At 40.3% G+C, this 72,089-nt stretch overlaps 2 non-coding genes across 2 annotated transcripts; one reads left to right on the forward strand and one right to left on the reverse strand.

The window, feature by feature from the left end:
• Nucleotides 1-29,740: 29,740 nt before the first annotated feature.
• On the reverse strand, nt 29,741-29,848 carry LOC141635066 (small nucleolar RNA R71). Its single transcript, XR_012539773.1, has one exon. It is a non-coding gene; the product is annotated as a small nucleolar RNA R71 (small nucleolar RNA).
• A 20,432-nt stretch (nt 29,849-50,280) lies between these two features.
• On the forward strand, nt 50,281-50,387 carry LOC141636714 (small nucleolar RNA R71). The gene has a single exon (XR_012541306.1). It is a non-coding gene; the product is annotated as a small nucleolar RNA R71 (small nucleolar RNA).
• The last annotated feature ends 21,702 nt before the right edge of the window (nt 50,388-72,089 follow it).

Below are 72,089 nucleotides of genomic sequence, written 5' to 3' on the forward strand. Positions count from 1 at the left end.
TTTTACGTGCTTCTGATCTTCACCTACTCGATCGAGTAAGTCACTTACTCGATCGAGTGGCCTAGCTATTTCGATCTAGTGACCCCTGTTTTGGGTCATATGCTTATCTTTTGAATTTGTTGCATATTATGTTTAATTCAAAGATGTTATTTTACTTCTTTATGCATTGTTTTACATGTATGTTGGTCTTGATACGTAAGTTACCCAATCTTATGGTGAAGTGAGTGGCACCTGTGGTGAGTAGGAGTTCGGTGGGAGGACATGAGTTATATGTGTTGTGATAGATAGTGGAAAAAGAAAAGACAGATTGGTATGGTTTATTGAGACATAGAGCATGTTTTGTGAGATGAGATGAGCGATATGTTTGTATGTTGAGTAATGCAAGAATAATTGAATGTGGGCAAGGGATGATGTGAGTTTATGGAACGTGAGAATGAAAAGATTGAAATGAGGGACGCAAATGGTGGCAGCTTGAGATGTGTAAAGAATCATGGAGGGGGATGGTTAGGAGTCGTGTGGGTTAAGAAAATACATAGTGAAAGTTCGTTTTAAAGGGGTTGAGAAGAGTAGTATATAGTGAACTTTGTGGAGACATGTCGCGAGGTGGATTTGTAGACAGTGAGTGAGTTTGGGAGATTTGGTTTATTAAGAGATGAAACTACTGTATGATTTTCTTGGGCAATTAGCGATATGATAGGAGGGAAATGCAATTGTTGAACAGTAAACGTTGATTCTATGGATGGATTAGTGGCAAGGGTGATTGATGACATAATAAGAGAATATTTGTGGTAAGAAAGAGTGAGATGATATCGATATGAAATAATTAGATGTGAGTTTTGGAGCAGTGAGAAAGTAACCGAAACACTAAAGAGTTAGGTAGAAGTGATAAGGAGTTGAATGGTTAATTGATTTTGTAGAGTGTAAAAGGAAAGAATGAGGGGAATAAAACTAAGAAAATGTTGACCGAAGTTATGTGATATAGAGGTAAGGAGTCGTCGAGATGGGTGCTACCAACCATGAGGATGTTAGTTAATGGTTATAGAGGAGTTTCGGGACAACATGATTAGTCTTGAGTTTTGAGGAATTCAGGAAAGTAAGAAGTTGGTAGAATATCTGCATGATATGAGATTTTGGTGGAGATTTAGATGATGATACAGTTAAGAATGGTATTGGGAAGAATGTTGAAGTAACTTTGTTGATGGATTTGATGTTCATTATTTGGGATGTTGACCAAAGATAGGGAAGAAATCGTGATATTTAGAGATGAGTGTAAGAGGTTTGATGCCCAGACAGCGGTAGTGTTATGGTTTGTGACTAGTGGTTAAGGGTAATGGTATATTAGAAAGGTAACAATTCAGAAGCGGTTGATTTTGTAGAGACCAGGTTGATATGTATGGTTGTGAGAGAGTGTAAGATGTGGTTATATGAGGCGGTTGTTAGTAGTTGAGTATTAATAGTATGGTTACATTTGGCAGGGGGTGATGGATATTCGAATGGGAGAATATGTTATGAGGGGCATATGAGTTAAGCTCGGGCGACAGGTAACCTTTGTTGAGTGGTAACTTACGTGATCAGGATTGACTAGGTGGATGTGATTACGGGTATATGATGTGTATAAATGTTTGTGTGAGGTTCTGACCTCACGAGAAGTGATACGGTGTGATAGTTATAAAGCTGTGATCTGAATGTTCTGTAATATAAGTTGGACACGGTAATTTAATTGAATGATATTCAAGAAGGTAATAATTTGATGGATCTGGCATGACTGGTTATACTTGTATGTATTCATGATATACGTTATTCCGTGATATGGTAAGGGGATGATATTCATGAGGTCATTATCTGTTTAATTCATAAAATATGTTGAGTTATGATTTAGTAAAGTGGATTTGAGTAAGTTTTTCTTGTCTGAGAAGTTATTCTGAGTCAGTGTGTATGGGGATTGTATGTAGTTGTGATGTCTATCGATGTGGTTGTTGTGCCTCGGGTGGTGATCCGGGCACGGTACATAGTGTTGTGATGCTGGTATTTTCGTACTGCGGTGTGGCTGTTGGTGGCGGCATTGCAATGCCGTCACCGGTTGTGGTGGAGTAGGCGGGATGATTATGATACGAGTTTTCTAAAGTATATACCAGTCATACATAGATTGTTGTTTTGTTTGCTGTTGCCTCCTGTGAGTTTCAGTTTGTACAGATAGACAGTTGTTTTGTTTATTGATGTTTCTTACCAGTTAACTTTTGGTATGAGGGTAGAGTATGATATGAAAGAGAGTTGTATATGTTTTCGTTGTTGTCATGGTATAGTGAGATTCTGTTGATGGGACACAGCTGTGAGAAGTTGTTACGGTAATTTTGATCTTGTTTTAAGTTGAGGCATCAGTAGTCATAGTCATGATCTGATATATGCAGGTGGTTCATAATCCTTTGTTGAGACAATGAGTGTAGGGTATTGATTAATTAGTGTCGTGTTAAGTTATGTATGAGTCTTGCGGTAATGAAAGAAAGGAACTTGAGGATCTAGTGTGAGTGTACGTAACAAGTGTGGATCGTGAGTTATGCTTTTGGCGATAAAAGTTTTATGTAGTTTATATAGAGAGGTGTGTCATGTGGCGGTAATAGGGAACAAGTGAAGTTTTGGGTTAAGTTAAGGATTTTGTGGTATAGGTTAGGTGGTGTGACGAGTGAAGTGAAGTATGAGAGTTGATTAAATAAGAGAGCCTTGGATATGTGCATGGCGAGTGTTTAGGTTCTAGGTGGTTATCTTTGACATGCGGTGGTGATGAGGATAATGAAAAGATATATCTAGGATTTAGTATTAGTGAGTTACGAGGACGTAACATTTATCTTAAGAGGAGTAGGATGCGATAAAAGAGATTTTGATGGTTGTACATATAGTAGTATATTTAGAAGTAGAGGGTTGGTGTAGCATAAGGTATGGATTTGTATATGTTGTGGTTGATAGTGTTAAAAGGTCATGGACGTGCTTGTAGTAGTTCGATGTTAGGAATGCGAGAATACTTCGATAGTGTTGACAGTTGGATGATGAGGTTATGAGTGTGAGTAAACTTCGAGGACGAAGTTCATTTTAAGGGTGGTAGAATGTAACATTCCGTTTGATGTTTATGTAGTTGGTTATGTATGAAGTTAGTGTCGGGAGAGTTTATGATGTAATTGATACGACATCGTGAGCGAGGTGTGGAGGAAGGAATAGTTGGTAGAGTTGGTGTTAAGAGTTCATGGTTTCATGTTTTGTACGTTGGGGTTTTGTTTTGAGTTCTTAGTAGATTTGTTGCGTCTTGACCGAGTTAGTATGTTTGTTTTTATGTTTGGGTTGAACTTCGGGGACGAAGTTCTTTTTAAGGAAGGAAGACTGTAATACTACGGTTTTATGAGTCTCTGGGTACTCTATCGAGTAGGCCTTACTCTGTCGAGTAAGGGTGTGTTGCGTTTTAAAATAGTTTCTGACCTGTTGGGTACTCGATCGAGTAGCGTAGATACTCGATCGAGTAAGGGGGCACTCGATCGGGTACCTTAGCTACTCGATCGAGTAGCCGGTTTACGGGGAATGATTTGACGGGTTTTGCTAATAACGCGAGTTTGATATAAAAGGTTTCCGTCAGTTTATTTAATCACTTTTAACCTTTCTAAACTCTTCAAAAGAAAAAGGAGTTACGTAGTTCTCTCTCGTCGCGTTGTTGGCGAATCCCCAAGGCTAGGAGTGTCGGATCATCTTGTTCTTTGCATCATAGTGTTCCTTGCGTCAAGGGTAAGATCTACATACCAATTTTATACTGTTTCTTAGAGTTTGTTTTAAACCCTAATTGGGTAGATTTGGGGGTTTTGGGAGGGTTATGTTGATTAGGTGATAATTGTATGATTATGTGTATAGGAGAAGGGTTCGTAGAGGAAAGGTTTTGAGACAGCTGCTAGATCGTCTAATGTTTGTGTTGCATTCCAGGTAGGGTTCCCCTACGCAGTATTAATTACATAATGTGTGGTGATTGTGCTGTAATTAGTGATTGTTGATTGATTCAGACGGTTGTGATTGTATATTGTTGATTGATTCAGACGGTTGTTGATGTTGTATTGTGATTGCTGATTGTTTGTGTCTGGTTCTCGAGATGCGTTCTCGGCTAAGTGGAGTCACTTGCTGGAGTGGCTTCACGGCCCTAGTTTCGCCCTTCGTGGAACCCGCCACGGAAGGGGATGTGCACATTAATGGGACAAGGTTATCGCTCGGTATGATGAGCGGGGCTTAGGTGAGAACAGCTGCGGTCCCCCACTGGCAGGGCTGGTCCAGTGGACAGTCGGTGACGGAGATTGGTTGGAGTGGGTGTGATTGTGTGTGTGACTGTTTGAGCTATGTTGTTTCTTGTGTTGTTGGATCATATAAATTGTGTGATTAGTACTGACCCCGTTTAAATGTTTTAAACACTGTGGTGATCCATTTGGGGGTGGTGAGTAGTTATTGAGCAGGTATGAGACGATGCGTATGGGATAGCTGGGATGAGTCACCACGTTGCAGTTTAGAAGTCTTTCGCTGTGTCTGACGCTTGATAGTATTTTGAAAGTAGATAGTTTTGAGAACTTGTATTTCCTTTTATCAGTTTTGGTTTTGAACATGTAATCACTTAAACTATAATTACTTTTAAATACATTTCTTTATTATCTTATGATATTCATTGCCTCGGGCAACCGAGATGGTGACATCCTTATACCGAGTGGTCCTGGTAAGGCACTTGGAGTATGGGGGTGTTACAGGGACGGTGATGGTGCATGAGAAGGAGTAGAAGGTGCCTCCTCACGTCTCCTAGGTGGTGGAGTCACAATCCTCTCAATGGGGAGGAGGTAGCTCAGCATAGGTGCAAGGTAACTCGACCTAGGTGCGGTAGGAGGAACGTCCCAACAAGGAAGGGTGAATGTAGTTCTTCCTTTGGTGTACCAATCAATGCCTACCAAATCATTATATTTGCACCATTTGTGATGCCTAAAAATAACCTTCTAATCAAGTAAAGTATCTCCGGGTAGAGCCACATAGCTCCCATCATCATTAAACCACGGACATAAAACATCGGCCATCCTAGTCACAAGACCACCGATCACAATTCCCTTTGATTTTGTCGCACCCCTTGATAGATTTCGAAATCAGACAAGTAATTCAAGAGCGGGATTAAAGTTGTACTTTGGCAAACCTTGGACATTCAAATATGACTCAAGAAAAATCATGTCAAGTTGACCCACACATCCCGTGTCACTCCTACCATGAATAGTCCCCGCTATAAATTGATGCCACACTCTAATAACCGGTTGATGAATGTAAAAGGCATGACACCTTTTAAAACCTTCTAATTCCAACCCGGTGATCGCTCTCCACAAGTGTGACTCTGTGAACCCCACGGGTTTCTCAAGGTCGGTCTCGGGTATCGCAAGTCCTAAAATTTCACAAAAGGTACCCAAATGTATTTGATGGGTCTCATTACACAACCTAAATTCCAATGACACCCCATATCTTTCTCCTTCAAATACTTTGAGACTACATAAGAATTCTAATGTGAGGCTAAGATATGTTTCCTCATGCATATTAAATAAAGTCTCAAGACCCACTCCTCAAAACAAAGACTCGGTTTGTTCTTTCAATACCAAGTTTATCCAAAGTATGATGACAAATGAAACGAGTAGGTTCGAATTCCTTACCAAGTAGTTTCAAAAATCGCCTCCTATGCTCATTTTTTATGAATACTACCTCCGGGAAATCATCAAGTTGCTCAATCTCCGGTACTAGCTCCTCTTCTTGCATTTGGAACTCCGGTGGAGCATTAGAATTGCTTCCTTTCGTTCTTTTTTATCCCTTAGAAGTAGTAGCCTTACTCTTGCCCCAAAAACTCATTGTTGTAGTCTTGAAATCCACTAAGTATCACTACTCAAGAATGCTTCAAATCTCCACAAATAAGAGCCAAACAACCTTGAAAATGCCTTACTAGAACACTAGAATTAATGTAGTGAAGCTAGAAGGCAAAAATCAAACCCGAAAGATAAAATGGAGCTCACGGATTTTGGGACCTCCAAATTTTACAGTGATGCAAATGGGTGATTTTGAGCAAGTAGAAGGTTGGAAAGTTTGTTTTTATTTTGTAGAAATGGATTAGAATGATTTTTAGAGTAATTTGATGGTGATTTGGTTGGATTTGATGGTTATTTGAGTGAGTTTTGTGAGTTGGGGTTGAGCTTGAAGGTAGAAGATGAAGATGGTAGGTGAGATTTGAGTGTAGAGTAAAATTGTGCCTGAAAACAAAGGCATACACGGGCTATAAGGCTGGACACGGGTGGGTTGGAGGTATCATGCCCGTGATTCTGGGCAAATTTTGCAATCAGAGGCTGGACCCGCTCGGGATAAAGTTGACCCGCTCGAGTAGACAGTGAACCCGATCCAGATCAAATGAACCCGCTCGGGTTGGCAGTGAAGACGAGCATTTTTCGCAAAATCTGCGCGGATTCATGGTCACAGAACTTTTGCTTCTTTTCTTGTTCTTCAACCCGCTCGTATTTATCTCGGGATGCGCATATTTTGAGAAATTTCGACCCAACACCTTTCTTATGATAACAAATTTATTCATACGCCCAAATTCTCTATTTTCTTCATTTCTTTACATTTTTCATCTTCTCATTTTCATTAATTTTCTTCAAAAACTCAATTAAAATATGAGATCCCTCCCTTTAATCTCTCATGCAATTAAATGAATGCAAAACTACACTAAATGCATATATACAAATGAATGGTTATTAAGGTACTCCATCAAACCAAAGATTAAAAAATAACAATTTTATAGAAGATTATCACTAGCACTCAAAGCACGTAGAAGTCGATCAAATTCTTGGGAGTGAGAAATAAATAGGCATGGATAATAGCACAAGATTATACAATGAAATAATACCCAAGTAAGAGACCGAACAAGCATGTAAAGAACATTATGACAAAAATCATAAGAGAAATGATGGATGGTAGGAACATGAAATGGGCAGTTGGTTTGCAATTCACTCAACTCATCCTCCAAATAGTTAAAATCACCACATTCAATGCAAGTACTCTCATTATCAACCAAGGTGATTTTAAGGGTGTCTATTTGGGGTTTCCAAATGTCCTCATCATATTCCTCATCCCAACAAGGTTAATTATCAAAGGGGTTATCGTAAAAAGGCTCACCAAGTTCAACACAATTGTCTCCCTCAAATATGTAATCCTCAAAGGGTGAGTTTTCACTCAAGCTCACATCCATAACACTCTCACTTTGCACATTATCATCAAATTCCATTGAAGTTGGTTTCATTGGTACACAAGGAGAGTAGGATGATGGCATCAAAGCATTGGTTTCACAATCAAGAAGGTACTCCTCCTCATCATCACTCTCTTCATTAATCATTCCATCTTCCCAAGGAGGGGTAAATTTGTGGACACAATGGGTTGACTTATGGTTATAGGAAGGTGTCTCATTCTTACAAATCTCATTTTCATAACTTTCCTTAATGAATTTTTGAAATGTGGCTTTTATCGCTTCCACACCTTCCTTGGCATTCTCAAAGATGTCATGTACAATTTGCTTAAGACAATGGATGGTCATGAAGTCAACCAATTCCCAAAATTCCTCACAACTCATCTCACATATCCTACCACCACTCAAGTGAAATGCCAACTTGCGGGTTTCAAGGTTCATGCCATTATAAACAACACAACATGCTTCATAATTTGAAAGAGTAAAACCATGATTCCAAGTATGAGTCATATAATCATCAAATCTTGCAACATATTTATCAAATGACTCATTTTCATATTGCCAAAAACTGAATGTAGACATGTTAAACATATAAAATAATGCAAGTACAATAAAACTCAAGAAAAAGAAGCACAACTAAAACTAGACAAAAGAACAATTCAAATACACAACACAAATCCCAAAACGACGCCATTTTGATGAGAGTGTCATTTGGGCTCTCAATCAAACACATTTATATTCTCAACAAAACAACTAGTTAGTGGTTAAGTCGAGGTTGATCCATGGAACGGTGGGTACACAAATTGTTCAATCTAATTATGGTTGTGCTAGGGGTTGTCACAATTGTAATGTGTTGAAGATTCTAGTCTAATGAGAGCAATGGAGTAAAACAAGCAATTAAAGGAAAGATGTAAACAAATGACTAAAAGTGCTTGTATTATACGAATTATTAACCTCATTAATTTACATATTCATATATGTGAGTGTTAGAAATCATTATCTCATGTTAAAACATATTCATATATGTGGCAATTAATTTAGTCATAAAATTAAATTTAGATCTTATGCATGCAAACATAATGTGTGGTGATTGTGCTGTAATTAGTGATTGTTGATTGATTCAGACGGTTGTGATTGTATATTGTTGATTGATTCAGACGGTTGTTGATGTTGTATTGTGATTGCTGATTGTTTGTGTCTGGTTCTCGAGATGCGTTCTCGGCTAAGTGGAGTCACTTGCTGGAGTGGCTTCACGGCCCTAGTTTCGCCCTTCGTGGAACCCGCCACGGAAGGGGATGTGCACATTAATGGGACAAGGTTATCGCTCGGTATGATGAGCGGGGCTTAGGTGAGAACAGCTGCGGTCCCCCACTGGCAGGGCTGGTCCAGTGGACAGTCGGTGACGGAGATTGGTTGGAGTGGGTGTGATTGTGTGTGTGACTGTTTGAGCTATGTTGTTTCTTGTGTTGTTGGATCATATAAATTGTGTGATTAGTACTGACCCCGTTTAAATGTTTTAAACACTGTGGTGATCCATTTGGGGGTGGTGAGTAGTTATTGAGCAGGTATGAGACGATGCGTATGGGATAGCTGGGATGAGTCACCACGTTGCAGTTTAGAAGTCTTTCGCTGTGTCTGACGCTTGATAGTATTTTGAAAGTAGATAGTTTTGAGAACTTGTATTTCCTTTTATCAGTTTTGGTTTTGAACATGTAATCACTTAAACTATAATTACTTTTAAATACGTTTCTTTATTATCTTATGATATTCATTGCCTCGGGCAACCGAGATGGTAGCATCCTTATAACTGAGTGGTCCTGGTAAGGCACTTGGAGTATGGGGGTGTTACAGGGACGGTGATGGTGCATGAGAAGGAGTAGAAGGTGCCTCCTCACGTCTCCTAGGTGGTGGAGTCACAATCCTCTCAATGGGGAGGAGGTAGCTCAGCATAGGTGCAAGGTAACTCGACCTAGGTGCGGTAGGAGGAATGTCCCAACAAGGAAGGGTGAATGTAGTTCTTCCTTTGGTGTACCAATCAATGCCTACCAAATCATTATATTTGCACCATTTGTGATGCCTAAAAATAACCTTCTAATCAAGTAAAGTATCTCCGGGTAGAGCCACATAGCTCCCATCATCATTAAACCACGGACATAAAACATCGGCCATCCTAGTCACAAGACCACCGATCACAATTCCCTTTGATTTTGTCGCACCCCTTGATAGATTTCGAAATCAGACAAGTAATTCAAGAGCGGGATTAAAGTTGTACTTTGGCAAACCTTGGACATTCAAATATGACTCAAGAAAAATCATGTCAATTTGACCCACACATCCCGTGTCACTCCTACCATGAATAGTCCCCGCTATAAATTGATGCCACACTCTAATAACCGGTTGATGAATGTAAAAGGCATGACACCTTTTAAAACCTTCTAATTCCAACCCGGTGATCGCTCTCCACAAGTGTGACTCTGTGAACCCCACGGGTTTCTCAAGGTCGGTCTCGGGTATCGCAAGTCCTAAAATTTCACAAAAGGTACCCAAATGTATTTGATGGGTCTCATTACACAACCTAAATTCCAATGACACCCCATATCTTTCTCCTTCAAATACTTTGAGACTACATAAGAATTCTAATGTGAGGCTAAGATATGTTTCCTCATGCATATTAAATAAAGTCTCAAGACCCACTCCTCAAAACAAAGACTCGGTTTGTTCTTTCAATACCAAGTTTATCCAAAGTTTGATGACAAATGAAACGAGTAGGTTCGAATTCCTTACCAAGTAGTTTCAAAAATCGCCTCCTATGCTCATTTTTTATGAATACTACCTCCGGGAAATCATCAAGTTGCTCAATCTCCGGTAGTAGCTCCTCTTCTTGCATTTGGAACTCCGGTGGAGCATTAGAATTGCTTCCTTTCGTTCTTTTTTATCCCTTAGAAGTAGTAGCCTTACTCTTGCCCCAAAAACTCATTGTTGTAGTCTTGAAATCCACTAAGTATCACTACTCAAGAATGCTTCAAATCTCCACAAATAAGAGCCAAACAACCTTGAAAATGCCTTACTAGAACACTAGAAGTAATGTAGTGAAGCTAGAAGGCAAAAATCAAACCCGAAAGATAAAATGGAGCTCACGGATTTTGGGACCTCCAAATTTTACAGTGATGCAAATGGGTGATTTTGAGCAAGTAGAAGGTTGGAAAGTTTGTTTTTATTTTGTAGAAATGGATTAGAATGATTTTTAGAGTAATTTGATGGTGATTTGGTTGGATTTGATGGTTATTTGAGTGAGTTTTGTGAGTTGGGGTTGAGCTTGAAGGTAGAAGATGAAGATGGTAGGTGAGATTTGAGTGTAGAGTAAAATTGTGCCTGAAAACAAAGGCATACACGGGCTATAAGGCTGGACACGGGTGGGTTGGAGGTATCATGCCCGTGATTAAGGGCAAATTTTGCAATCAGAGGCTGGACTCGCTCGGGATAAAGTTGACCCGCTCGAGTAGACAGTGAACCCGATCCAGATCAAATGAACCCGCTCGGGTTGGCAGTGAAGACGAGCATTTTTCGCAAAATCTGCGCGGATTCATGGTCACAGAACTTTTGCTTCTTTTCTTGTTCTTCAACCCGCTCGTATTTATCTCGGGATGCGCATATTTTGAGAAATTTCGACCCAACACCTTTCTTATGATAACAAATTTATTCATACGCCCAAATTCTCTATTTTCTTCATTTCTTTACATTTTTCATCTTCTCATTTTCATTAATTTTCTTCAAAAACTCAATTAAAATATGAGATCCCTCCCTTTAATCTCTCATGCAATTAAATGAATGCAAAACTACACTAAATGCATATATACAAATGAATGGTTATTAAGGTACTCCATCAAACCAAAGATTAAAAAATAACAATTTTATAGAAGATTATCACTAGCACTCAAAGCACGTAGAAGTCGATCAAATTCTTGGGAGTGAGAAATAAATAGGCATGGATAATAGCACAAGATTATACAATGAAATAATACCCAAGTAAGAGACCGAACAAGCATGTAAAGAACATTATGACAAAAATCATAAGAGAAATGATGGATGGTAGGAACATGAAATGGGCAGTTGGTTTGCAATTCACTCAACTCATCCTCCAAATAGTTAAAATCACCACATTCAATGCAAGTACTCTCATTATCAACCAAGGTGATTTTAAGGGTGTCTATTTGGGGTTTCCAAATGTCCTCATCATATTCCTCATCCCAACAAGGTTAATTATCAAAGGGGTTATCGTAAAAAGGCTCACCAAGTTCAACACAATTGTCTCCCTCAAATATGTAATCCTCAAAGGGTGAGTTTTCACTCAAGCTCACATCCATAACACTCTCACTTTGCACATTATCATCAAATTCCATTGAAGTTGGTTTCATTGGTACACAAGGAGAGTAGGATGATGGCATCAAAGCATTGGTTTCACAATCAAGAAGGTACTCCTCCTCATCATCACTCTCTTCATCAATCATTCCATCTTCCCAAGGAGGGGTAAATTTGTGGACACAATGGGTTGACTTATGGTTATAGGAAGGTGTCTCATTCTTACAAATCTCATTTTCATAACTTTCCTTAATGAATTTTTGAAATGTGGCTTTTATCGCTTCCACACCTTCCTTGGCATTCTCAAAGATGTCATGTACAATTTGCTTAAGACAATGGATGGTCATGAAGTCAACCAATTCCCAAAATTCCTCACAACTCATCTCACATATCCTACCACCACTCAAGTGAAATGCCAACTTGCGGGTTTCAAAGTTCATGCCATTATAAACAACACAACATGCTTCATAATTTGAAAGAGTAAAACCATGATTCCAAGTATGAGTCATATAATCATCAAATCTTGCAACATATTTATCAAATGACTCATTTTCATATTGCCAAAAACTGAATGTAGACATGTTAAACATATAAAATAATGCAAGTACAATAAAACTCAAGAAAAAGAAGCACAACTAAAACTAGACAAAAGAACAATTCAAATACACAACACAGTCCCCGGCAACGACGCCATTTTGATGAGAGTGTCATTTGGGCTCTCAATCAAACACATTTATATTCTCAACAAAACAACTAGTTAGTGGTTAAGTCGAGGTTGATCCATGGAACGGTGGGTACACAAATTGTTCAATCTAATTATGGTTGTGCTAGGGGTTGTCACAATTGTAATGTGTTGAAGATTCTAGTCTAATGAGAGCAATGGAGTAAAACAAGCAATTAAAGGAAAGATGTAAACAAATGACTAAAAGTGCTTGTATTATACGAATTATTAACCTCATTAATTTACATATTCATATATGTGAGTGTTAGAAATCATTATCTCATGTTAAAACATATTCATATATGTGGCAATTAATTTAGTCATAAAATTAAATTTAGATCTTATGCATGCAAACATGAAAAGGAATAAAGAAGAAATCGTTTTCCTTACTTTGAGTTTTCGGATATATGGGCACAAATGAGTTCACCTACTCACTTGTTCTCGAGCTTTCCTTTCAAATGGAAGAACAAGGATTCAAAGATAGAATCCCTCCCAAAGATATATACCCAAGATAACTTCTTAAAGACTAATATTATTTGAACTAGAAGAATACTAATCTTACTAAAATTGACCCCAAAATTATTTTGGTCTCTTGCTTTTTCGGTCAAGAGAGGAGGAAAGAAGGAGTAATTTTTCTCTCTAAAATTCTATATGTTTTAGATGTGTAAAAGAATGAATGAATACACCATACTATTGTAGTGTATATTAGGGAAATTATAGAGAAAAACCCTTGGCCTTTTGCTCTAGGAAAATCGGGTAGAGGGTGGGAAAAGGGGCCAATGCATGACCAAGATGCTCTTCACAAAAGCAACTAGGTGTGCATGGCTATCATTTAGGTTAATGATTATGCTCCTTTTATAAATTATAAAACATAATATAAACCCCAACCCACCCCATAATTTCGGTACATATTATGTAAAATGGAAAATCCATTTTACACATTATTTTGTCAAATTTGTCACATGTAACATGTTCCATGACATTATGTATATAAAATGTATTTTTAACAATTAAAAATCAACATATTAATAAAATATGTCAATTATAAAGTTAACCTAGTAATTCATAATTACTTGTACCGTAGTGGGTTTCCGAGTCATAATTTACAACATTCTGTATTTATAATAATCTATTCATTCCGTTTCAATTGTTTCCGTAAACAGCAATTTCATCTAAGTAATAAAACAATTCGATCACTTAGACCGACTCTTATTTAATCAAATTACAATGAGACACGTAAATATTACTTTCAAAATCGTCCGTCAATTTTTAAGTAATTTAATTAACTCGTATCGTCATACGATTAACTAAATATTCAATTAAGAGTGTTACCCTTTAGGTATGACCGAAGGGGAAAAACTGATCACCACCGTCGCACGACAGTAATGTCAAACTCTAGTCAGCCAATCATTACCGATATGTGTAGACCAGTTGACTGTAAAATATTACTTCCCACATGTATTCTTAAAATTGAGACTTAAACATGTGATCATCATGATCGACAGTTGTGATCGCATTATTGTCGGAGGGCACATATTCCAACAGTGAGAAATTATTTAGTCATAAAATAATTACAAATCTTATGCATGCAAACATAAATATAAGTAGAGAAGAAATCATCAATCCTTACTATAATAGTTTCGGAATTTGGGCACAAGTAAGATCTCCTTCTTACTTGTTCTTGAGCTTCCTAATATTAGATGAACAAGGATTTAAGCTTAGAATCTCTCCCAAAGACTTATACCCAAGATGACCTCTTAATAGATTAATATTATTTGATCTAGAATAATAATAATCTTCACTAAAAATTGACCTAAAACTTATTATTGTTCTCTTGTTTTTCGGCCAAGAGAAGGGGAGAATTGAAGTATTTTTCTCTCTTATATTTTAGAATGAATGTTACACTAGCAAATATTGTAGTGTAAGAGTAAAAAATTAAGCAAAACTTTTTGCTCTTTCTTATGGGAAAAACCAGACATGGGGGAGGGGAAATGTCCAATGCATGCTCTCCTTTTCTTCCCAAGATAAAGCTATGCATGCAAGGCTAGGTCTAGGTTATTATTATTGTCTTTTCCACTTATTATATAACACAATAAAAACACTAAAAGACCCCCTCCACTTCGGTACATACATAAAATGGATGAGACCATTTTATTTGTGATTTTGTCAATATGTCATGTGACATATTGCATGACATTTTATAAATATAGAATGTATTTTTAACAATTAAAAATGAAATATGTCACTTATAAAAATAACCTAGTAATTCATAATTAATTGTACCGAAAAAGTGTTTCCGAATTATAAACTACAACATTTTTGTATTTATAACAATTTATTCATTCTGTTTCGATTGTTTCCGTAAACAATAATTTCATCTAAGTAATTAAACAATTCGATTACTTAGACCGTATCTTATTATAATTAAATTACAATAAGACACGTAAATATTACATCCAAAATCATCCGTCAATTTTAAGCAATTTAATTAACTCGTATCGACATACGATCAATTAAATAAACAATTAAGAGTGTCATCCTTTAGGTATGACCTAAGGGGATCAACTGGACACCACCGTCGCACGACAATAATGTCAAACTCTAGTCAGCCAATCATTACCGATATGTGTGGGCCAGTTGACAGTAAAATATTATATCCCACGTGTATTCTTAAAATGAGATTTAAACATGTGATCATCATGATCGACAATTGTGATCGCATTATTGTCGGAGGACACATATTCCAACAATCTCCCACTTTTCCTCGACAAGTGTGTGTCACCAATTATCTTGTCCTATTACTATCTCCCACTCAATGCAAGGTGTCTTTCAGGTCGTACTTGCAAGTGATCATATCGATAGTGGTTTCCTCGATCTGGAGAATAACTGATTGACCGGAATTATCTACCATAGATACCTTCCGAGCGTGGCCACGCATTTCCATTTATTTCTCCTCGAGTGTCCCTGAGATATCGTTATAACCCTAACAAGGGGTGGAAAATTCCTATCGCACTTATTCCCTTCGACTAGCCACAACCATCATAACCCAAAATATGCCCATTTGACCCCATTTACGAAGGTCGTAGTAACATAAATCAATGTTAATCTGAAACTGTGTCACCTTAGGCGAACAGTCTTTAGTCAAAAGAATCGACTCATTATAACACTATAGTAGCTCTCGCCACGACCAGGCTATATAAATTTTTAGAACCCTATAAGCGTTCATAAGGCCCGACAAAGTGTTCCTAACAGTCTGCCTATGTGATCGACTAGTCATCTCACATGATTCCATGGCACTTGAACTTGCCATCAATCGCATCACACTCTAGTCACTTCGAGACGTCACCTCATACAAGTGACTATGGGCGAATACTATGTTAATCCGTGTTCACTTTAACAGGGTTCAATTGTTACTACAAACCGTTTGGATGTAACAATGTATAAAGAAAAGATAAAAGACAAATGTGATTATGAACATGAACAAAAACAACACTTTTAATTTCATTTCAAAATCTAACACAAACTAGGTACACGTTTAAGACCCATGGACACCATATGTCCATTGTCTTTAGCCTGCGATAAAGGCTTGGTGAGCGGATCGGCTATGTTGTCATCCGTCCAAACCTTACATATCGCAATTTTCTTTCTTTCAATGAAATCTCTAATTACATGATATTTTATAAGTACATGTCTAGATCTATTACTAGACTTTGGCTCTTTAGATTGGAAGATCGTCCCACTATTATCACAATAGAGAGTGATGGGATCATTGGTGGTAGCTACTACTCTTAGACCTTCCGTGAATTGCTTGATCCATACAGCTTCATTGGCAGCTTCTGATGCCGCAATGTACTCAGCCTCCGTTGTTGAATCCGCAGTCACAGCTTCCTTGAAGCTTTTCTAGCTAACAACACCACCATTGAGCATAAAAACGAAACCAACTTGTGATTTCATGTCATCTCTATCCGTTTGGAAACTTGAGTCCGTGTAACCATTAACACGGAGCTCGGTGTCTCCTCCAAACACTAAGATAGAATCTTTAGTTCTTCTCAAGTACTTAAGGATGTTCTTGACGGCTATCCAGTGACTCTCATCTGGATTTCCTTGATATCTACTCGTCATGCTCAAGGCATACGAGACATCAGGACGTGTGCATATCATGGCGTACATGATTGATCCAACAACGGAAGCATAAGGGATCAACTTCATGCGTTCAACATCATGGGGTTTGGTGGGCGATTGAGACTTGCTCAATATTGTTCCAGTTACCATTGGTACCAATCCCCTTTTTTATTTGTCCATGCTGAAACGTCAAAGAATCTTATCAACATAAGATTCTTGACTTAGTGCCAATATCCTCTTGGATCTATCTCTATAGATCCGGATACCTAATATGCGTTGTGCCTCGCCTAAATCCTTCATTTGGAAATGGTTACCTAACCACTTCTTAACAGAAGACAACATTGGAATGTCATTTCCAATGACTAGTATGTCATCGACGTACAATATTAGGAGCACAACATTGCTCCCACTGAATTTCATGTATAAACAAGGTTCCTCAACACTTCGAGTAAAACCATTCTCTTTTATCGCATGATCGAATCGATGATTCCAACTTCTAGATGCTTGCTTAAGACCATAAATGGATCTCTTAAGTTTGCACACTTTGTTAGGATTTTTAGGATCGACAGAACCTTTGGGCTGTATCATGTACACCTTCTCTTCTAAATGCCCATTTAGAAAAGCGGTTTTGACATCCATTTGCCATATTTCATAATCATGAAATGCGGCAATCGCTAACAAAATCCGTATGGATCTTAGCATGGCTACGGGGGCGAAGGTTTCATCATAATAAAAACCTTGGACTTGGGTAAATCCTTTTGCCACTAACCTAGCTTTGTAAACATCATCATGTCCTTCTATGCCATTCTTGACCTTGAAAATTGACACGTCTGTCGCGTACCTGTCAAAAATAACCAACTGGCTCTAACTAATATAGCTAGGGAAGTCGGGTCGAATCCACAGAGAGGTAGGAAATTGTCCGCTAAAACTAGGTTCGTCAAGGTAACCAATTTGGGGGTTTATAAAATGTGATTTCTAAACTAAAGGACAAGGAAAAGAGAAATAAAAAGAAAAGGTTTAACAGATAAAGGAGAATAGCTAAGACAAATGGTTCACCATAATTATCTGGTCGAGTAATCTAGGTCCCAGGTCAATGCAGTATGGTCTAAGGGGTAGCGAATGTCACCTTTCGGTCCTTAATTCACCCTAAAGTGTAAACAGTTTAACTTTCGCCCTCGCTGCAATACTCTATCGTTCGCTACTAGTCTGCCTCTTCCAACCTTTCGGTCCAGGTCAAGGTCCACTAAGAATAAGGGTCTAACCGCGTTGACTCGATTAGGCAATTACAATTAATTGTAGCATTTAAACAACAAAGACGATACTGGCATTAACCTAGTAGATCGATTACCCTCCCATCATATTATGGATCCCCTATAGTCTTAGCATAGGGGATTTAGCTACTCATGACCGTCGGGTTAACAATCACAATAACCAAGCAATTAAACCTAAACATGGTGATAATACTGTGGGGGAACTGATTGAACAATTCTAAGGCAAGGAGAAAAGGATTTAAAAGCAGTGAATATGATTGAGAAATAAAAATAGATTGATAATACCGAATCCGAGTAGCAAATGTAGAAGATAAAAATCCAAAGAACAGTGATCAAAGTAGCAGTCCAAAATGTACGTAATGAAGAGAGATGAGTAACGTCGTTACTCTCCTCAATCTTATACTAGAAAATCGTCTTAAACCTAATCTATGGACTAATTTCAAAAGCCCATAAAAGATTAGGCGGAAAAAGACTAAAAGCACACGAGGACCTCTCGATCGACTAGAGAGCTTACTCGATCGAACTCAAATCACTCGATCGAGCTAGAACAGCCTCTCGATCGAGCAGAGAGCTTACTCGATCGAACTCAAATCACTCGATCGAGCACTGCTTGTAGAACGTCCTCGATCGACTCCTTAAACTGGTCGATCGACCAGTCTTGAGTGTGTAGAGCATTCGATCGAGCAGTAAACTACTCGATCGAGCTATATAGGCATGTTAGGACTTGAATTGCTTTCCAAACTCAGCTCATACGTCTTCCAATTGTTAGATTTCCAAGCTCCAGCTCCTTCTTTCCATAAATGCGTGCAATTGGGACAGTTAAGGCTCGATTTAGCTCCTCTTCGGTCAATTCCTGCAATTTACAATAAACGGACCAAAGTAGAATATTCGGGGGCATTTGTAGCCAGATGCTACATAAAAAGCATAGAAATACGTGCTAAAATAGGCTAAAAAGACTATACATTAGGCACGTATCAAATCTCCCCAAACCAAACCTTTGCGTGTCCCCAAGCAATTATGAATGCAACTAAGGGTGAACAATGGAAAGGGACCAACGCATCAGCTACAAATCATCCACTAGAACCAGTTTAATGCAACAGAATGACAAAATGGCAACTGAAAAGCGCAAATGAGTTAAATTAATGTTCAAGCTTACTGAACCGTCGACCTTGCAAGATTCAAAGATGTCGGACTCTCACGGGTCGCTCGTCACTCAAAATCAGGCACAAGGTGAGTATGAATGTGAAAGATAGGAAGAAGCAAGACACTCGCCTAACTCGACCTATAAGAACATGCATGCAGTTAACATGAATAAAGTCTCTATAACCGTACATATGCATTCCAACCACACTAATGACCAAGACACGTGCCGAGGACTTACATTTGGGTTAGTGAGGTAATGGGTAAGAAAGGGCTAAAATGAATTTGGATATGTGGAGTTAATAGCCAAGCTAGCAACAACGGATCCAAATATAGACTGCATCCCAACTTCGTACTCATAACAGCAAGAAGAAACGGTGCAAAACCATGCACTAAACTCACAAAACACCAAAAATCGTCAACTCCCCATAAAATATAAATAAGACATGGGAGTGTGAAACATTGTGCAATTTCCATTCCGTTTCAAAAATAATCTTTCTGTGTTTCTTTTTTTTTCTTTCTTTTCTTGTTTTCGCATTTCTTGTTCTCTTTTTCTCTTCTCTTTTTTTTCTTTTTTCATTCAACATTTTTCTTCTTTTTCTTTCTTTCCCTTCAATCTTTCCACCATCTTCTGAAATCAGATAAAATAACCATATTGCAATAGCACATTCCAACAACTACTCGTCACTAGCTCGGCTAGGGTAGGAAGTATTATAGAAAGTAGTTGATAGGACAAGAAGGCAATTTGGCTATGTGAGGCTCATGGGTAGAATGAAATAGGGGACTGCCTCTCCTAACACGTGTCACCATCCACAGACCGAATGCATACAGGTATTAAGAAGACTAGACTCATGCTTATGCAAATTGATGTTACATGTCTTAGAGAGAGTACTACTCACATCCTAGATGAAACCGGTTATGAATGTCACCAGTTTATAATGCTCTAACCTCAGAATGTAATGTAGCTTGCCGACATAATGAATCGAGTCTATTCGTTCAGATAAGAGAGAAAAAAAAACTCGTAAATTATGCACATAATCATGCCAACTAAATGTCAAGACTATGCAGGGCTCAAGTAAGGGTTCAAGGTAGTGTCAGTGTTCAAACGTTCCGACTCAAAGAAAACATGAAATTTTTGAAAATTTTGAAAATTTTGGAATTTATGGAATAAACAACAATGCATGCGGAAATAATAAATATGGAAGCAGAAATGCAAGAAAACATGCAGACACAGATATGGATGCATACCTCCCCAAACCAAACCGTACAATGTCCTCATTGTACTAAAGATAGCGAAAGAAATGCAAACTTGAAAGGGAAAGGAAAAGTGGAGTCGGAAAACTTACAAAACGTCGTAAGGAGGGACCTCCCCAAACCGACCATGAACATGGGAGGTCAAAGGAAGTCAAGCAGTGGCTCCAATAACGTAAGACAGCAGCTGGAGATCATAACTACTCGATCGAGCGCCTGGAACAGCTCGATCGAATGAACCAGTGTATAGGAATGGCTCGATCGAGGGACAACCCACTCGATCGAGTAAGCACGGGTTTGGATCTGGTCGATCGAGGAGCACATCACTCGATCGAGTAACAATCAGAAAGTGCTCGATCGAGCACAAAAGCAGTCGATCGAGTACTTCAACCTGCAAAAGACGCATTAAAAGCAAGGAAAATATAGAGGAGGTTCATAAACAGCGTCTAAAGTTCAACGTAAAGCTAAAGAAAAACAAATAATTCAACAAAAGTACAAATAAAACTGTCCTGGCTGCCTCTCGGAGAGCGCTGGTTTAGGAGGTCCCGCACGACCTTTCTGGAATCAATTTACTGGCGCGTCGAGTTCGTCGAAGCGCAAGACTTCAACGCGGTTGTCCGCTTCACTCGCCTCATGGTAATGCTTCACATATTGGCCATTCACCTTGAATCTATGACCCTCGGAATCTTCAAGCTCCACGGATCCAAATTTGGTAACAGATGTCACCGTGTATGGACCGCTCCACCTGGACTTCACTTGCCGGAAATAGTCTCAACCGGGCATTAAACAAAGAACACCTTCGCCCCCACATGAAACTCCCGAGGTAGGATTCTCTTGTCATGCCATCTCTTCGTATTTTCCTTGTAAATGCGCGAGTCATCATAGGCATTAAGCCCGAACTCTTCCAATTCATCTAGCTGCAAAAGAAGATTCGACCACACAATTTAGGATCATAATTAAGCTCGCGGATTGCCCACCGAGGCCTTACATTCCACTCAGCGGGTAAGTGACACGATTTCCCATAAACTAACCGATAAGGTGATGCACCAATTGGTGTCTTAAAGGCAGTTCTATAAGCCCATAATGTGTCATCTAGCTTAAGACTCCAGTCGTTCCGTGATTTAGAAACTACCTTAGACAAGATCTCTTTCAACTCGCGATTAGAGACCTCTACCTGACCACTAGTTTGGGGATGATACCCCAAACCACGCCGGTGTTGGACACCAACTCTAGACAGTATGGAAGTGAGTTTCTTTTCCTTAAAATGCATCCCCCCATCACTAATGGCGACCCTAGGGACACCAAAACGGGGGAATATGATCTTTTTGAACATTTTTATCACGGTCTTACCATCACAATGAGGTGAAGCAATTGCCTCAACCCATTTTGACACATAGTCTACACTACTAAGATGTACCTGTTACCTTTCTTCGGACGGAACGGTCCTTGGAAATCAATGCCCCAGACATCGAAAACCTCAACCTATAGGATGCCGTTTTGTGGCATCTCATGTCTCTTCGAAATATTCCCCGATCGTTGGCATGCATCGCAGTGAAACAAAAGACTTAGCGTCGAAACAAAGAAGGCCAAGAAAAACCGGATCGAAGTACCTTAGCCACGGTGCGCGATGGACCGTGGTGGCCACCATATGAAGAGGAGTGACAGCCTTCCGGGACTATTTTGGTCTCCCACTGCGGAATACACCGTCCTCGTAGAGACCGTCTGCGCACATTCCTTAAACAAGTAAGGATCATCCCGGAGAAGTACTTGCTTAGCGTTATCTGAAAACGCTTCTTTTGATGAGAAAGGTCAGGCGGCAGGCGGCCACCGACAACGAAGTTAGCTATATCTGCATACCAAGGTTCTTGGTTAACAATAGACGATATAACAAAGAATTAAAGTATCGTCTGGGAAAGAATCATCAATGGGTAGAGAATCTTCCCCTTCTTGTCGCATCGGCCCGCGACAAGTGATCCGCTACAACGTTCTCAGCTCCTTTCTTATCCTTAATCTGCAAATCAAACTCCCGAAGGAGGGGTATCCATCTCGATGGCCGTGGTTTAGCCTCCTTCTTAGCAAGGAGGTGCCTCAAAGCTGCATGGTCGGTAAAAACATTGACTTCGACCCAACTAAATAAGTACGAAACTTCTCTAAGGCATAAACTACGCTAACGACTCCTTCTCGGTGGTAGTGTACTTCACTTGAGCCTCATCCAGAGTTCGGCTCGCATAGTAAATAGCATTCAAGGCTTTGTCTTTCCTCTGGCCAAGCGCCGCACCTAGTGCATAGTCACTCGCGTCACACATGATCTCAAACGGCAAGTCCCGGTTGGGAGGTCGTATGATCGGCGCGGAGACTAAGGCCTGCTTTAACTGTTAAAAGCGAGAAAGACAAGCATCGATAAACACAAAAGGGGCATCCTTAAGCAACAGCTGTGTAAGTGGTTTAGCAATTTTGGAGAAATCCTTGATAAACCGGCGATAGAAACCGGCGTGACCAAGGAAGCTCCTCACCCCTTAACATTAACGGGAGGTGGTAATTCTTTGAATCACTTCCACCTTTGCTTTATCAACTTCTATTCCCCTATCCGAAACTAAGTGCCCTAAGACAACTCCCTCGTTGACCATAAAGTGGCACTTCTCCCGATTCACACAAGGTTAACCTCAATACAAATACTGCAACACTTTCTCAAGGTTAGACAGGATAGTCGGAAAAATCACTTCCATATACACTGAAATCGTCCATAAAAACTACCATGATAGACTCAATATACTCGAAAATATCCCCATCATACACCTTTGGAAGGCGGCGGGCATTGCACAAACCAAAAGGCATTCGTCGATACGCAAAACGCCCTTAGGACAGGTAAATGTGGTCTTAGCACGATCGTGCTGGTGGATGGGAATCGAAAGAACATGAATACCCATCTAAATAGCAGAAAAATTTATGAGAAGCTAACCTTTCTACCATTTGATCAATAAAAGGAAGGGGAAAGTGATCTTTCTTGGTGGCGGCATTCACCGTAAATCGTAATCTATGCACATCCACCAACCAAATCACTACTCGGGTAGGTATTAATTCATTCTTCTCATTCTTAACTACAGTTATCCCTCCTTTCTTCGGGACTACCTGTACTGGCTTACCCATCTAGAATTACCTACAGAATAATTAATACCTGCATCCAGCAGCTTCTTTACCTCAGCCATCACAACATCCTGCATCTTCTCAGTTCAAATGACCGACCCTGCCTGCAAGGTTTGTGATCCTCCTCCAGCTCTATCCTGTGCATACAAATATCGGGACTAATACCCGTGATATCATCCAGTGAATAGCCCATTGCCTTCCTGTTTTTCTTAAGCACAGCTAACAAGGAGGTCAGCTGGTCATCACTAAGCTTGGCACTGACAATGACTGGATACTGCTCTGTATCGTCTAGGAAAGCATATTTAAGATGAGAAGGGAGAGGCTTACGTTCCGGTACCTTTACCTCAATGGAGCAAAGAGTGCTGATCATTTGTTCCACCTGCTCTCCCTCATGCTCATCTAAATCATCAACAAGCAAATCCAACTCACCGTCGTCGTCGTCTGGGCTATCTGCACACTCATCAAAAAGCATAAGAGCTTCCAGCGGGTCCTTCGTAAAAGAACCCGACCAGAAGTCATAAATAGACTCGTCAATGATATCGACCGAATAGCATGTGTCCTCTATCATTGGGTGAGCTAAAGTACTGGGCAAACTGAATGTGATAGCATCATCCCCCACTGCAAGAGTCAGACGCCCTTGTCTGACATCAATAACAGCCCCAGCCGTACAAAGGAATGGCCTTCCTAAGATAATTTGGGTCCTAGTGTCCTCAGCTATATCCAAAACAATGAAATCCACTGGGATGTAGAGCTTGCCTATTTTCACGGGCACGTCCTCTAAGACACCTAAGGGCCTCCTAACAGATCTATCACCATCGTAGGGGTAATGTTAGTCACTTTGAAGTGACTCATCTTCAGTTTCTTGCAGACAAGAAGGGGCATGACACTGACACTGGCACCTAAATCGCAAAGGGCCTTATCAATAACCATATTACCTATGACACAAGTAATAGAAAAGCTGCCCCGGTCTTTCATTTTTGGAGGGGCCTTATTTAACAGCAAGTTACTCGACTCTTCCATAAATGAGATCGTCTCAAATTCACTCAAATTTCTCTTACGCGTCACAATATATTTCATAAACTTGGCGTAAGTGGGTACCTGAGTAACAAGTTCGGAAAAAGGTACAGTTACCTGGAGGTTCTTCACGATGTCCACGAACTTACCGTACTGTTGCTCGATCTTTGCGTCTTTCAGACGACTTGGGAAGGGTACCCTGGTAGCGATGAGCGGTCCTGCAGCCTTTTCTTTACCCTTATCAATGTGTGACGTCTCCACAGCAGGGGAAGATGACACGGTGGTGGTGTTAGATAGAAGATTAGAATTTCCGCCACTTGAAGTACTCGTTCGAGTACCTTTGTTGCTCGATCGACCTTGTTCTTCACTCGATCGAGTGATATCTTCAGCATGGTTGTTCGATCGAGTAATAGTGTCACTCGATCGACCGTCTTGGAGTTCTGCACCTCTCGATCGAGCACCATTGTCACTCGATCGAGTTACTGGACGATTAGAACCCCTCGATCGAGTAGAAAAGTCACTCGATCGAGTGGTTACTGCACATGCAACAATTATTTCCTGCAAGAACTCGTCTAGACCGTCATCTGAGTCTTCATCAGCTGTCAAAACCTGGCCTTCTTCATGAATAAGGTCATTTTGAAAATTCATCGCACTGGCTGGATCGCATATTGGAAGAAACTTGGCTTGATCCGTCACGTGTGTCAACCGCGCGACTTGCTCTTTCAATTCGATATAACCGTATCGGACTTACGTGACATACTCATCATAATGGATTTCAACTAGGCAATTTCTTCTCTTGCAGAGGGAGACCGGTTGTGTGGTGCGGCGTAGAAGGGGTAGAGACGCTCTTTATCTCTTCATATAGTTGAGAAAAAGGAACCCCTTGCTTGTACTTCTTGTAAGCAAGGGCACGCTCTATACTTGCTACACATTCATAAAGGTCATGCCTTTCCTCGCCACATCTACCGCATGGCTCTGTATGCTCTGTAATCGTAGGCATCTTGGAAAATAGGCTACTAACCTGCAAAACTAATCAAAGCTTCGCAAAAAATGAGATCAGCCTCAAGGAATGAATTCCTTGAGACGAGAGACAAACTTAATTTAAGCAACAAAAATGCGCCACCTCCCCGACAACGGCGCCAAAATTTGACACGTCTGTCGCGTACCTGTCAAAAATAACCAACTGGCTCTAACTAATATAGCTAGGGAAGTCGGGTCGAATCCAAAGAGAGGTAGGAAATTGTCCGCTAAAACTAGGTTCGTCAAGGTAACCAATTTGGGGGTTTAAAAAATGTGATTTCTAAACTAAAGGACAAGGAAAAGAGAAATAAAAAGAAAGGGTTTAACAGATAAAGGAGAATAGCTAAGACAAATGGTTCACCATAATTATCTGGTCGAGTAATCTAGGTCCCAGGTCAATGCAGTACGGTCTAAGGGGTAGCGAATGTCACCTTTCGGTCTTTAATTCACCCTAAAGTGTAAACAGTTTAACTTTCGCCCTCGTTGCAATACTCTATCATTCGCTACTAGTCTGCCTCTTCCAACCTTTCGGTCCAGGTCAAGGTCCTCTAAGAATAAGGGTCTAACCGCGTCGACTCGATTAGGCAATTACAATTAATTGTAGCATTTAAACAACAAAGACGATACTGGCATTAACCTAGTAGATCGATTACCCTCCCATCATATTATGGATCCCCTATAGTCTTAGCATAGGGGATTTAGCTACTCATGACCGTCGGGTTAACAATCACAATAACCAAGCAATTAAACCTAAACATGGTGATAATACTGTGGGGGAACTGATTGAACAATTCTAAGGCAAGGAGAAAAGGATTTAAAAGCAGTGAATATGATTGAGAAATAAAAATAGATTGATAATACCGAATCCGAGTAGCAAATGTAGAAGATAAAAATCCAAAGAACAGTGACCAAAGTAGCAGTCCAAAATGTACGTAATGAAGAGAGATGAGTAACGTCGTTACTCTCCTCAGTCTTATACTAGAAAATCGTCTTAAACCTAATCTATGGACTAATTTCAAAAGCCCATAAAAGATTAGGCGGAAAAAGACTAAAAGCACACGAGGACCTCTCGATCGAGTAGAGAGCTTACTCGATCGAACTCAAATCACTCGATCGAGCTAGAACAGCCTCTCGATCGAGCAGAGAGCTTACTCGATCGAGCACTGCTTGTAGAACGTCCTCGATCGACTCCTTAAACTGGTCCATCGACCAGTCTTGAGTGTGTAGAGCATTTGATCGAGCAGTAAACTACTCGATCGAGCTATATAGGCATGTTAGGACTTGAATTGCTTTCCAAACTCAGCTCATACGTCTTCCAATTGTTAGATTTCCAAGCTCCAGCTCCTTCTTTCCATAAATGCGTGCAATTGGGACAGTTAAGGCTCGATTTAGCTCCTCTTCGGTCAATTCCTGCAATTTACAATAAACGGACCAAAGTAGAATATTCGGGGGCATTTGTAGCCAGATGCTACATAAAAAGCATAAAAATACGTGCTAAAATGGGCTAAAAAGACTATACATTAGGCACGTATCAAAAATCCATTTGCATTGAAGAGGTCTTGCCCCTTTAGGCAAATCTACCAAGTCCCAAACTTGGTTTTCATGCATAGAATCCATTTCGGACTTCATTGCTTCAAGCCATAAGGAGGAATTTGGACTAGAGATTGCGACCTTGTAGGTGGCGGGCTCGTCACTTTCTAAAAGCAACACATCGAGTGTTCCATCTTCTTCGATAAGTCCCACATATCGATCGGGATGGCGAACTACTCGGCCCGTTCTTCTATGTGGAGGAGGGACAACTGCGTTAGAAGACGAAGGAACATCTTCTTGTGTCTCTACTTCGGTTTGTGGCTCTTGAACTTCATCAAGTTCAAAATTTCTCCCACTATGTCTCTTAGAAATAAATTCTCTTTCTAAGAAGACAGCTGATGTAACCATAATTAGAGCATATTTAGTCCCCGAATTAGCCTTGTTCCCATGCTTTTTAGTGCATATTTGGGTCATTTCTTGTCTTTAGTTCTTTGTTTTGCATATTGTTTGAGGTTTTGTGTCCTTGGTAGGAAAGGAGTGCAAACCTTGCATTTTCATGGCAAAATCAGGGTAAATTGATTGAATTCAATGACCAAGCATCAAGGAGAGACAAGATTAGAAGGCCTTTGTACATACTATAGTAGATGGGTAATGATGAGAAAAGATCCTTGCATCCCCGAGGAAATCCTCAAGGATTTTATGAAGAAAAAGGAAGAAAAGAAGAAGGAAAGAAACTGCCTAACAATCCGTGCGTCTTCCCCTGAAGACGCCCGTCCACCACCCACAACCCATGCGTCTTCCTCAGCTGGACGCCCAGGCAAAATCTCCAGAAGACGCCCGTCTTCACCTTCTAGACGCCCGTCCAGAAGCTGCCAAATCCGCCCGTCCCGTGCTAAAGACGCCCGGATTCTCAGACAGTCCCATTTCGTCTTCTTTAAGCTTCAAGGAAGGATGCACATCTTTTTCTAGACATCGGAGTCTCCCTACAGACCGGAGTCTCCCTAAAGAGACCGGCGATTCCGCAATAAGGGACTTAATCGTCATTTAAGCCCTTAGTTAACCCTAATTCATGCACCTAATCCCCACTATAAATACCCCATTAGTCTAATTAGAAGAGCATGTTCTTCATAGAAATCTTTAGTGTAGTTAATATCAATCAAATCTCTTTAATCTTGTAATCTACATTTAATCAAGTTTTAATACAAGTTTTATTTCCTAAATCTCTCTCTTGTTCATCCTTTATTTTGGGTAATTGAAGATTATTTTTGTTATTATTGAGAGATTGACAACCTCTCAATCAAGCATCAAGTACTTCTTTTATTCTTTGCTTTGTTATTGGAATCATTAGTAGGTATAATTCTCTTAATCCCTTTTTAATTATTGTTAATCACTTTCATTTATTCATCATGTTTCACTTTTTTGGTATGATTGACAACCTTGCTAGCATTCTCAACATGATAATGAGTGAGTAGTTTCCTTAGCTAGGGTTAATGGGTAATTAGGGGAAACCAACATGGGGAATGATTCATGCTTAAATTAATATTCTTTCATAGTTTATTTGCTTGCTTGTTGTGATCTCAACTTATGCACATGTTATGTTTGATGAAATGTGAGCCTATGAATCCTTGCATTTTTTACCCATCATCAATCTTTTCAATGTGAATTGTAAGACATAAACCAACTCGAGTCTCATTAGACCATGCATATTGTTGAGTAGGGAAGATTAAGTCGACTTGTAGGTGTTGTACAATCAAATCGATTCGGCTCCGGGACCCAAACTTTCCTAGGAATGTAAGACATAAACCAACTCGATCCATCACAATAATAATTGCTTGCTTATAACTTAAGAATACGTTTGTATGATCAATTACCCTGAATCCTCTTTGATCCCATGACACCCTAGTGCCTTTTATCAATTGTTTACATCCCTTTTAATTCATCTTGCTTGTTTACTTTCATTGCTATTTAGTTTAGTGATCTTCTACTTCAAACCCCAATTGTGACACCCCTTTACTAGTTGCAATAGAAATCTCATCTCAATTCCCGTCCCTTGGGATCCGACCTTTACTTGCCTCTTTACTAATTGTAGAGTTGTTTGTGATGTTATAAATTGTGTTTTGGTCTAGGTGCTCCTAACGACAAGTACTGAAAAACTAAACCCCACGAGGGAATCACACCGACCAAAAATGGCGCCGTTGCCGGGGACGGTGTTAACTTGATTTAGATTTTATTATATTGTTATTAGTTGTGTCTTTCTTTGCCTTGGGGAAGTAAAAATCCTCAAGGTTTGTTCTAATTGTTTTCGAGTTGTTTCATATTTTGCATGTCTAGAAGATCACAAGGTAACTTGTTACCCTTTGATCACGAAATTGAAAGGACTTTGACAACCAATAAAAGACTTGCTAGGAGAACTTTGAGAGGTATTGGTGAGGTTGTAGATATTCAACCAAATACTATTGAGTTGATCAACCCTTTTGCAAGAGAAGGTGAGGAGAACCCAACACAAAATCCAACACAAAATAAACCCACCATGCCTAAGTTTTCATCACATTCCGTACCACCGAGGAGAACCTACCCAATGGTACTCCCACACCACAACATCTAACCGAAAATTTTATTGCCAAATCCGCATTTATCCAATTAGTCGAAAGAAGCCAATTTGGGGGGATGCCTAGTGAAGACCCTCATTCTCATATGGAGACTGTTTGTGACTATTGTGATGCGTTTTCTCAAACCGGTGTAACTCAAGACCAAACTCGATGGGTCTTATTTCCTTTTTCTCTAATTGGCACCGCGAAACAATGGTTGAAAGGCCTTGATAAGGCTACTCTCGGAATTGATTCTTGGAAAAAGTTGACTCTAGCTTTCTACAAAAAGTTCTATCCACCGGAAAAGACTAACATGCTAAGAGTTCAAATTACGGGCTATAAGCAAAGGGATGAAGAATCTTTGTATGAAGCTTGGGAGCGATTCAAGGGAATTTGTCGCTCATGTCCTCACCATGTACTTAGAGAGTGGTTCTTGGTACAATAATTTTGGAACGGTCTATATGAAGATTCAAGGAACATTCTCAACATGGGATCAAATGGAATGTTCACCGAAGTTGATGACAATCAAACTTGGAACAAAATTGAGGAAATGGCGGTCCATAACTCACAATATAGTAGACCTCGCAAGGCTACTAGAGGAGGAAAGCATGAAGTGGACTCCATTACTCAATTATTCAAACTATTACAATGAAAACACCAAATTCCATCAAAATCTCTCATACAAAAGCCAAATTGTTCAAAACCCTCAACCAACATACACCCCACCTCCCATGAGAAACAAAAATCAAAGACCCTTTTACAACCAAAACCAAGGTTACCAAAATCAAACTCCATACAATCAACAAAATGACCAAGGTTTTGATGTTCAAAAAGCGGTCCTCCAAATGCAAAAGAATCAACAAGAGTTTTTCACTCAAACGAAAAAAGGATAGTCAAGCAAAGGAAATCACCATCAACAACATTCTAGCTCACACCAAAATGTTGGAAACCCAATTGACCCAACTAGCATCTTCAAGCTCACAAAGACAAAAGGGGCAATTACCACCTCAAAGTAATCCCCCAAGACATGAAACGGTTAGTGCCATTCACTTGAGGAGTGGTACAAGGTATGAAGCACCGAAGAAGCAGGTTAAGGTTGAAGTTGTGGAAGCTAGTGACAAAGAAGAAATTCTGCAAAACTCCAAGGATGGAGAACCATCAAAAGAAGAAATTTCAAAGAAAAATGAAGACAAGGTCAAGGAGTAGGAGCCCATTGTGATTAGACTTCCTTTTCCGAGTCATCAAGCCAAGCCCAAATTTGATGACCAACTTGGAAAATTTATGGAAATTGTGAAGAATTTGGAAGTCTCGATTCCTTTCACGGAATTAATCAATCACGTGCCGGCCTATGCAAAAATACATGAAAGACATCCTAACAAAGAAGAAGTCGATTCGGAAGCTTGAGACTATCGCCTTCACTAAGGTGAGTAGTGCAATACTTCAAGGGAGTTCACCTCCAAAACTCAAAGATCCGGGAAGCTTCTAAATACCATGTACCATTGGCGACACCACGATCAACAAAGCCTTATGTGATCTAGGGGCTAGTGTGAGTGTTATGCCGTACTCGGTGAGTAAAAGGTTGGGGATGGGAGAGCTTAAATGCACCAATATCACACTCCAAATGGCCGATTGATCGACGAAGACACCATTAGGGATATGGGAAGATGTTCCCGTAAGAGTTGGGAAATTTTTCATCCCGGTGGACTTTGTCATTGTTGACATGGAAGAAGATTCCAACATTCCAATCATTCTAAGAAGACCTTTCTTACACACCGCGGGTGCGGTGATTGATGTGAAGCATGGAGAGCTCACTCTAGAAGTGGGAGATGAAAGCATAACTTTCAATCTTGACAAGACCATGAGAGCTCCCCGTTTGCATGAACCATGTTTTATGGTTGATCATTATAGCCGGAAGGATGATAGGAAGATGTTAGAATTCCAATGGAAAAAGAAAATTGAAGATGCTCCATTCAAAGAGCAATTGAATTGTAACAAAGAGAGCTTGAAAAGCTCATCAAAGTCAAGCAATGAAGAGGATGGCCTCATTGGCCAAGATAAGGAATTGGGCGAGTCGTCTCTATCAACCCAAGAGATCTTTAGTGATCAATGACATGTCTGTCGCGTACCTGTCAAAAATACCAACTAGCTCTAACTAATATAGCTAGGAAAGTCGGGTCGAATCCACAGAGAGGTAGAAAATTGTCAGCTTAATCTAAGTTCGTCAAGGTAACCAAATTGGGTGATTTTTAATTGTGATGTCCTAAACTAATAAGAGGGTAAGGAAGAGAGAAAAAGAGAATAAAGATTAACCAAGGAGAGGAAAACAGCTAAGACAGACGGCTCACGATATTCATCCGGTCAAGTAATCTAGGTCTCAGGTCAATACAAATACGGCCTAAGGAGCAGTGAATATCTCCTTTCGGTCTCAATTCACCCTAGAGCGTGAATAGCTTAGCTTTCGCCCTAAGTACAATACCCTATTGTTCGCTACTAGTCTCGCCTTTTCGAACCTTTCGGTCCAAGTCAAGGATCACTAAGATATAAATGTCTAATTGCGTCGACTCAATTAGACAGATATAGTTAATTGCAGCATTTAAACAACAAAGACCAAACCAGCATCAACCCAATAAATCGATTACTATCCCTTCATAATTATGGATCCCCTTTAGTCTTAGCAGAGGGGATTTAGCTACTCACCATCATCGAATTAACAATAACAACAATTAGATAATTAAAACTAAACATGATAATAAAACTAACGAGAATCGAATTAAAGTAATTATGATAACAGTAAAGGGAAGAAAGTTTTAAAGCAAATGATTAAGAATTAAGAGATTAAAGTAGAACAATAGTACCAATCGTATCCAAATCTCAGTAGCAAAGTATAAAAGAAGAGCAAAATCCAAAGAGCAGTACCCAGTGGTAGAGTAAAGAGTAAACGAACGAAGAGAAGAGATAGAGCCCCCAGTTACGTTGTTCACTCCTCAGTCTTATACGAAAAATCCATCCTAAACCTAATCTATGGACTAATTACAAAAGCCCATAAAATAATTTGGCGGAAAATGTCTTTAGAAGGACAAACAACTCGATCGAGTGGAAATAAACCACTCGATCGAGCAACTATGCACCAATCCTCTCGATCGAGTAGAAATAAACTACCCGATCGAACACTTCTTGCTTTGTCTCCTCTACTAGCTTCTTGAACTGCTCGATCGAGCAACCCTGAGCAAATAAAGCATTCGATCGAGTAGGAAACCACTCGATCGAGCTATTTAGGCACGCTAGACTTTGAAACGCACGCGTCTCCAAAATGTTAGATTCCAAGCTCCGACTCCTTATTCTCCATGAATGCATGCAATTGGGACAAATTAGGCTTGATTTAACTCCTCTTCAGTTAATTCCTGCAAATTACATAAAACGAACCAAAGTAGAATATTCGGGGGTATTTGTAGCTAGATGCTACATAAAAAGTACAGAAATGCGTGTAAAAAATGAGGTAAAAACCTTATATAAAAGACACGCATCAAATCTCCCCAAACCAAACCTTTGCTTGTCCCCAAGCAAATATGAATGCAACTAAGAAATAACAGTGGAACGGGACCAACACATCAGCTACAAATCACCCACTAAACCAATTTAATGCAATAACTGACAAAGTGGCAAATGAGAAGTGCAAACGAGTTAAACGAATGTTCCAAACTTACTGAACCGTCAACCTTGCAAGATTCAAAAGATATCGGACTCTCACGGGCCGCTCGTCACTCAAAATCAGGCACAAGGTGAGTATAAATGTGAAATATAGACAGAAGTAAAGACACTAAACTAACTCGACCTATAAGAACATGCATGCAGTTAACATGAATAAAGTCTCTACAACCATACATATGCATTCCAACCATACTAGTGACCAAGACACATGCCGAGGACTTACATTTGGGTAAGTGAGGTAATGGGTAAGAAGGGGCTAAAATGAATTTGGATATGTGGGGTTAATAGCCAGGCTAGCAACAACAAATCCAAATATAATTGCATCCCATCTTCATACTCAATATAACAAAATGAAATAGTGCACATTCCATGCACTAAACTCAGTAAACGCCAATACTTGTCAACTCCCCATAAAGTATAGATAGAACATGGGAGTGAAAATCATTATACAATTTTTTATTATCCATATGATTTTTCATTCTTTTTCTTTTTTTCTTATTTCGCTTTTTTTTTCTTTTTCATTCTTTTTTTTTTCGTTCCATTTTTTTTTCAACAATTCTTTTTCTTTCATTCCTTTTTTTTCTTCCACTATCTTCTGAAAATCAGACAAAATAACCAAATTGCAATAAAACATTCCAACAACTGCTTGTCGCTAGCTCGGCTAGGGTAGGAAGTATTATAGAAAGTAGCTGATAGGACGAAAAGGCAATTTGGCTATGTGGGGCTCATGGGTGGAATGAAATAAAGGGGACTGCCTCTCCTAACATGTGTCACCATCCACAGACCGAATGCATGCAGGTATTAAGAAGACTAGACTCATGCTTATGCAAATTGATGTTACATGCCTTAAAGAGAGTACTACTCACATCCTAAATGAAACCGGTCATGAATGTCACCAGTTTATAAAGCTCTAACCTCAGAATGTAATGTAGCTTGCCGATATGATGAATCAAGTCTATTCGTTCAGATAAGAGAGAAACAAAAACTCGTAGATCATGCATATAATCATGGCAACTAAATGTCATGAATATGCAAGGCTCAAGTAAAGATTCAATGTAGCGTCAAAGTTCAAACGTTCCGACTCAAATTAAACGTGAATTTTTTGAATTTTTGAAATTTTTTCTAAATTTTTTTGAATTTTTTTTTATGATTTTTGAATTAAATAAGACAATAATGCATGCGAAAATAATTAAACGTGCAAGCGAAAAATCAAGAGAACATGCAGACAGACATAGATATGGATGCATACCTCCCCAAACCAAACCGTACAATGCCTCCATTGTACCAAAAATAGGGAAAGAAATGCAAACTGAAAAGAAAAGGAGGAGTGGAGTCGGAAAACTTACAAAACGTCATAAGGAGGGACCTCCCCAAACCGACCATGAACTTGGGAGGTCAAAGAAAGTCAAGCAGTAGCTCAATAGACGTAAAACAGCCGCTGGAAGACGAAACTGCTTGATCGAGCAACTTGGAACAGCTCGATCGAGTAACTGGCAAATGGAAGGACTCGATCGAGTAGAAAAACTACTCGATCGAGTAAACGTGATTTCTGCTTTGGTCGATCGAGTAAGAATATCACTCGATCGAGTGATCATTACCCCAAAAAGCGCTTGATCGAGTAGAAAACTGCTCGATCGAGTGAAGTAACCTGCAAAACACGCATTTCAAAGCAAGGGAGGCATAAAGAGTTCGTAAAACAGCGTCTGAAGTTCAACAAAAAGCTAAAGAAAAATAAAAGGTTCAACAAGAGTACAATAAAACAGTCCGGGCTTCCTCCCGGAGAGCGCTGGTTTATGAGGTCCCGCACGACCTTTATGGCATCAATTAACTTGCGCGTCTAGCTCATCAAAGTGCAAAACTTCAACACGATTGTCTGCATCTTTCGCCTCGTGGTAATGCTTCACATATTGGCCATTTACTTTGAACCTATGACCTTCGGAATTTTCGAGCTCCACGGATCCAAATTTGGTAACAGCTGTCATCGTATAAGGACCACTCCACCTGGACTTCAGCTTGCCAGGAAATAATCTCAGTCGGGCATTAAACAACAGCACCTTTTGCCCAACATGAAACTCCCGAGGTAGAATTCGCTTGTCAGCCATCTCTTCGTCTTTTCCTTATAAATGCGCGAGCTATCATAGGCATTAAGCCTAAACTCTTCCAACTCATCCAGCTGCAAAAGACGATTCTGACCACACAACTTAGGATCATAGTTAAGCTCACGAATTGCCCACCAAGCCTTACATTCTAATTTAACAGGTAAGTGACACGATTTCCCATAAACTAGCCTATAAGGTGATGCACCAATTGGTGTCTTAAAGGCAGTTCTGTAATCCCATAATGTGTCATCTAACTTAATACTCCAGTCTTTCCGTGATTTAGAAACTACCTTAGACAAGATCTCTTTCAGCTCACGATTAGAGACTTCAACCTGACCACTAGTTTGGGGATGATACCCCAAACCACGCCGGTGTTGGACACCAACTTTAGACATAATAGAAGTGAGTTTCTTTTCTTTAAAATGCATTCCCCCATCACTAATGACGACCCTAGGGACACCCAATCGGGGGAATATGATCTTTTTAAACATCTTGATCACGGTCTTAGCATCACAATGAGGTGAGGCAATTGCCTCAACCCATTTTGACACATAGTCTACAGCCACTAAGATATACCTGTTACCTTTACTGGATGGGAACGGTCCTTGGAAATCAGTGCCCTAGACATCGGAGACCTCAACCTCTAAGATGCCGTTTTGTGGCATCTCATGTCTCTTTGAAATGTTCCCTGATCGTTGGCAAGCATCACAAGCTGAAACAAAAGACTTAGCAACAGCAAACAAAGAAGGCCAGTAAAAACCAGACTGAAGTACCTTAGCCACGGTGCGCGATGGACCGTGGTGACCACCATATGAAGAGGAGTGACAGCCTTCCAGGACTACTTTGGCCTCCCACTGCGGAATACACAATCTGTAGAGACCGTCTGCACATTCCTTAAACAAGTAAGGATCATCCCAGAAGTACTGCTTAGCGTTATACGACGCTTCCTCTGGCGATGAGAAAGGTCAGGCGGCAGCTTGCCACTGACAACGAAGTTAGCTATATCTGCATACCAAGGTTCTTGGTTAACAATAGACAATATAACAGCAATTAAAGTATCGTCAGGAAAAGAACCATCTATAGGTAGAGAATCTTCCCCTTCTTGTCGCACCAGTCGCGACAAGTGATCAGCTACAACGTACTCAGCTCCTTTCTTATCCTTAATCTGCAAATCAAACTCCTGAAGAAGGAGTATCCATCTCAATAACCATGGTTTAGCCTCCTTCTTAGCAAGGAGATGCCTCAAAGCTGCATGGTCAGTAAAAACAGTAACTTCTGACCCAACTAAGTAAGTACAAAACTTCTCCAAGGCATAAACAACAGCTAGCAGCTCTTTCTCAGTGGTAGTGTACTTCACTTGAGCCTCATCTAGAGTTCGGCTCGCATAGTAGATCGCGTTCAAAGCTTTGTCTTTCCTTTGGCCCAGCACTGCTCCTAGTGCTTAGTCACTGGCATCACACATTATCTCAAACGGCAAGTCCCAGTCGGGAGGCTGTATGATCGGCGCAGAGACTAAAGCCTGCTTTATCCTGTTAAAAGCAGAAAGACACTCATCAGTAAAAATAAAAGGGGCATCCTTAAGTAGCAATTGTGTAAGTGGTTTAGCAATTTTTGAGAAGTCCTTGATAAACCGGCGTGACCAAGGAAACTTCTCACCCCCTTAACATTAACAAGAGGCTGTAATTGCTGAATCACTTCCACCTTTGTTTTATCAACCTCTATCCCCCTATCAGAAACTAAGTGCCCTAAAACAACTCCCTCGTTGACCATAAAGTGGCACTTATCCCAGTTCAGCACAAGATTGACCTTAATACAGCGCTGCAACACTTTCTCAAGGCTAGACAGACAGTTAGAAAAATCACTTCCATAAACACTGAAATCGTCCATGAAAACTTCCATAATAGACTCAATATACTCTGAAAATATCCCCATCATGCACCTTTGAAAGGTGGCAGGGGCATTACACAAACCAAAAGGCATCCTGCGATAAGCAAAAACGCCCCGAGGACAAGTAAATGTAGTCTTAGCTTGATCGTCTGGGTGAATAGGGATCTGAAAGAACCCGGAATACCCGTCTAAATAGCAGAAAAATTTATGAGAAGCTAACCTTTCTACCATTTGATCAATAAAAGGAAGGGGAAAGTGATCTTTCTTGGTGGCGGCGTTCAGCTGTCTGTAATCTATGCACATCCGCCAACCAGTCACTACTCGAGTAGGTATTAATTCATCCTTATCATTCTTAACTACAGTTTTCCCTCCTTTCTTTGGGACCGCTTTGTCTTTGGACTCACCCATTTAGAATTACCGACAGAATAAATAATACCGTATCTAGAAGCTTCATTACCTCACCATCACAACATCCTCGTATCTTCCGGTTCACCAACCGACCACCCGTGTGCAAGGTTTGTGTTCTTCCTCCAGCTCTATCCTGTGCATACGGATATCGGAACTAATCCCCTTGATATCGTCCGGTGAATAACCCAAAGATGCTTTCTGTTTTTCTTAAGTACAGCTAACAAAGAAGTCAGCTGATCATCATTAAGCTTAGCACTAACAATGACTGGATATTGCTCAGTATCGTCTAAGAAAACATATTTTAGATGAGAAGGGAGAGGCTTACGTTCCGGTACCTTTACCTCAATGGAGCAAAGAGTGCTAATCATTTGTTCCACTTGCTCTCCCTCATGCTCATCCAAATCATCAATAAGCAAATCCAACGCAGCGTCATCGTCGTCTGGGCTATCTACACACTCATCAAACAAAGATAAGGGCTTCTAGTGGGTCCTTCATAAAAGAACCCGCCGAAATCATAGATAGACTCGTCAATAATATCTACTGAATAACAAGTATCCTCTATCATTGGGCGAGCCAAAGTACTAGACAGATTGAAAGTGATCGCGTCATTCCCAACTGCAAGAGTCAAACGCCCTTGTCTGACATCAATAACGGCCCCAGCTGTACAAAAGAAAGGTCTTCCTAATATAATTGGGGTCCGGGTGTCCTCAGCTATATCTAAAATAATAAAATCCCTGGGATAAAGAGCTTGCCTATTTTCACAGGCACGTCCTCTAAGACACCTAAGGGCTTCCTAACTGATCTATCAGCCATCTGTAGGGCAATGTTAGTCACTTTAAAATAACTCATGTTCAGTTTCTTGCAGACAGGAAGGGGCATGATGCTAACACTAGCTCCTAAATCACAAAGAGCCTGATCAATGACCATGTTGCCTATAATACAGGTAATAGAAAAGCTGCCCGAGTCTTTCATTTTAGGTGGACCTTTATTTAAAAGCAAATTACTAGATTCTTCAATAAATGAAATCGTCTCAAATTCACTTAAATTTCTCTTACGCATCACAATATCTTTCATAAACTTAGCGTAAGTAGGTACCTGAGTAACAACTTCGGAAAAAGGGACAGTTACCTGGAGGATCTTCACAACGTCCACAAACTTACCGTACTGTCGCTCGATCTTTGCGTCCTTCAGACGACCTGGGAAGGGCACTCTGGTAGCAATAAGTGGACCCGCAACTTTCTCTTTACCTTTATCAATGCGTGACACCTCCACAGCAGGGGAAGGTGACACGGTAGCGGGATTAGATAGTAATATAGGATCTCCGCCACTTCTGGTACTCGATCGAGCACAATTACCACTCGATTGAGTGGTTTCACACTGCAATATACTCGATCGACCATATTTATCACTCGATCGAGTGATTTCTTCAGCAAATTCAGTCGATCGAGTAAGAATATCACTCGATCGACCATCTTCAATTTTTGCACTACTCGACCGACCAGTATTTTCACCCGATCGAGTGATGGGATAAATTGATTTACTTGATCGAGTAGATAAATCACTCGATCGAGTGTCTTGATTACACGCAGCAAGTATTTCAGCTAAAAACTCATCCATATCATCCATATCATCCTCCGGGGCATCTTCAGCTATCAGAATCCCGTCTTCCGGTTCTTTTGGCTCTTCATGAGTAATGCTAACTTGGAGGTTCGTCATTTCAATTGGATTGCATGTAGATAGAAGCTTGGCTTGGTCACTCGCGAGTGTTAACTGCGCGACTTGTTCCCTCAATTCCGCTATGACCGTTTCTTTCCTATTGCACTTCTCATCAAACTGTTGTGATATGCTCATCACAAAGGATTTTAATTCAGCAATTTCTTCATTTGCAGAAGGAGAACCGGTTGCGGCGCTGGCGTAGAAGGAGTTGAGACATTCTTTATTTCTTCATACAGCTGAGAAAAAGGAACTCCGTGCCACATCTACCACATGGCTGTGAATTAGACATTCTGGCAAATAGACTTACAAAGTAACCGAATAGCCTGCAAAACTAATAAAAACTTTGCAGAAATGAGATCAGCCTCAAGGAATAAATTCCCTGAGACGAGAAACCAACTTAATTAAAGCAACAAAATTGCGCCACCTCCCCGGCAATGGCGCCACAATTTGACACGGCTATCGCAACCCTATCAAAGATAAAACCTAAAGGTCTCAACTAAAATGTAGCAGAGGCAGTCGAGTATCGAATCCACAGGGAGGTAATGTAATTATCAGCTATCTAGTTCTAGTCCTAAAGTAACAACTGGGGGGTTTTGTTGAATTGGTTTCTAAACTACGAGGTTTAAGGGAAGGAGAAAAAAGGATAAGAGCAGTAAGACAAGATAAAGGTTTAAACTATCAAGAAAAAAGGGACATGTCGGGAATTCGGTTCACTACAGTAGTCTAATGACTCAGCTGTAAATGATTCAGACAAACTAATGTGAGACGGATGTTGAAAGGTCCTTTCGCTCCACTTTCTATCCTAAATTACCACTAACTTAACTTTCATCCTCATTAGGGTAGTCTACTGTTCATAGATGGCCTATTTAGTCCAATCTTTCGATCTAGGATTAATTTTAGCCAGATTAAAGGGTGACATAGAAGCGTGCACTCAACTAAGTCGGATAAATACAATTAAATTGCTATGGTGACAGGGTCTCACAATTAAATCATCTAATTCATTTACTACATCGTCACATTTCTACCGTAGATCCCCTAATCCCAACATGAAAGGAGTTTAGCTACTCATATTGCTAATTAAACTAACAAAGAATTAAATTCCCAAAGAAGAAACATTATGAAATAAACAATAAATTGCATAAAAGAAAATTAGGGCAGAAGGATAATCGAAGTAAACAAGCAATTAAAAGCAAACAAATGATTAATTATTATTAAGAAGGAGAAAGGAATTATAATCCAAGCGAATCCGGCGTAAAGAACACAAAATCCGAGTGAAAATAATCCCAAAGCAAGGTTACAGTGAAGGAGACTAATGTACGTAGCATAGTTTAACAGTAGAGAGTTTGCTAAAAAAAGAGAGAGATCTAATTAACCTAGTAAAGCGTGCTTAAATAGCAAAATAATTAAGTTCAGCGAAATAAACACTCACGCGGGCTAATTAAAGCCCATAGCCATCAAAACCACTCGATCGAGTGGATTAAAACCACTCGATCGACCAAATCCTCAGCCAAATCTACTCGATCGACCAGAAAGTCACTCGATCGAGTAGATGGTCTTTCTGCAAGTTAACGGTCGAGCAGTAAACTGCTCGATCGATCATTCTGGGATGTAGAAACCACTTGATCGAGTGGGAAAACTGCTCGATCGAGTGTTTCATCTTCATTTCAGCTCAAGTCTGCCACCGAATGCCTCGTAATGCGTGCAACGACGCATTCAAATGCAGTATCTCACTCTGGGACAATCCCGTCTCCTCTAAATGCATGCAAAAAGGACGAAAAAGGGTACGATTCCACTACTTTCGCGATCATTCCTACAAAAAGGACAAAATGCACCAACGTAGCCAATTCGGGGCAAAATACCATAAAAACAGTATAAATATGCATAGAAATACGTGCTGAAATAGGCTAAAGAGACTATACATTAGGCACGTATCAAATCTCCTTAAACCTCGTAGTTTAGAAACCAATTCAACATAAACCCCCAGTTGTTACTTTAGGACTAGAACTAGATAGCTGATAATTACATTACCTCCCCGTGGATTCGATACTCGACTGCCTCTGCTACATTTTAGTTGAGACCGTTAGGTTTTATCTTTGATAGGGTTGCGATAGCCGTGTCAAATTTTGGCGCCGTTGCCGGGGATCGAACCCGGGTCACCCGCGTGACAGGCAGGAATACTTACCACTATATTACAACGAATATCGCAAAGATAAAACCTAACAGTCTCAACTAAAATGTAGCAGAGGCAGTCGAGTATCGAATCCACAGGGAGGTAATGTAATTATCTGCTATCTAGTTCTAGTCCTAAAGTAACAACTGGGGCGTTTTGTTGAATTGGTTTCTAAACTACGAGGTTTAAGGGAAAGAGAAAAAAGGATAAGTGTAGTAAGACAAGATAAAGGTTTAAACTATCAAGAGAAAAGGGACATGTCGGGAATTCGGTTCACTACGGTAGTCTAATGATTCAGCTGTAAATGATTCAGACGAACTAATGTGAGACGGATGTTGAAAGGCCCTTTCGGTCCACTTTCTATCCTAAATTACCACTAACTTAACTTTCATCCTCATTAGGGTAGTCTACTGTTCATAGCAGGCCTATTTAGTCCAATCTTTCGATCTAGGATTAATTTTAGCCAGATTAAAGGCTGACATAGAAGCGTGCACTCAACTAAGTCAGATAAATACAATTAAATTGCTATGGTGACGGGGTCTCACAATTAAATCATCTAATTCATTTACTACATCGTCACATTTCTACCGCAGATCCCGTAATCCCAACATGAAAGGGGTTTAGCTACTCATATTGCTAATTAAACTAACAACAATTAAATTTCCAGCAGTAAACATTATGAAATAAACAATAAATTGCATAAAAGAAAATTAGGGCAGAAGGATAATCGAAGTAAACAAGCAATTAAAAGCAAAAAATGATTAATTATTATTAAGAAGGAGAAAGGAATTACAATCCAAGCGAATCCGGCGTAAAGAACACAAAATCCGAGTGAAAATAATCCCAAAGCAAGGTTACAGTGAAGGAGAATAATGTACGTAGCAAAGTTTAACAGAAGAGAGTTTGCAAAACAAAAAGATAGATCTAATTAACCTAGTAAAGCGTGCTTAAATAGCAAAATAATTAGGTTTAGCGAAATAAACACTCACGCGGGCTAATTAAAGCCCATAGCCATCATAACCACACGATCGAGTGGATTAAAACCACTCGATCGACCAAATCCTCAGCCAAATCTACTCGATCGACCAAAAAGTCACTCGATCGAGTAGATGGTCTTTCTGCAAGTAAAGGGTCGAGCGGTAAACTGCTCGATCGATCATTCGGGGATGTAGAAACCACTCGATCGAGTGGGAAAACTGCTCGATCGAGTGTTTCATCTTCATTTCAGCTCAAGTCCGCCACTGAATGCCTCGTAATGCGTGTAACGTCGCATTCAAATGTAGTATCTCACTCTGGGACAATCCCGTCTCCTCTAAATGCATGCAAGAAGGACGAAAAAGGGTACGATTCCACTACTTTCGCGATCATTCCTACAAAAAGGACAAAATGCACCAAAGTAGCCAATTCGGGGCAAAATACCATAAAAACAGTATAAATATGCATAGAAATACGTGCTGAAATAGGCTAAAAAGACTATACATTAGGCACGTATCAAATCTCCCCAAACCGAACCTTTACTCGTCCTCGAGTAAACTCAAAACTAAACTAATGGAACGAAAATGATAACTCAGAGCTAGCTTAACTTGTCTACTTGAACCAATTTAATGCAACAAAAACTAACGATTAAAGCTAAGCGATCAATATGCAAACGAGTTATAAGTCGTTCGTAAAATATAGGCGACCTATCGACCTTGCAAGACCAACAAAATCGGACTCTCTCGTGGTCACTCTTCTCTCATGAAGCAAAGGGTGAATGTTATATGTAAAAGAGAGAAGAAAAGAAGACAGTCACTCACCTAATCACGACCTACATAGCATGCATGCAACAAAATTGAAAGACAATTCAAGTACTAATGCACACACTCCAACCAATAATGTCCGTCACAGCCGATGGCTTACAAATAGTTTGGGAAAAGTGAGGTTCAGGTGAGAAAAGGCAAAACATGTTATGGAAATGTGGAGGTAAAAGCGTCAAGCTAGTTCCTAACAGGACCATAGTAAATCATCCAAATCTCAACTGACTGAAAAACTAAGTACAAGTGAAACAAACAAGCTTTTTTTTTCAACTTTTCTCCTTTGTTTCACGTGATTCAGCTCTTTCATTTTTTCAATATTTTTTTTTCCCGTTTGCTTTCACGTCTTTCTTTTTTTTTTTTCAATACTTTTCTTTTTCTTTCTTTTCCTCTTTCCATAATACTTACACCAACTCCGAAACAAGAAATACGGACCAAACTGCAATGGAAAAACATACCACAAAAGAACATTCTAACTAGCTTGACTAGGCAGGCTTAGTTTGGGTGTAGCTAATGGGTCAAAAAGGCAGATTTGGCTAATGTGGAGCTAAATAGGTGAAAAATATAAGGAACGAGAAATTTGCAAGCACCTCCCTGCATGTGACACCAACCACGAACCCGAATATGTGCATTTGGCTCGAAATTGAATGTCATAAATGTGCAAAATAGATGAACATGCTATGCAAGGAGTACTACTCTCAATTCCTAATGAACTGGTCATGAATGTCACTAGTTATATGCTCTAATATCTCAGAATTTGTAAGTAGGTTGCCAATTTATCAGGTCAAGTCTAAACAGTCAGCTATATTTGAACAGAAACTCGTAGACTATGCATATGACAAAGCTAATAACTATCAACAAAAGTGCAAGGCTCAAGCAAAATGACAAGTTATAGTGCAATTTCATCACGGAAATCGACCGTTCCGACTCAACCTATAAGCAAAAATAAACGTGAAATTTTTGAATTTTTGAAATTTTCTAATTTTTTTGGATTTTTGATGGAAAATAAAGAACAATGCAAGCTGAAAAGTAAACGTGAATGCAAAAACAGATGCGAGATGCGACTCGAAAGGATGCAATACCTCCCCCAAACAAAACGGACAACGCCCTCGTTGTGCTCCAGCATACACCAGCAGATATATATAAGGGAACGGGAATATACAACCAACAAAATAAAAACAATAAAATAAAGGAGACAAAATAAAAGAGTAAGAGATACATACAAAATACGAACTTCCCCAAACCAGCCAGAAAACTGGAGAAGTGAGTAGACTAGTAGCTACTCGTCGTCGTCGTCACTGCTCTCACGGCCAACCTCCGCCCTGTACTCCGGGTCTCTCTCCTCCTCCCTCCTCCTCCGCTCCTCAGCGCGAGATTTCTCCACTGCCACCTCTGGGTCCTCCTCCTCCTCCTCGTCAGAAACCGGGTACCACTCAGGTGGGTACCGGAAGAAGGAAGGGTGTGGCCAACCCTCCGGGATCGGTCTGTTTCGCCGCAAGTGGTACTCGTACAGAGGGTGTAAGGCAAGAGCCATGTCCCTCTCCATACGAGCCTGACGCTCTGCAATCCCACGCAACAAACCGTAAACGGCGCCCCCTTGGTCCAGGACTGCGGGCACCACAAAAGGAGGAGGTGGTACGTAAGTAGCCGATAAGATCGGCTTAGACTGTGTCTGGTCAGTGGGAGGTGGAATAGGAGTAGGAGTGGTAGTAGTAGTGGGAGTAGGGGTCAGATCGGAAGTAGCCGTAGAAGGCTGGGTACTCCTGAAGGTGTGGACCCCTCTCCAGTCTCAAGTCGCCGCTTCTTGGCGGCGGGTGCAGCAGGAGTATGTTTGGGTGGAAGGAGAAGGTGAGGTAGTGGTGGCAGACGGTGGCCCTTTGCAACAGTAGGCAAGGGCTCAAGACGGGGGAGAGTCTCACAAGGTAAGTCAACAGACAAGGAGCCGTCTATCTTCCAAGTCTGGTAGTCTGGGGTAAGCCAATGCTGAGAGAGCATGGCGTCCAGACTCAGTAGCCTCTCTCCAGCGAGGTACTTCAAGTCACGAGGCCAAACGGGGAAAAGGCGACGGGCAAGAATGGTGGCTATGCCACCGCAGTAATGGTTCCGTCTCCTTCACCCCCTCGGCTCAAGGTACTGGGCGGTCAAGTAAGCTATGTTGAGGGTGAAGGGACCCTCGCAGTCAATGTTTAGGTAACCGCCCAGGATGGAGAGCTCGGTGTTGGTCATGTTGTTCGGCTCCTTTCGGCCAAAGATAGTGCTCCCCATCAGTCTAAGGAAAACACGGACGGGGGTAGGTGGACTGATGAAGCTTCCGCTCCCCGAAAGTGGTGCTGGGCCGACACCGCCAAAGCGACGGTAGACCTTCCTCGGAGCGCAAAGATCAAGCCCGTAGAGGAAAGGTCAAGTAACCTACCAAACTCCCCTAGTATCATCGGAAAGGTCCGGTTAAACAACCGGAAGGACACTGAAGAACTCTCGGGGCAGCCTCGTGTGCCCCGGGGGAGAAGGTAAAGGAGCTGAGAAACTCGAGGCTCAGCTCTAAAAAGGTACGGCCTCTTATAGTGATGAGGCCAGGCATCCCCGTGGCCCGTAGTAAGTCACAAACCGACTCGTAAATGCCGAGTCTCGTAAGCGCCGATTCCTCTAGAAATCGGGAAGGAACAAGTACACACTTAAGCAGGTTATAAAATTTAGTACGGTGTAAAGCGTTGACGAATAATACCTGCGGATAATCTGAATGAGGGTCGAGGGAGGTGTCCCCTCGGACCGTAATAAGATGCCGAAGTAGAAGCGAAGGTATGCGGCACTGTAGAAGTGCTGGGAGCGGAAGTAGAGGTAACAGGATCTGGCGTAGCTCAAGACTGCCTACGACCCCGGCCTCTGGAACTCAAGGCAGAAGCCCGTGAAGCGACGGTGTGAGGAACCAGGGCTGCTCGAGAAAGCATGATCGGCTTTGCGAGTTCGCCACAGGTGTAAAAGTGGAAACTGGTGCAGAGGTAGTGGCTACTGTGGTCACCGCTGAAGAGGAACTAGCAGCAGTGCTAGCTGTGGTGGTGACCGTAGAGGTAGAGGTAGCCTGAACTGTGCTAGCAGCTGAGCTAGCTGGAGTAAAAACCATCCCTGCATCTAAAACTAGGAACACAGGGGCTGCAGTGGTCACTAAAGTGGAGACAGTGGCATCAGCAAGGGCCACTGTCTCACTCGAAGACGGACTGGAGGACGAACTAGTGGATGGTAAAGAACTGGAATCCATCCTGCAAACAGAAATTAAGGGAGACCAGGGGTATGATGAGAAAATAGCTGCTAACCGTGGCTAAAACAGTATGTAAAACCAGCATGTGACAGCATATTTATCCCCTACTAGTCGAAAAATTCGACTTTACAGCATAGAATTCCCAACAATCCTCAAACAAGTTTGAATTACAGCATATAATGGTGATAGGGGATGGGAAAAGCAGTTAACAACACCAGCACATAAGTAACACTGAGGTTAACTAAAGCAATGCAGCATATAAACCGTCTGACAGTCGAAAAATTTGACTGAGATAGCCCTAATCGCGAGATTTTTTTTTCACAAAATTCGAATGGAAGCATGTTAGGCATCGACAGGGTGTGATAGCAGTCTAAAACAGCAGCAATTAAGCGACAAAGAAGCTAATTTAGACAGATTACAGCAGCATTCACCAAAGTGACAGTCAAAAAATTCGACAGTCCTGCACCCATATCGCAAAATCGCGGAAAATTCGAATTAAGCAAGCAACAACAGCGAGGAAGGGGGATTTGATCATCAATCAAGCTAATTAAGGGCATACAAACACAATCAAGTTGAAAAATTCGACCAAACAGGGGTTTTCAAAACCCTAGAAACCATTTACCTCATAACAATTCGAAAAAACGAAATTAAGATGCATAGAGGAAGGAAGAAACACTTACTTGATGATAAAAGACCTACAAACGTAATCAATCTTCAAATAAACAAGCAAGATAAGGCGATTTTCGATCAAAAAAAAAATCGCAAACTCTAAAACCCATTTAAAACCGAGAAAATTAACGCAATCAAGGGGGAATTTAGGGGGTTTTGAATGATTAATTGACAAACAACAATTTGTAGGAGGCGGATTTGGTGTTTAGGCAAGAAATAATGGGGATTTGGGAGAGTTTAATCGCAAATTAGGGTTTGTTAGACGAAAAATTGGGGAGAAATGAATGTTAAAACAAAACAATAGAGTTTAAGGCAAAAAAAACTCCCTGTGTCCTGTTCATTTCACTCGATCGAGTGGTTTTAAACCACTCGATCGAGCACTTTTATGCTCCAGTTGCTCGATCGAGTAGAATTCTACTCGATCGAGAAGTTCCCCTTTTTGTTTTACTCGATCGACTTAAAGAGAGTGCTCGATCGACCAATTTTCACTTGATCGAGTACAAAAAGTACTCGATCGAGGACTTTTCTCGCATAAGCTCTTGAATTTTCGTCTTTTCTTCCTTGGAATGCGTAAAAACTTCCCCAAACATGCATAAAAACACACGCAAAAATTTCCCAGAATACCAAATACGCATAAGAACAGTCTATAGTCTTAATTCTACACTAAAAGCAGTTTAAAAAACTAATTGTCCTAATAAAAGCAATAAAACAAATTCAACGGAAATTCAAAAATTATCTATTACAAGATATTACACGGGGCATTTCCCCGCTCAATTCCCAACAAATTTCAGTAGCCCCTTTGTGGGCTCCTGACTAGAGGACGTCACCTCAGCAACATTGACTGTCCTCTTCAACTTCCATGAGCATGAATTATCACTTGAAACGGTAGGAGGGGAGTAGTTCACATCCACGTAAGCGCGAACTTTCCTCGTCCTTTCTCCTTTATCACCAGCTTTAGCGTCATCATCTTCAATTTGATTGATAATAATTACACCATGTCCTTTGACAGCTCCTTCATTGCTTTCATCTGTACCTGCAGCAAGGAAAACAGACGAACTTTCCTCCTTTTTGCTCTCAGTCTGAGGCGGAGGGTTAACAATAGCAGCACAATTCTCCAAATTTGCATTTGGAGTGTCAATAATAGGATCAATAGAAGAGAGAGCATTGCAAGGCTGGGCTTGCATGGGAGCTCTCCGGAACTTAGACTGATGAAAAATCAGCTCCTCGTCCCCTACCTGAAAGGTCAAAGTCTTGCTCCCGACGTCCATTACTGCACGGGCAGTAGAGAAAAATGGTCTCCCTAAAATGATAGGGGTGTGTGCATCTTCGGGGATGTTTAAGACAACAAAATCAACGGGAATGAAGAATTTCCCGATCTGAACAGGTTCGTCTTCTACTACACCTAGTGGCCGTGATAGACTACGGTCGGCCATCTGGACAGTCATGTTGGTGCAACTCAGCTTTGTCAAACCAAATCTCTTAGCTAGAGACAACGGTAAGACACTCACGCTAGCGCCTAAATCGCATAGCGCGTTATCAATCAAATGCATACCGATATGACACGGAATTGAAAAACTACCCGGGTCTGATTGCTTAGGGGGTAACTTGTTTTGAAATAGGGCTGACCCTACCTCAGTCAAAGCTACTGTCTCACTATCATTAATAGTCCTCTTACGCGATAAAATTTCTTTCATAAACTTTAAATAAGAGGGTACCTTTGTCAAAGAATTCATGAACGGCACAGTGACTTCCAAGCTCTTCAGAAGTTCGACAAATTTGCCGAATTGTTGATTAGCTTTAGTATTCTGCAGCCGCCTCGGGAAGGGAACCGTGATAGGTATCTCAAGTCCCTTGTTTCTCGCTTCCAATGTATCTTCCGGTGCAAGTTCTGTATCCTTTGGACGCTTCTTACCTCTCGAACGGGGTCTTTCCGGTGATTCCTCGGTTAAACGAGCACTGGCAAGCTCTCGAATAAGCTTCCCGTCATCAATACTACTCGATCGACCAATAAACCCATTCGATCGAGCAGTTTCTCCTTCAGAATCAATCGATCGAGTAAAATTCCCACTCGATCGATCAACTCCACTTTCTACTTCACTCGATCGAGTAGAATAACTACTCGATCGACCAGTCTGCTCTTCCTGTTCACTCGATCGAATGGAAAAACCACTCGATCGAGCACTTTCGCTTCCGATTACGCTCGATCGACCACCTGTAATCAGTCGATCGAGCACTTGCTTTGCCGTGAGCTTATTTTCTTCGTCAGAACACTGTTCACCATCAGTTTTAGCCTTCCTTGGGTCTGATTTCAACACTTTCGGTCCCTCATAAGAAAGACCGCTTCTCAATTTTATCAGATTTACCGTCTCATGTGGATTCTTCTCGTTTTGAGTCGGTAAATGGCCCTGCTTTCTCGAGGATTGATTCGCGGCTAGTTGGGCAACTTGAGTCTCAAGTGCCTTTATGGACGCGTCCTTTTGTTGATCACTTGAGTTTCTTTGTTGATCACTCAGCTGAAACTGCTTTGTAAGGGCTTGCATCATGGACTTAAGCTCACCAATTTCGCTCATCGTGCCGGAAGATGATGCACCGTGATTAGGAGGATTGAAGGACGGGGGCTTCTGATAGCCCTGTTGATTCTTATGTGGAGGAATATACGGCTGCTGCTGGTTCGGAGGAGGAGTAGGATTGAGCACATTTTGACTACTCCACCTCAAATTGGGATGGACGTTCGGCTCATAATAAGTATTTGTCTGCCTGTAATGTTGAACGGCAGCACAAGACTCAAGGGGACTAGGACAATTCTCTGAAATATGTCCCTCAGCTCCACATCTTCTACAGACGAAAGGACCGTCTGAAACAACATTTACCTGATACATCCCTCCTTTTGAAGCTCCTCCCAACTCATACTTATCAAATCTCGCAGTGAGAGCTTCAAGTGCAGCTATAGAAGGAGATTCAGCACTCCTCCTTTGATTCCCACTGGAATTCAAATACTCATCTTTATGAGTGGCTAAGTCATCAATGATCTTCCACCCCTTAGTCTCTCCCATATTCTCAGTAAATTGGCCACTAGCTGCAGCATCCAAAATAGCCCTCTGATCGTCATACAGCTCGTTATAGAATTGTTTGCATAGACTCCACTTTTCGAAACCATGGTGCGGAATGGTTCGCACCAACTTCTTGAAACGGACCCATGCCTCATGAAAGTTCTCATCAGGCCCCTGTTTAAAGCTCGTGATCTAAGCTCTAATGGCATTAGTCTTCGAGGCAGAAAATTACTTCTTGTAAAATGTTAAAGCCAGTGAATTCCTGTCAGTTATCCCATGAACAGCCCGGTCCAGATCCCTATACCACTCCCTTGCAGCATCGCGGAGTGAGAAAATAAACATGGTTTCTTTTATCTGATTCGGGGTCACGCCAGTTGGTGGGGGTATGGAACAACAATAATCGATAAAGGTCTCCATGTGCTTAGCTGCATCTTCATTTACAGCTCCCCCAAATTGGTTTCTCTCAACCAAATTGATGTAGGACGGCTTCGGCTCGAAATTTCTTGCCTCCCCTGGTAGTACAAATCCCTTATAGAGATTCGCAGCTGTCGGCTCAGAGTGACTGGCAATGATTGCTTCTTCGGCCATTTCTGGAATGTCCGGAGAAGTGACGGTTTCAACTGATGAAGTAGAAACTGGAGAGCAAGGTGGATCCTCCTCGAAAAGCTCGTTCTCATAAAAGCTAGAATGAGAACTAGGTTCTTCCTCTGACTGTTGGACTTGAAATAATCTCCTCTTTGCGCGCAAGGTTCTCTCAATCTCAGGATTTAATGGTAGTAGTTCACCACCCTGTGACCTGCGCATAAGAAGAAACTACAAATAGAATATAAGAACAGTTTAAGGAACAGACGCCCCTTAAACTAAAAGAAAGACTAAAAATAAACAACTAATATTTTAAACAATTGCCTCCCCGGCAACGGCGCCAAAATTTGACTCGTCTGTCGCGTACCTGTGAAAAATACCAACTGGCTCTAACTAATATAGCTAGGGAAGTCGGGTCGAATCCACAGAGAGGTAGGAAATTGTCAGCTTAATCTAAGTTCATCAAGGTAACCAAATTGGGGGATTTTTAATTGTGATGTCCTAAACTAATAAGAGGGTAAGGAAGAGAGAAAACGAGAATAAAGATTAACCAAGGAGAGGAAAACAGCTAAGACAGACGGTTCACCATATTCATCCGGTCAAGTAATCTAGGTCTCAGGTCAATGCAAATACCGTCTAAGGAGCAGTGAATATCTCCTTTCGGTCTCAATTCACCCTAGAGCGTGAATAGCTTAGCTTTTGCCCTAACTACAATACCCTATTGTTCGCTACTAGTCTCGCCTTTTCCAACCTTTTGGTCCAGGTCAAGGATCACTAAGATATAAATGTCTAATAATTGCGTCTCAATTAGACAGATCATATTAATTCCAAAGATTTAAACAACAAAGACCAAACCAAAGATCAACCCAATAAATCGATTACTATCCCTTCATAATTATGGATCCCCTTTAGTCTTAGCAGAGGGGTTTTAGCTACTCATCATCATCGAATTAACAATAACAACAATTAGATAATTAAAACTAAACATGATAATAAAACTAACAAGAATCGAATTAAAGTAATTATGATAACAGTAAAGGGAAGAAGGAATTAAAGCAAATGATTAAGAATTAAGAGATTAAAGTAGAACAATAGTACTAATCGTATCCAAATCTCAGTAGCAAAGTATAAAAGAAGAGCAAAATCCAAAGAGCAGTAACCAGTGGTAGAGTAAAGAGTAAACGAACGAAGAGAAGAGATAGAGCCCCCAGTTACGTTGTACACTCCTCAGTCTTATACGAAAAATCCATCCTAAACCTAATCTATGGACTAATTACAAAAGCCCATAAAATAATTAGGCGGAAAATGTCTTTAGAAGGACAAACTACTCGATCGAGTGGAAATAAACCACTCAAACGAGCAACTATGCACCAATCCTCTCGATCGAGTAGAAATAAACTACTCGATCGAACACTTCTTGCTTTGTCTCCTCTACTAGCTTCTTAAACTGCTCGATCGAGCAACCCTGAGCAAATAAAGCATTCGATCGAGTAGGAAACCACTCGATCGAGCTATTTAGGCACGCTAGACTTTGAAACGCACGCGTCTCCAAAATGTTAGATTCCAAGCTCCGGCTCCTTATTCTCCATGAATGCATGCAATTGGGACAAATTAGGCTTGATTTAACTCTTCTTCGGTTAATTCCTGCAAATTACATAAAACGAACCAAAGTAGAATATTCGGGGGTATTTGTAGCTAGATGCTACATAAAAATTATAGAAATGCGTGTAAAAAATGAGGTAAAAACCTTATATAAAAGACACGCATCAATCAAGTAGATGAAGTTTGTGGTCTTTGGGACGATGAGTTTGAAGGGATTTTCAATCCCTATATTGGTAATGCTATCGATCAAGACCGACAACAAGGGCAAAGGTCTATTGAAGATCTTTATCATGATAATGAACAAGCTTTTGATTACTTCTTCAAGGTGTTGAGCAACATCAACAACACCTTGGACATGCCCCCATGACATCTCACTAAGGATGAGAGTTTGGTGGAGTCCTCCCTAAACCACCATTTGTAAATATTTCTAACTCCCTAACTCGCATTTTAATTCTTACATTGCATTTTTGTCATTTTTTGATTTTTATGCCTTGATCAAGATAATTATCATTTTTTAGAGAAGTGAGGGAGGGACTAATGATTCAATTGATGTGTAGTGCTTTAGCTTAGTGTGGGGATAACAATTGCCTAGGCTATTCATGCCTTAGTAGTGCCCCTACAATGAAGAACACGGGATTTGAAGAATGAAAAATGACAAGGGATATGCAAGTGCACGGATGGAACTGAATACGGGTAAAACAGGGAGAATCCGAGCGTCTTCATGGGAATCCGCCCGTCTTCAGGCAATCCGGGCGTATTTGTCAAAATCCGCCCGTACTTCTGAGCTAAAAATTTGAAATTTTGGGACCGTCGAAGAATCCAAGCATCCTGGTAGAGAAGACGCTCGTCTTCAGAAATCCGCCCGTCTTGGAAGGAAAGACGCCCGTCTTTTTGCCTGTCAAAAACAAGATGTTGAACCATATAATTTATATGTTTATGTTTTGATGATGTCAAGGTGTTTTACATTCTATATACTTGTTGCGTGTAATCGTTTGTTGAGTTTTTTAGAACTAACCTATTACGAGCAACAAAGAAGATTGTGACAATTGCGTGAGAAGTTCAAGCCTTCGTTCAAGATCAAACAATTCAAGATTCATTCAAGAACTATGTGAAGACGAAGTTCGTCTAAAGATTAATTAAGCATGGATGATGACGTAGCTTATACTCGAAGATTTTCTTGAAGATTAGAATAGTATAGGTGATTATCTTGTAATGGTAATCAAGAATGAGTTTCTTGAATTAGTAAAGTTATAGCTTTGCAGCTATAACATTACTAGTAAAAGAGCTCAATGTTATAGCTCTTCTACTATAACATTGAAATGCTGAGTTTTTATACACGACTTATAATTGTTTCGAAAATTATTTTATAATTGTTTAAAGTTTGTTTTAAATGTTTTAATGAAAGTATTTATATATTAAAGCCCGGTTTAGTGAGGAGTTCGGTTTTATAGTAAACGTTAATTGGTAGTCATGATGGATCAACTTATGACTTGGACTTTGCTACTAATTAGGGTTTCTATATAGCCTCTCTTAAAACCTAAATTCTTATAATATGTTAAGACTAGGGTTTGCACGATTCACGAGGCTTATGGGCCGTGATATCTCGTGTTGCCAAGGGGATAGTAGGTAAAGATTTTATTCCATATTAATATCTTTACATATATTATATATATCTTACTTAATATATTTATTTATGGTTAAAGATATTCTTGTTTTAGGAAATCTTATCATAATCTTAGAATTTATAGTAAAGATAATATTTGGAAAGATTATATTCTATCTCTTTGAATATTCTTTATTATCTTTTGAGGGCTTTTAGGGAAGAGATAATAAGAAGATATGATTTGTTTTTATATCTTATTATTTCGGCTATTAGGGTTTGACAAAGCCGTGTAGCCTACTCTTTCTTCTCCTATAAATACTTTGCTATTTACAACATCTAAATTAGAGACCTTAAGCATAAAAATTGATTTTAATTTTACAAAGCAAACCGTGTGTTTTAAGCAGAAAAACCGATTTGTTATTTTGAAAGGTCGTGTGTCATAAAACTCGCATATTCGTTCTTCATTTATCGTTATAAGATAATAGTGCTTAATTGATTTCTTAACTCGTTCATTAACGTGAACCATTGTTAGAATCATTAGTGCTTTCTTATTAGCGTAAGTTAGTCACTTGAGTATTTAACGGTACTCATTGAGTTACAGCTAGAGTTAGTTGTACGAGTTGGGTTAGTAAATTTTTAATCCGTAGAAAGGTACTAAATTTATTAATCGAGAATAGTGGACGTAGGTTTCGACTTGTGAAACTGAACCACTTCAAAAACCGTGTGTCTCTTCGTTCTTTCGTTTGTTTTGCTTATTACGTTTATCTTCATTAGTTGATTAGTTAAAGTTTAATCAATAAACTTTAAATAATCAATTACATATACATTATCGAAAAATCTCTCAAAAAGTTTTAAATCCTCAATTCACCCCCCCCCCCCCTTCCCCATGTTGAGTATTTTGGATCAATAGACTCTTCAATTGGTATCAGAGCCTCGTGCTCTTGATTGCCTAACCGCAAAGAGGCTGATCTATCTTGTTTTTCATTTATCTTATCGTTTTATTTTCCGCTGCCTATCACGTGATAAATTGATTCCAAATATCTCAAGTGTCCCGTCTTTGATGGGAAGAATTACAGATTGTGGAAAAACATGATGACTTACTATGTGAAAGGACACGATTGGGAGTGCTGGAGGATTATTCAAAACGGACCACACAAAACGGACCTATGAAAAGAAAGAAGAGGACTATGTCGAGGACGACTACAATAAAGCCGAAAAGAACTCCAAAGCAATAAGTCTTCTGCAAAACGGAATGACTTCTACCGAGTTTGATCGGTTCTCTTCATGTTCCACGGCCAAGGAGATATGGGATGGGCTCGAATTAGCTTATGAAGGTACTTCCATTGTTAGGAAGCACCGAATTGATTTGCTTATGCAAAAATATGAGCTATTCATCATGGAGCCTAATGAGTCCTTAGATAGTATGTCCGCAAGGTTTTCAAGTATAATAAATGAATTAAAAAACCTAGGTAGGAAATTCTGTATCGAGGACATTGCTAGAAAGGCTCTTAGAACCCTTACTAAGAAGTGGCGTGCTAAGGTCACTGCAATGGAGTAATCACGAGATCTTGAAACCCTATCTTATCAAGAACTCATTGGTGCTCTCATGGCCCATGAAATTACTCTTAACAAAGATGATGCTGGAGCAAGTCGCAATAAGAGTATGGCATTAAAGAGTGAAGAAGTTGACTCTGAACTAGAGGATGAAACTGTCTTGTTTGCACGACGCTTTAAAAATAAGATATTTCGAAATAAACAAACAAAATCATCCTATAACAACAATAACAACAAGTCATTCAACAAAAAGGTTAATGACTCAAAGTCGTCTTTCGCAAATAGAGGTTGCTTTAAGTGTGGAGTCTGGTCATATGATCAAGGATTGTCCAACATGGGAGAAGATAAAGGACAAGACGAAACGTGAGAAGACAAAGAGAGAATTCAAACAAGTTATGATGGCTTCGTGTTGGGGAGACCTTGACTTAGAAGATGACGAGGAATCTGAAGACGACGAAGTAGCAAACCTTTATCTCAGCAGTGTTAGTCTTGACTTAATCTCCGACAGTGACGATGAGAGCACAAATTCTCATTCAGACTATTGCTTTCTTGGAGAATCAGACGAGACGACGATGAAGAGGTAAGTTATCTTGAGCTTAAAAAACGTGTTAGGAAATTGTCTAAAAGTGCTTTAATTGAATTCTTTGAACAATATCTTGATAAGTGTCACGAACAGGATTTGGAATTGAAAGATCTAAAGGAACAGATCCTCGAAATCGCAGAAGAGAATCATATTCTCAAGACTAAAGCTAAGAAGTTGAAATCTAAAGTTATAGCTGAGAAAGCTACAACATTAGATTCTACTATGGCTGAAAAGAAGGAATTAGAGTCCAAAGCTATAGCTAATGAAGCTATAACTTCCGACCTAAAGCTTAACATCAAGCACCTTCAAGCCAAAGTTATAGCTAATGAAGCTATAACCTTAGAACTTAGAAAAGTCAAGGAACTTCTGGAAACTAAGGTCACATCTAATGAAGAAGTGATCTTAGACCAGAAGAAAGAGATAGATTCTCTTTTAAAACAATTGAAGGAATCTAAGACTGATATTATCAATGTTAAGAAACAACACACTGATGTTGTGTTTATTTTTAACAAACGATTCCAAGACTTTCGTGATAACTTTAAAAAGGACAATGATGTAGATCACACGAAATGTCAAGAGGAAATTAAAACCCTAAAAGACCTTCTTCTACATGCTAGAAAGGTCCATGACAAGTTGGAAGGTAGCACAAAAGTCCTAAACTTCCTAACCGAACAATCTGATAATAATATGAAGATGGGGTTAGGACATGAGTGCTACAACCGTAGAGATCACTCTAAATGCAAATCAACACCTTCAGATTTCAGAAAAAGGAAGTATGCTGATCTTCTTTTTTTTTTGGTGAAATGTGAAATATATTATAATAATAATGAGTTTAAGATTACAAGTTTACCAAGTACATCACAACAAATTACCATAACCTACTAGCATACACGATCAAATCATACTAGTCCATGGTAACCAATTCATCTGTTGAAGTTTAGTCCCCTACGTAATGCAATGACCACGCACCTGGACATCTTTCTTCACCCTAGCAACAATCAGCTCAGGTCTAGGTACCAAAAGATCAATCCTGCTGAGGTTGCGAACTTGTCATATATGATACACCATTGCAAGGAGAGCAGCAAATACAATATGTTTCTTCACCAATGATCTGCAGCGCCACTCTAAACTCCAGCCCAGAATATTATCTGCAGGCATATTAATCCCTAGCCAACGCTTCAGCAAACTCCAGCACCTGGTACTAAACACACATTCATATAATATGTGTTGATGCGTCTCAGTGTGAGCCATACACAAGTCACAATGATCATCAGAGCTGATCCCAAACTGCAACAATCTATCCTTTGTCAGGAGTCTCTGTTGGACAGCTAGCCACCCAATGAACGAGTGCTTAGGTAAGTTAATTTTATTCTAAATCAGAGGAAGCCAACTCACCTTTTCCTAAGGGCCTTGCAGCCAATGGTACCCATGAGCAACAGAATAAGCATGTTGCTCAGTCCACTCCCCTGCATAGAACCCTTCCTTCAATTTTTCCTTAGTTTTGTAGATCATACACCAAGACCAACTAGACTGAACAGGGGGAATGTAAGATAGCCAGTCCTGCCCCTTAATGTAAATATGGTTAACCCACTTGATCCACATATGATCAGCCTTAGATACTAAACACCAAACAAATTTACCCATCATAGCCATGTTCCACTTCCTGCAATGAACAATTCACAGTCCACCATACTTCTTATCACAGCAAACTTTTTCCCAGGCAACATTAGGAATTTTGTGGAAATGCTCAGATCCTCCCCACAAGTAATTCCTGCATATCCTCTCTATTCTATCAAGTACAGTCACAAGAATAAGGAAAATGCGAGCCCAAAAAGTATGCAATTGAGTCAATACAGCTTGAACAAGGACCAATCTCCCAATATAGCTAAGTTTTCTGGCCCCCCAACCTCTGATTCTCAACACCACTTTCTCTACAAGTCTAGAGCAATCACCAATGGCCATCGTTTTATGAGAGATGGGTATCCCCAAATACCTAAAAGGAAGCTGCCCCTCTCTGAACCCAGATATGTTCAGAAGGTAGTGAACCTCCTCAGCTCTCACCCCATTAAAGTAGATGTCAGATTTCTCACAATTCATCACCAAACCAGAAGCCTTTGAAAATGTAGCAAATGCTCTCAAAATCATAATTATAGAACCTCTGTCCCCCCTACAGAACATTAGGAGATCATCAGCAATGCACAAATGGGTCAACCTAAGTGGTATACAAAGGGGATGATAACTAAACTCCATGGTAGAAGTCACCTCAGCAAGAATTCTACTTATATACTCCATACAAAGAGTAATAAACAATGGAGACATAGGATCCCCTTGTCTAATCCCTCTTTTGCCTTGGAAGTACCCAAAACTATTGCCATTTAGAGATAATGTAAACCAGGGTGTAAAAATGCATTCCATAATCCAAAGAATGAATCTCCTAGGAAATCTCAGAGCCCTCATCATTTGCTTAATAAACTCCCACTCAATGGAGTCATAAGCTTTCTTCAAATCAATTTTCATAAGACACCTAGGGGAGCAAGACTTCCTCTTATACAATCTCACCAAATCTTGGCATATAAGTATGTTATCCACAATATCTCTTCCTTTAATAAAAGCACTTTGGTTCTCACTAACAATACTAGGCAAAACTCTAGCCAGCCTATTGCAAATAACCTTAGAAATGACCTTGTAGATCACATTGCAGCAAGCAATGGGTCTGAAATCCGCTACATTCTCAGGCCTAACTTTCTTGGGAATCAAGGTAAGAGTAGTTGCATTAGCCTGTTTAAGCATCCTACCAGAGTGACAAAATTCCTGAACTGCCTCAATTAGATCATTCCCCACCACATCAGAAGCATCTTTAAAAAACTGGGATGTGTACCCATCAGGCCCAGGCGCCTTATTAGGAGGAATAGCAGCTAAGGCTTCCTTGATCTCACTGGAAGTGACCTCAGCAGTAAGGAAATTCCCCTGATCCACATTAATAACAGAGCCCTTCCTAACAGTTGGGACATGAACCCTAGTCACAGGTGTGCAGGCCCCCAACAACTTCTGGTAATACTGTATAAAGGCCTCCTCAATCTCAATTGCAGTAGAGGCCAACTTACCATCCATATCTTTGATGGCTAGAATCTTATTTTGCATTCTCCTTGCCTTAATAGCACTATGGAAAAATTTGGTGTTTCCATCTACCTCAGATAGCCACTGACTTTTAGCTTTTTGAGCTAGGAAACTCCTTTTAGCCTCAGCCCTTTCTTTATAAATAATAGCTGCAGCCTGAGCCTCCTTCTGAAGGATGATATTCCTAGGGTCCAACTGCAACTTGATCTGAGCATCATGAAGTAGCACTTGAGCTAGTCTAGCAATAGTCTCTATCTGAGCATAATTGGCACCATTTAACTCCTTCAATGGTCTCTTCAACAGTTTCAGTTTCTTGACAAACTGGAAAATCTTATGGCCAGGAATATTAGCCTCCCAAACAGACTGAACTATCTTGAGAAACTCAGGGTCCTTGCCCCACATATTGAAATATTTAAAATTCCCTCTCTTCTTTACCCCATCAGGTTTCATGACCATAGTGAAAGGGCAATGATAAAAAAGGCCTTCAGGGTGGAACATAATCAGAGTGTTAGGGTATTTGATTAACCAATCATCATTGACCATGGCTCTGTCAATCCTGCTAAACACCAGATCCCCCACCTCCTGCTTATTATTCCAGGTAAAAAAAGCTCCATGGGCAGGGATGTCCCCTATACCACAAGCATCCACACAGTCCTGAAAATCCCTCATCTCTGCAACAGAAATCTCAGAACCAATCCTCTCATCCATTGCAAGGACACTATTGAAATCCCCCATAACCACCCACGGGCCAGCCACCACCTGGTGCATCAACTGAAGGGACTGCCACAGTGGTAATCTATCAGCAACCCTATTAAAGCCATAAACCACAGAGGTCCACCATATATCCCCAGTAGGAATAAAAGTGACTCTAGCATTAATAACTTGAGCTTCAGAACTCAGGATATCCACCTTGTAGTTAGTATCATCCCAAATAATCCAAATTCTGCCTCCATCATGACTACCAATTTTATTAACCATAGCCCATTCATTACCAATGCCTTGGTGAACTTTATTAATAGCAGGTATCTAACTCTAGTCTCTAGTAAACCAGAAAAACCTACATTATTATTATGCAAAAACCACCTAATGTCCTTTTGCTTATTCTCATTATTCATACCTCGAACGTTCCAGAACCCAATGCTACCCATTTTCCAGTAAAGGATGTTCCCCAGTCATGTCCTCCTTAAGCACACACTTATAGTGGACAGAATGCTCAAGGACCTCCAAAAACGTTCTCCTACCAGCTCCATGTTGAGTCCCCTGCCTGGACATTCTAAAGAGAATTCTGGCAGAAGATAAAGGAGTGAATGGGCATGGTATAGGAGTGACCATCCCCCTTGCATACCCCCTACCAACAGGCTGAGTCTGGACCAAACGAAAATTTGGCCCAGGAACCACAGGCACCACAGGAGGTGCAGGCTCAACAGGTTGTTGGGTTTGCCTCTTAGGGACCCAAACTTGCCTCATCTTCTGTTGTCGAGGCTCCTGCTTCTTCCTATAGTCTCTCTGTATATGCCCTAAGCCATTGCAACCAGCACACAGTACAGATTTCCATTCATAATGGATTATCTGCCTGTGCACAACATCCATCTCATCAGCAAACTCTATGACATCGGAAAATTCCCCCCATCTTGACCTCAATCATCACTCTAGCATGTCCAATGAAAGTTTTAAGCTAGGTATTACTATCAACTCTCACTAGCTTCCCTACCAGACTAGCAATTTTCATCAGAGCATTTCCCCAAAATTTCAGCGGCAAACCATAGAACCTGATCCAGATAGGCATCATATCCACAGTTTCCCTGACCAATTTCGAGGTAGGGGTCCACTCCTTAACTACCACAGGTTTGTTATCAAAAAACATAGGACCCGCTTGTAACACACACAACTTCATGGCTTGAGTTTTGAAACGAACAAGGAAAATACCATTAGAATGGAAAGAAATTTTTTCATACTCCGTATATCCCCATACCCGTTTAACAAAACCCTCAACCACTTTAAACGGCGGATTCGAACCCAACACGTAACAATACACTGCAGTAGACCAATACACAAGTTCATTCTCAACATCATCACTAGTTAGTTGAAGAGGTCTTACCCTTGACGATTCAGACTCTTGGGAATGCTGAGAAACCTCCGTCCAGTCGCTACCGTCATCGGATTCCTCCTCAACGATCGAACTCATTCTATTACTAAGGGAGAATGGTCGGATTTCATCTTCAGAAGCATGAACGTGTTCCTCGCACTGAATATCAGCAGGAAGAACATCATCTTCATGAACCAAAGATTAAAATAGCGAACCACTAGCGTTATTATGTGGCGTATTACTAGTTTTTTTAATTTTTGATGAATTATTATATGGTATTACTCTAATTACTCTATTAGATTTCGGATTATTCCTCTTTTGTCGAGCCATTGCAGTAACAAAATTAGAAGAACCCTAAATCGTATTCTCTCTCTAATCGCATTATCTCTCCTTTTTTTTAATATAAACATCATTATTCTCATTTTTCTCTGTATGCTGATCTTCCTGAATACTTGATTTGCAATTACTGTGGTCATACGGGTCACATCCAAATCAATTGTGTCAAAAATGCTCATGATTTACGAAAAAATGCCGACCATGCCAAAACTGCTGACACAGTTGACGAGGATAAGGAAACCCCCACTAACGAACCTAACGAAGCAAGGAATAATACATTTCGTTAGTTCTATGACATGGCCTTTGACTACGCTAAGAAACCTAGCACCTCACAAAACCCTTGTCGATCTCAACCTAGTAAAACTACTTACAAGGAAAATAGTGGTGAAAGACCTAGAGAAATTCCTAGACCTAGAGAAAACCCTAACCCTAGAACTCCTCCCAAACCAAACAAACCTAAGGTTAGAAAAACGGTCATTAGACGTGTTTGGGTTCGAAAGGATTTAGTATTTAGAGTAACTAATCATAAGGGACCCAACATAGCTTGGGTACCTAAAAACTGTATCTAATCCTTTTTGCAGGAAGAAGTGAAAGAAAACAATCAATGGTATCTTGACAGTGGATGCTCAAGACACATGACCGGAGATAAGAATCTGTTTCTTTCACCTAAGACCTTCAATGGAGGAAAAGTAACGTTCGGGGACAATAAAAAGAGAAAAGTTATTGGCGTTGGCAGAATCGGAATCTCTAAGTCTCACGCAATCAGTGACGTTTACTTCGTGGATGGTCTAAAACATAATTTGCTAAGCATATCTCAACTATGCGACAAAGGTAACAAAGTAGTTTTTCATACTGATAGTTGTCGCATTATTATTGAAGGAACTAGCAATGTTATTCTTGAAGGCCACAGAAAAAGGAATGTTTATATGGTAGATTTAAATACTGTGCCTACTAACTCTTTTTCGTGCATGAAAGTTACACTTGATGATCCTTCTCTATGGCATAAACATTTTGGTCACATTAGCTCACTAACCTTGAATAAACTCAAGAAGTGGGACTTGGTTGAAAGTTTACCTAAGATCAAGTTCGACCAAGAAAAGATGTGTGATACATGTGCAAGGTGTAAACAAGTAAGATCATCTTTTAAACCAAAAAGAGTAGGAAGCACAAATCAAGCCTTGGAATTAGTACACATGGATTTATGTGGACCAATGAATGTAAGGAGTAGAGGAGGATCCAGTTACGTCTTCGTTCTTGTAGATGACTACTCAAGGTATGTATGGCCTATCTTTCTTCATTCAAAAGACGAAATTTTTGATGAATTTGATTGTCTTATGAAACGTGTTCAAAATAAATATAAGACTAATCTTGTATCTATTCGTACGGATCATGGCACCGAATTTGACAACCAAAATTTTATAGAATATTGTAGAGTTAATGGTGTAGGGCATAACTTTTCTGCACCAAGAACTCCTCAACAAAATGGTGTCGTTGAACGTATGAATAGAACTTTAGAAGATATGGCACGTACAATGCTCTTGTGTAGTGGTTTACCTCGTAACTTTTGGGCTAAAGCCATTAGTAATTCTTGCTACATCCATAATCATGCTATGATCCGACCTATCCTTAAGAAAACCCCCTACGAACTCCTTAGAGGTCGAAAACCTAATATCTCCCATCTTCGCTGTTTTGGGAGTAAATGTTTTGTACACAATAACGGTAAAAACCGTTTAAGTAAATTCGACCCTAGGAGTGATGAGGCAATTTTTATAGGATATTCAGATCATAGCAAGGCTTACAAGGTCTTCAATAAGAGAACTCTTTGTATTGAAGAAAGTGTCCACGTTATTTTTGATGAAGATAACGTGTTTGATAAGCCATTACAGGATGAGGAAGAAGACTTGGATGAACCCGACTTTCGTCTCTCAAGAGACGATCCCCCGGATATGGAGTTAGAGGATAATGAGATTGAGGGAATAAACGATGAACTTGATCGTTCCTCAAAAGATAAAAAGGAGAAAAACAAAGTTATAGTTGATGATACTATAACATTGACTCCCAAACCAATGTTATAGATGATGTTAATGTAACATTGAATACAAATCAAGGTCTAGAGACCGAAGTTATAATCGGTTCAAATACAACACCTGGATTGGATTCAGGGGGAACTTCCTCTAATTCCGAACCAAATGAAGTCGGAACAAGCTCAAATAACGATGAAGAACCAAGCACTTCAACGAAGTGGAAATACAAGAACTCACACCCCATGGATAATATTCTTGGGAATATTAAGAAGGGTGTTCAAACAAGATTTTCCTTAAACAACTTCTGCTCTTTTTAATCCTTTCTATCCATGATCGAACCAAAGAATAGCAATGAAGCTCTCGCTGAATCAGATTGGATTATAGCTATGCAAGAAAAGCTTCAACAGTTGATGCGATCCCGCTAAGTGTTCACAAATTAAGATGTGGTCGTTGGTCACGGTCGAATCAAAACACAATTTATAGCTTAGCAAGCAACTCTACAATTAGTAAAGAGGCAAGTAAAGGTCGGATCCCAAGGGACGGGAGTTGAAATGAGATTTCTATTGTAACTAGCGGTGTCTAAGGGGTGTCACAAATTGGGTTGATGTAGAAGGTTACTAAACTAGAATAACAATGAAAATAAACAAGCAAGATGAATAAAAACGGGTGTAAACAATTGATTAAAGGCGCTAGGGTGTCATGGGATCATAGGGGAATCATGGGATATGATCATACAAACATGTTCTCAAATTATAAGCAAGCAATTATTCTTGTGATGGATTGAGTTGGGTTATATCTTACAATCCTAGGAAAGTTTGGGTCCCGGAGCCGAATCGATTAGATTGTACAACACCTACAAGTCGACTTAATCTTCCCTACTCAACAACATGCATGGTCTAATGAGACTCGAGTTGGGTTATGTCTTACAAGTCTCATTGAAAAGATAGGAGATGATAGTAAATGCAAGGATTCATAGGCTTAGCATTTCATCAAATATAACATGTGCATGAGTTGAGATCAAAACAAGCAAGCAAATAAAACATGAAAGCATATTAATTTAAGCATGAATCATTCCCCATGTTGGTTTCCCCTAATCACCCATTAACCCTAGCTAAGAGACTACTCACTCATTATCATGTTGATCATGCTAGCAAGGTTGTCAATCATACTAACAATATGAAACATGATGAATAAATGAAAGTAATTAACAATAATTAAAAAGGGATTAAGAGATTATACCTACTAATGATTCCAATAATAAAGCAAGAATAATAGAAGTACTTGAATGCTAGATTGAGAGGTTGTCAATCTCCCAATAATAACCCAAATAATCTTCAATTACCCATAATAAAGGATGAACAAAAGAGAGATTAAAGAACTAAAACTTGGATTAAAACTTGATTAATACTTGATTACAATATTGAAGAGAGATTTGATTGATATTAACTACACTAATTATTGATAAGAAGAACATGCTCCTCTAATTAGCCTAATGGGGTATTTATAGTGAAAATTAGGGAGGATGCATTAGGGTTAACTAAGGGCTAAACTAGTAATTACACTTTTTAAGTTGAGCAAGGAGGACCCGGTATTTTCTGAGAGAAGGGCTTCTCTTTTCGTAGCTTGAAGAAGACAATCCGTCTTTGTGAAGAAATCCGGGCGGAATAAGATCGGGACGGACGGATTTGGGCGGTGGAATCCGAGCGGATTCAGGGAATCCGGACGGATTGTTGAGGGGAATCGAACGGATTCCGGCACGGGCGCTTCGGATTGTGCACGGGCCGGACGGGCGGATTGTTGACAATCCGCTCGGATTGTCGAACAAAGATAGTAACTTCTTCTTTTCTTCCCTTTTCTTCATAAATTCCTTGGGGATTTCCTTGGGGACTCAAGGATCTTTCCTCAACATTGCTCTTCTACTATGATATGTACATAGTCCTTCTAATCTTGTCTCTCCTTGATGCTTGGTCATTGAATTCGATCAATTTAGTCTCGTTTTGCCATTAAAATGCAAGATTCTTACTCCTTTCCTACCAAGAGATCAAAATCTCAAAGAATATGCAAAACAAAGAACTAAAGATAAGAAATGACCCAAATAAGCACTAAAAAGCATGGAAACAAGGCTAATTCGGGGGCTAAATATGCGCCAATTATGGTCACAACAAATATCCCCAAACCGAACCTTTGCTCGTCCCGAGTAAAGAGGTGACAAAGACTAGGACCAATACTAACCTATCCTAATAATATAGCCGATATGAGACAATTAGCGGGTCTCACTCCGCCCCTTCAACTCACAACAAGACAACAATGAGGTAGGATGCCTTCTTGCAAGGCAAGGTGGGTCTTGCCAAAATGGCGACACATCCAAACATTAAGCACACAAAAACACATAATGGATGCATCTACAAAAAGAATAGCCACTCCCTCATCAAGTGGCGTAAATTATCTACAAGGGAAGCAATTCAAGGGTACACAATCCTTCATAGATGCAATTTGTTCAAACTACTAAGCCTAGAAGGATACCAATAAATCACCTCCAAAATGTGTCAAGCTAGGGTACCTTTGTCCTCAATCGTTAAATGCTTTTGTCAAGAGTAAACTCCCTATGGTGTTAGAAACACTGGAGGATCGCGGAATTCCTCCTCTTGCCTAGACAAGAAGAAGGGTCGTCCCCTCTCTACCATGCACAAAAATGGATATGATGGATAAAGGGATCAATAGATATTTGAGTTTCACTTTTGGGAGTTTGCTTTTGTTTTTGTTTTTCCCCCAATTTCTTGTGGCATATAACATTTGAGAACACTTTCTTTGCCATTTCTTTTTGATTTTTGGCAATTTCAACACTTGACAACTTTTTGCATTTTCTTTTGAACATTTTCAAAGTCACCCCAATTAGTAACGAGGGTGCCTTGTATTTGAAGCTTAGAAGTTCTATTTTTGCTCCTCTTTTCATTTGATGCATTTTTGCAAACTTTCTTTCACTTTTCATTTCATTGAACTCAAATTGATTTCTTTTTGTGCCCATTCCCTTTGATGACAAAATGTGGTAGAACATGGATGATGGATGGATGCATGGTTTCAAGGGTCACCTTGGAATAAACGGTAGCCAAGGAGTTATCACACCGCAAGGTACTCTTGACTAGGCCTTAAACCATGGGTCAAAGGATACTAGCATGACACATCCTAGGGTGTTTTACAAGTATTCTAACAAGCAAAGTCTTAAGAAGAAAAAGCATCTACTAGGGCCTATATACACTTGTCAAGTTTCCCAAATAGACGGTTTCACAAAATTTTTCTAACCATGCAAAACTACATGCCATGATGCAACTAACATTTATACATCCAAATGCAAATGATTCTACCAACTAATATGCCAAATAAACTAAATGCATGTCCTGAATTCACATTGTTATACCGCATCAATCAAAATAAAGCCACATAGTCATTAACATAAAGAGGAAAAAGGAGATTTGAAAGATCATACCATGCGGTCTTCATGATCCTCATGTCTCGGATGTGGCGTAGTCAATCAATGTGAACAAGGATAAAACAAACACAATATATACAAGATAATATATACAAAGGAAATGAACTTGTTTTTGGGTTTTCAATTTTTTTCAATTTTTATGATTTTTGAAATTTTTCAATTTTTATGGGTTTTTGAATAAGAGTTAAATGTTAGAATTCCCATCCCCACACTAATATGGGTATTGTCCTCAATGGCCAAAATGATGGAAATTATGCAAAGATGATGCATGATTTCTATACTAAATGCAATTTACACTAAGCTACACTACATGATGCATGGTTTTTGTTATGACGGAGAGGATAATTTAGATTACCTCCCGTTGCGTATGCATTAACTTCCCCAAACCGAGTGAGACACTATTGCTAATGTCCAAGGATGGGTATAGTTCATGCACACACTATGCTATGCATGAAACTAGTTTGTCATTTTGGATTTTACAAATGGGAACAATAAGATAAGGACACCTCAATGGTACTGAGGTGTGAGTCCTTTGATGATGCTAGGACTAAACCAACAATGATCAAAATTAGATAAAATACAAAGAGTACAAGACACAAACTTCTTTTCATGAAAAATAAAGATAAAGAGGAGAGATGAGAGAACTTCACTTGAACTTAGGTGGCCGCTCATGCTTGCTCCTCCTAGTGATGAAGTAGTCTCCTAGGCATCCGCATCATCTCCCTCTATATAGCTATCCCAAATATCCTTTGAAGCATCACTTAAACTTGGATCCATGAATTCATCTTCCTCACTCTCAAGCTTCACCGTATCACCTCCACAAGAATCGCCACTGTCCTCCCCTTTGCGACCGTTCGCCCCTTCATTGGCCTTCTCCGAGTTGGGAAAGAGCAATTCCATTTGAGTCCATGAGGGGAAAGCTCCTTCCTCACTAATCCGTCCTTTTTGAGCCATCTCATAGTATTGGGGGTAAAGAGCATAATAAGTGTCCACGGAGGTCTCATATTGACGGTAGTGTAAATCTTGCAAAATTCCCGTGACAAAGTCGTCACGGGGGAGGATGAAGGGATTTGGATGGTTATATGGTTGGTAGGGAAAGGGGTAAGGAGGCACTTTTATCTTCTCATTTTGAGTTTGTTGTTCTTGTTGTTGTGGTGGTGGATTTTGTGGTGGTGGAGTTTGCCTTGTTTGACTTGGGATGAGGTAGGAGGGCATTGGGGACAAGCTTCCTCTTCTTGGGGAGACCCGTGGTAGATCGGTTATTGGGAGATAGAGTGGATCGCTCCCTTTTGTCAACCACTTTATCCTCTTATCAACCCCCTCAAGGGTTATCCAATGGTGTTGGACGACAAGTAGATCTTCATTAATTCTTGTTCCCCCCGTAAGTGGAGTGTACACATTATTCTCATTGAACCTTGGGTTAAAGTGCTTTGCAAGTCTAGTTATGAGTCCACCATTCACTATGTGCTTCATTCCATCATCATCCCCATTTCTAAACCTTGCCCACTTCTCTAGCAAAACTAGAGGTGCATTGAAGTGATACCTATCTCTCCCTTGAATGTTAAGGTATGATTCCATAAATACAAGGTCCAATTGGTTGACAATGGCCGGATCTCGGCGGGCGAAAAGAGTACCCGAAAGAAATCGATATGTAAGCCTTAAGATCGGGTTTTGGATGTGAAAAGCAAGACATTCCTTGGTAAGAATGAAATCTTGGCCCGTCATGGCCCTCCACAATGGTGCAACACTATACTTTTTGGGCTTTGATGTTCGGGTAGGCGAAACATCAAGTCCGAACACATTGGCAAACTCGACAAGGGTCATCATCCTAGAGACGTTTTCCAACCTAAACTCTATGCATATCACTTTGTTTACGGTTGTAATCTTCAAAAAGCTTAAGAATTCTAGCACAAGGGACCGATAGGTTGGTTCATACATGCGAAAGAGAGTTGAAAGACCAAAAACCTCAAAGAGTGCTTCTACTTGATGAAAAATCCCAAGCTTTCTTAAGGTAGCATGACAAAGAAATTTAGTGGGAAGAATATTCTTACTTAAGAATCGGTGGAAGACCAATCGCTACACATCATCAAGGAATTCTACATTCGAGAAATCATCGAGCCTTGTGAGATCTACAATCTCCACATGTTCCCTTCTAATGGTGTTGAGATGTGAGGTAGAGGAACTTCCCACCATCCTTAGTCTTCTTGCACTCTTAAAAGTGGATCTCCTTGGTGCCATTCTTGCTTTTTTTTGTTGGGTTCTTTTTTATTTGAAGATTGCTAAGGATGTTCCTTGTTGATTGAGTGTTGGAAACCCTAGAAAATTGGGGGTTTTTGATTTTGAGGGTAAAGAGAGTGATTTGGATATGTATGGGAGTCATAAGGAGGTGGGTTTTATAGGGTAAGTGGAAGGAATAGTGATGTGTCAAAGTATGTGTGGTGGGGGGTATTTTAATTAGGAAGAAGTCGGGTCAAGACGCTGCGAGAAGACGAGCGGATTTAAGGCGAAGACGCTCGGATTCTTGCTTCACGGGACGGGCGGATTCTTCACAATCCGCTCGGATTTTACCACAGAGGAAAATTCCCAAAATTTTGACGCCACAAGACGGGCGTCCCGAGCATAAGACGCTCGGATTCTTTTAAGGTGGGACGGGCGTCTTTTTGAGAAGACGGGCGGATTCCAGTACAGAGATTTTCCTTGAAATGCATAGGTGAAAAGACGGGCGTCTTTCTTCAGATCCGGCCGGATTCCTCGAGACGGGCGGATTCTTCACAGGACACTCGGATTCGACCTCAGTCCAGAAATCTTCAATTTCTCAGCGTAGCTGGACGTACGGTTTCTCCCCTATACGCCCGGATTCTGACAAGACGGCCGGATTCTCTGGAATTCGCACGGATTCTGGCTGCGAGTTTTGACTTCTTCTCCTTTCTTAGATGCATCCCCACACTTGGGCATTTGTCCCTTCCTTCATTCAAAAATTCATTAGTGACCCTCTCTCACTTACGCTCATGAAAAGAGTATTAAAACAAATGCAATAAATAAATACAAGTTAGAGGGTTAGTATATTTACAAATGGTGGTTTAGGGAGGACTCCACCAAACTCTCCCTTAGATGGTCCTTTCAAGGGGAAAGAGGCCCGAGGTAGGTAGCCTCGACCTCTCCAACAAACGCTCCTTCATAGTAGGGCTTCAACCTTTGACCATTTACCTTGAATTTGCTTCCATCGTCCGCCTTGAGTTCGAAATCTCCATATTTTCCAACTTCGTTTATCACATAGGGACCCATCCATCTAGAGTTCAATTTTCCCGGAAAGAGTCGGTAGCGGGAATTGAATAGAAGGACTTTGTCTCCCTTATGAAAGGCCTTTTGTCTAATTCTTTTGTCATGAAGCAATTTTGTTCTTTCTTTGTAAATCTTTGCATTCTCATAGGATTGTAGTCGGAATTCTTCCAACTCTTGGATTTGAATCATCCTCCTTTGACCGCTCAATTTGAGATCAAGATTGAGTGCTCGGATTGCCCAATAAGCTTTGTACTCCAATTCAATTGGCAAATGACATGCTTTTCCATATACAAGCTTGTAGGGGGAGGCTCCTATGGGAGTTTTGTAGGCCGTCCTATAAGCCCAAAGAGCATCATCAAGCTTTGTGCTCCAATCTTTCCGAGTCTTGTTCACAACTTTTTCAAGGATTTGCTTGATCTCTCTATTTGAAATTTCTACTTGACCGCTTGTTTTAGGATGGTATCCCAAGCCGGTTCGATGTTGAACACCATATTTGGTCAAAAGGGACGCAAGCTTCTTCTCATGGAAATGTGTTCCTCCGTCACTAATGATTGCTCTAGGAACTCCAAATCTAGGGAAAATTATCTTCTTGAAAAGCTTGGTGACTGTTTTTGCATCATCATTTGGGGTGACAATTGCCTCCACCCACTTTGAAACATAATCGACGGCCACAAGGATGTACTTATTCCCATTGGATGTCACAAAGGGCCCTTGGTAGTCAATTCCCCAAACATCGAAGATCTCTACCTCTAGAATGCCCCTTTGTGGCATTTCGTTCCTCCAAGATATATTCCCCGTTCTTTGACAAGCATTGCAATGAATGATGAATTCTCTTGTATCTTGAAACATTGTAGGCCAATAGAAGCCCGATTGGAGAATTTTTGCAACGGTTCTCCTTGCTCCATGGTGCCCACCGTAGGGTGATGAATGACATCCTTCCAAGATTCCTTGGATTTCCCATTGAGGGATGCATCTCCGGTAGAGCCCATCACTACACTCCTTGTAGAGGTTCGGGTCATCCCAAAAGTACCTCTTTACTTCGAATATGAATCTCTTCCTTTGGTTGTGGTTCAAGTTTGGAGGGAGCACTTTTCCAACAATATAATTGGCATAATCGGCAAACCATGGGGTGATGTGCCTTTCAAGTTGTGTTTGAATAGCCATCAAAATATCGTCGGGAAATGAGTCATTGATCGGGGTTTCTCCATTCTCATCATGAAACCGGATCCTTGACAAGTGATCCGCCACTACATTCTCGGCTCCTTTCTTGTCTCTTATTTCCAAGTCAAATTCTTGAAGAAGCAAAATCCATCTCAACAATCTTGGTTTTGCCTCCTTCTTTATCAAGAGATGTCGAAGAGCACGGTGATTCGAAAATACAATCACCTTGGATCCAAGCAAGTAGGAACGGAATTTATCCAAAGCATATACAATGGCAAGAAGCTCCTTTTCGGTTGTATCATAATTCACTTGAGAAGGGTCGAGGGTTTTGCTTATATAATAGATGGCATGAAGAGCTCTCCCTACCCGTTGGCCAAGACCGCTCCAACGGCGTAGTTGCTAGCATCACACATAATTTCGAAGGGTAACTCCCAATTCGGGGGTTGAATGATTGGTGCCGAGATTAATGCTTCTTTGATTCTATTAAAAGCT

The sequence above is a fragment of the Silene latifolia genome, chromosome Y (assembly GCF_048544455.1).
Source record: "Silene latifolia isolate original U9 population chromosome Y, ASM4854445v1, whole genome shotgun sequence".
Classification (NCBI taxonomy): domain Eukaryota; kingdom Viridiplantae; phylum Streptophyta; class Magnoliopsida; order Caryophyllales; family Caryophyllaceae; genus Silene; species Silene latifolia.